Here is a 72,089-nt window from a genome sequence, read left to right on the forward strand (position 1 = left end):
TGTAATAAAAGCAAACTATTCCGTTCATGTATTTTACCGGACGCTGTAACACAAGTATTTTGAAAATCATGGACCTACACAAACTCAAACTCAAATATATCTGTCTCTCTGTCTGCGAGTATAAAAGGATATGAACCAAACACATATGATATACAGTATTACATCTAAGTATATTGAATGTTGTGAGTTTCTTGGCTTTCAGTACTGTTATGGATGCCTCATTTCAATTATTTTTATTCATTTTGCAATACATAATACAAAGTGTACATTTGTGGAATTATATTCAATATACATATTTCGGATTGAACAATATCCAACTTCTGGGAAGCCGACTGTAACTTTATTCATCCATATGCTCTAGCAGAACTGTGCGTGTGTGTATTTTTGTATGGGATAGGCAGATTTAGCTAAACACATTACCTTGTTTAGCATTTCGATTCATTGACTGTTCATTCCTGGCCAGATAAGTATTGTAACCATGGTAACAGAACTATACATTTATGTTTAATCGTATGTGTGTGTGTGTGTGTGTGTGTGGTTGCGACAGGCCGATATTAGGCCCAAAGGACCATGGTCAGGTTTCATTTTATTGACTGTTAATTCCAGGAATAACACATTACTTCCCTGTCCAATAGATTAAATCTACGTGAGTGGACAAAAAACAAAAACAAAACACGTATGTTTGGTACAAAGAAAGGAATCCTAAAAACAAGAATGAAGTAAAACAGAAAAACTATGCACCTGTAGTTTATGAAACGACCTTTCTTTTTTATAAATGAAACTGGACTTGGAGATTATACTATTCACACAGGAATAATTGCAGAATAACTTGCAAAATCTGGTTTGAAAGCTTCACAAATACAAAATAATGATGATAATGTTGTACCTCGAGATAATCATTAATAATCACAATTATTTCATCGTTTCGTTGCAAAATCCTATTAGGTTTAAATAATGTTGTCATTGTTCTCTTTCTCTCTTGATATCAGATGCGCAGCTAGATGCACAGACGCCGGTCGTTGATTCTGATGTCACATTAGGTGACTACCGTTCTTGTACGATTTTCTGTAACTGTGTAGCATCTCGAAAATTCGAATATAAAATCTGGTGTACTCTAACCAACGTCATTAATACTGTAAGGAAGATAATCGTAAAAAAATTACACTTCACAAAGATACATATTTGTTTATGTATATGTAAATGTATATATATTTTTTATCGATTATTTTGTTTATTTCAGGGGTAATATAACAATATTATCATCTTGAATGTATGTATATGACGAAACACACTCAATTAATTCATTTTTAAACATTGAAATTCAGTGCTCTAGGTACACTTTTGGTGGAATGCTTGAAATATTTGTCAATATCCGTTAATAAGTGCACTAAGTCTACAGAAGAAGACCGATCAGGGGAGGGTGTAAGAAGGGATTCCTTCCCTCCCATTATACGAGGGAGCATTTTCATCTTTGGAACTGAAATGAAATGATCTCGTAAATATTTTTTTTTTGAATATGTTAGAAATTGCCCGTGAAAAGAGTGAAATCAGTCTATGAAGGGAAACTTATCTGGGGAGGATATGTAGGATAGGATATTTTTTATAAAGCGTATTGGGATAGCGAAAGAAGAAAAAATAATAAGGCAGAATCAAGATATCTGAGACTGTTTGAGCCCTGATCATATCTTACCATATCTTCTATCATCTATTTATTTTTCGCTTGTCTCTCTTTGTATTCAAATAAATTCATAATTATATGGAAAAGGAGGAGACACAAAGATATAGACGGATAGCAAAGTTAAAGGGAAAGGAAAAAATCTGCCAGCCAAACACGTATGCTTGTAATACAGAAACAATGTTGTCATTCATGTTTTCATACATAATGTTACGTTTTGATATGCGAAATCAAAATCTGTTGTACCGGACCATCCATTCAATCTCCACCTCAGCTAAATAAATTTTACACATAGAAGTAACCCGTGAAATGAGTGTTACAAGCAGATTTCCTACACCCAATATATATATATGTATATATATATATATATATATTTTTTTTTTTTTTTCTAAGTGAAAATTCATTTCACCGGTTCATTCTACTTTAATCATTCTTGTAGGCAACAACAAAAGGGGGAAATCAGATCTCTTGGGAAGTGTACCCCTCATTAAGCCGGGAGAATCCCCAGATGACATCGTCAATGGCTTGGATGTCGGTGGTATCCTTGATAGCGGGGCTGAAGTTGCAGAGACAGTTACGGATACAAGCCTACTCGGGGCCAACGACAATGGCAAGCTTCTGGACGGGTCTTCCGTGGAACCTCTCGTTGATGATGTAATAGCGCCAGCAGTCGATACTGTTGATGACGTCTCTGCTGCCATTGGCCAGGTCTCCAACATTCCCGAAATCGGACAGACAGATGCTTTAGGTTAGAAATTCAAATTACAAATGTATTATGGAGGAAAGGAAAAGATGATGGCATCTCAACATGTCACACGTTTTCACCAGTGACACCAAACAGATCACCATCATACCAAACTTTTTCAAAGTAACAACAGGGAAACTTTATTCCTCCCCTCGAGCGCCATAGTCCCAAATGTCTCGAAGCTTCCTCTGCCCCACGTGGGCTGAACCGGTTATACTTACTTTGCATATAATATATTCATGACAAAATTCTATATATACTGATATGATATGAAAAAATCACTCTTTCCTTCCTGAGACACTTTTCATAAATTAAGCAGTGTACATCAACACATGCATGAATATCACACACACGCACACCCACACACACACACATATATGCGTGTGTGTCTCCCGTCATATTCTTACCCTGATAACAAACAGTTAACGTAAAAGAGTGTAGACTGAAGGTGTAAAAGTGTAAACTTAAGGTTTAAGGTAAACTTAAGGCAGAAGAGACTGTATAAAACTTTGATATTTGCTCTTTAAACAGAAATGTTTGTTATCTCAACTTGAAAATGTACAGTTTTCAGGCACTTTATAGGTTTTCATGTAGTTTGTTGCGATCTTTTTTGAATTGACACATGTACATGAGCTCAAATGTATCTAGATCTTTAAGCCATTTGCCCCCCCCCCCCCCCACCTCAGCAAACAAACAAATAAGATTTTCTTGCCGTTTCTATTGTGGGTGTCTGGAAATGAAGTGGGTTAATTGAGGTTTGTGTTTGATATTCACTGACGTCATGGTGACGGGTTGGCAACGAAATCGCCCATACACTACACACACATGTCTCTCCCTGAATTTATGTGTTATAGGTAATAATAGCAAATATTATGCTCGTTATTGACATTATCTCACCGTTTGTGCAGACCTTTACACCTTATTGACTTCTTTTCACATGATTAATGATAGAGACTGGCGCTCTGCAGTAGAATCAAATAAAATATTAGCACAGATTGTAATAGCAATGGGCAGAGCTGTCCGTCAGGGTATTGAAGAAGTTACCATTTTTTTTTCGTAAAGACTAACTTTCAAAACCTTAAAATCCCTAACACTAGTGTTGTTCACTTTTGAATTCTAGTGAACTAGTTGTAGATTACAAAATGTTCAAATTACTCGATGTATACATGATTTAACTTATCAAATTTATCGAGTTTTAATGAGGAAAAGTAGTTCTATATATGAAACAAAAAGATTTAAACTAACTTTCGGCTCTGACTCAGACTCTTTTTTTTTGGGGGGGGGGGGTGGGGTGGGTTGCCCAATTAAATTTGATTGTGCATTTGTAATGCCATGCTATTGATACTTTTGTTTATTCTTTTTTTTTTTCATTGCAGGGGCGCTTCCTGATCTTACGGAGTTCAGGGAATTTCCTGGTATAATAACTACAAGAGTTTTGTATTATCTTTGATTTAACTTTATATAATATTGTGCCACTACCTCATGAATTTCTCATGCACACAGCTATTTCAGATGAGGTGTCTGTCATAAAGATAGGTTATGTTGGGAGAATATTTCAGATTCAAATGGAAGAGGAAATCAAAATCAACATTTTCTCTGAATCATAGGATATTATCATGCAAGTACAAACATACATGAAATTAGCAGTTTTAAATCAAAAAAAAAAAAAAAATCTTCATGAAGATGGAACTTTGTCTGTTAGTTCTCTTGTTTGGCTTCCAATGCGCACAACAGTCTGACGCATAGGTTGCAATAACCGGCAATGAATATTGTCTTTATGTAGAATGCAGTTTTCTGTGAATTATTGCGAGTAACAGATGCAATATATAACAAAATCCTACCATAGCATTTCAGGTTTTCAGGTTCAATGACATTTAATTCCAGCAAATAGTACAGGTAACAACCTGTCAACTTGAAAATGCTGAGGCACATCTCGAGAAGTATATCAAAAATATAAAAACAAAAACTTGTGACGAGTGACGAGAGGTATAGAAGTTATAGAAGCATTTCAACGTGAAAATGACATGTTATTATTTCCGCAAACAGTTTTACACTGTTTTTGTTTCCCATGCAGCTCAATTGTCTGAAGTTGTCAACTTTGGCGATGGTTCGTTCGAATTCTTCGGCCAACGCTTTTCCTTGGGGAGAGCTTTACAATTCGACATTTACGCAGACTCACTTGATGGATTTTCAATAGCACTAACGTCGGAGCAAGTTATCAGTGGGAGATATTACTCCATCGGTAATATTTTGTAATCATTGACTTATTTTGTATCTCTGTTTAGTTACGCATCTACTTGCTTCATCGACCGATTATGAACAATCGCATTATGTTTTTATGGTGTTTTTTTTTATCAACGCGTGTATTGCACATGCATTTTACTATTGCAGTTCACGAAACATTTCTTACTATCTAGCAAATTACTTGTATATCTTGCAAAAAAAGAGGTAACAGTGCGTACCTTTTTCAAAAATATGCACAAGAACAGATAAACTATACCATAACATCAAGGCAGATTTTCTGATACCCTAGCACCAGTTTCCAAGGAAACACAAGGAACCAATTAAATCTTGACTATGGTTTCACAAGCTGGGATGATTGAAAGATATTGACAATATTAATTAAACTTACGTCTACTTCTATTTACTAGAAATTAAACATTAATGTATGAAGAAGAAAATAGCCTGACAGAATTAGAATCAGAAATGAGTAGCAAACATATGGTAAAGCGTACATTTTCCATGTGTTTCACCTATTCAAAAAGAAAAAGAAAAAAAGAAATCAATTCAAAGATTCAACTTAATTAGCGACGAGGATTTAAGATCATTAATAAGTCTTATATGAAATCTGTTGTAGCTAGATTATCATATTTTGGGGTACCCACGAAACAAGGAAAGTATAAGGATGGTCTAGAATGATTAAATCAAACTGTCAATTAAATGTTTATAATTGACTGTATCACTTTTCACTTCGATCAAGGTATCAACGGAGATGAGTTTTACATCAAGAAATGCGATAAGGACGCAGGGGATTTATGTGAAAAGCTGGTGACGAGCACAGTGAACCCCACGGTATGAATCATTGTTATTTGCTATTCATCTAAAGTCTCATCAAGACTATAAGCGTGTAACAGATCTACTGAATGATTAAAGGGAAATCCAGTCCAAATATAAGTTAGTCTGATAAGAAAGAGTAAAATAGACCGAGTTCAACGGTATAGTTTTTATCAAAATCGGATGAAAAATAACGAAGTTTTTTGAAGTTTTGCTATTTTGGGGAAAACAATTCTTGAACAGTCAATATGAATATGTAATTGGCAAAGTGAACATGTCATCTCCTCACAACTTACAATATGGTTTGAACATAAAATTTTGATATTTCCAGTTTTTCAATGAAACGCAGTTATGCTCGAGGCTCAAATCCTTGTATATATATCTAACTGATCACTATTCTGAAGTTATTCAACCAGGAATATTATCATGTTTCAGACTTCAGTGACGGAAACATTGAATTTTCGTCATTTTTTTTTTTTTTGTACACGATCAGTGAAAATTATTGGGGTATGACATATATGGTTAGCTCACTCATTTGCATATTCATATCCATTGTACAAGAACAGTTTGTAGAAATTAGCAAAACTTCAAAATTTTGTTATCTTCCCAATTTTTCATCCGATTTCAGTCAATTTTTTTTACTGGTGAACTCGTAAGAATTTACTCTTTTTTTTTTTACCAGACTAACTTATGTTTGGACTGGATTTCCCTTTTAAACAGAATTAATTAAAAGATGTTTTCATATTTTCTTTGTTTCAAATTATATTTGCCTACAGATTTATTCAACGCATGTATTCACCATCAGCCTGCAGAAACTCGATAAGTCCAACGCAAAGGTTGCAGCTTGCTTCGAGCTCAGCTTGCTCTACGAAGGCGTCCCCTTGTCGCAGCCGGCTAGGGATTGTGACCCCCTCTCTGTACACTACGTTGGCTGCGCGTCGACTACGACTGCAGTCAATGAGATCGTCTGGAGACTCTTCCCATTCGTTACTGAAGGTAGCCAAATACGTACACGAAAGGCCCACTAATTTCGGCCCTTGGGAGTTTTGGTACAGCTTGCGCTATCGTACACTATTGATATTGTAATAGTAATAAATCAAGACTTTAAATCAAGACTCTAAGACATTTTTTTTTTCATTTAACTGTCCATTATCATCAAGTATTGTTATTATCAGAAGCTCTTGCGGCTCTGAAGTATGTAGGCCTACACAGGTTTTGTTCTTTATAAATTAATGTTTTTATTATTTAGTTTGCTATAAAAAAAAAGAAAACTATGTTGATGTTTGCTGTGCGAAACTTTTGGTTTTCTGATGGTAAGGATTGTTGTGGAGTAAAACGGAACGAGCTAGAATTTCGACTTTTTGTGATAAACTTTTAGGTGAATCATTTTCGCTTGCTTGTTGTGTTTTTCCATTAGCAGAGGAGACACAGATATTTGCTTGTATTGCGGTAGTGAGATTTTTTTTTCCTGGCTGTTGTTGTTTCGTTTGCTTTTGGTTATGTGTATTTTTCTTTTGAAAATCATAATGTGCTTTTGAGCAGTTGAGCAGTGATTTCTTGGCTTTATATATATATATATATATATATATATATATATATATATATATATATATATTATTTGTAAACCAAATTTTCGACCCTTGCACGGATCTTCCTCAGGGTAACAGTGATATTTGTATTTGAAGCTCAGCACAGAAAAATAATAATAATAACAAAGAAACGCGCCTGGTTGTCAGCTTAGAGTTTGAGCTAGGTTAGCAACCAACACGCACGGTTGTTAGCTTAAAATTTGCGCTATCTTCATGAGTGCAAAATCCTTAAACTCAATTATGACGTAACAATGCATCATAAAATGCATAAGAAGTAAGACATAGACATTTTCAAATCAAACTGATCGTTTACCAGCCGCGCAAAATACATACCAACACGCACGGTTGTTAGCTCATAATTTGCGCTATCTTCATAAGTGCAAAATCCTTAAACTCAATTATGACGTAACAATGTATCATAAAATGCATAAGAAGTAAGACATAGACATTTTCAAATCAAACTGATCGTTTACCAGCCGCGCAAAATACATACCAACACGCACGGTTGTTAGCTCAAAATTTGCGCTATCTTCATGAGTGCAAAATCCTTAAACTCAATTATGACGTAACAATGTATCATAAAATGCATAAGAAGTAAGACATAGACATTTTAAAATCAAACTGATCGTTTACCATGATGCAGCCGCGCAAAATACATACCAACACGCACGGTTGTTAGCTCAAAATTTGCGCTTTCTTCATGAGTGCAAAATCTTTAAATTCAATTATGACGTAACAATGTATCATAAAATGCATAAGAAGTATAGTAAGACATAGACATTTTCAAATCAAACTGATCGTTTACCAGCCGCGCAAAACATATAGCAACCCGAAGAGAGCATAACGATTAAAATATGCAGATAAAACATTCTAAAGGCATGTTTGAGTAATAGCCGGTAAACTTTATCGAATTGGGCCTAAATTGAGGCGCAGAGACAAAGAGATATACTACTTATAGAAACTATATTTGCCTAGCCATGACAGGTCTCTATTCAGCCCAGTCTGAAAACTCTTGCTACGAATTATAGCGCGCAGTTCAGCCAATTTTCTCTCATCCGCGGATTTATATATATATATATATATATATATTTTTTTTTATATATATAAAGGCCCGACGGAGAGGGGTGAGGGCCTCCCCCTCCCCCTCCCCCACAATACACAACACACTTCAACATTGTTGCTCCATAATAGATAAAAGGGCGCCCATGCTGCGTCAAAAAGCAGTTGTTACCTCACAACACGTAACGGTGTTTGCCCGTCTCTAGAATCGTTGGAAGTTGATTTGCTTTGACATTGATCATCAGCGATCGGCACGCAGACTATACTATTCTATTGAATTTTAAGTGCTACACTTTTTTTTTTATTCCCATGCCATTTGCGTACTTGCGTGCAGTGTGTGTGTGTGTGTGTGTGTGTATGAGTGTAACTGCCTGAGTTTGACTTTTTTCTGGGGACCTACTCTCACAAAGTATGTAGGTTCCCATCGCACACAAGTTTATTCAGTCGTCATGAATGCAACAAATGTACTTGAGATTGATTTCAATTGATTTTGTGTCACGTCAATGTTATTATAGTCTTTATATAGGACCTACTGAACTTGTAATTCATGTATTACTTTACAATTGTCATGGATGGATGTTGCAAATACAACAAAGTACGATTTGTGTGGAAATTGGAAATGAAATGAAATGAAATTTTATTGTTGCTCATTATCTACACTAAGGTTCAATCGTGCGTTCCAATGATCTCATTCTGGGTGATCTGGTCCAAGAAAGGGCCCTGGCGTCAGTGCAGACAGCAGACAAGCAGATCGTTTTTGATGCGTCTGGAGTAGGCAGACTCATTGTCATCCTCTCTGATGAAAAGAGCGGGGACACCTACGAAATAAGTACGTATATAGAATATCGGAGTTAGACTGTAGTGTGATCATCTCCGAGCTCTCTTTTATTTCTATTTCCACATTAATACTGCTCTCACAGATCATAAGTTGTTTCTTCATTTTTGTGTGTGTGGCCGTTTCTTGTAGGACTGAACTTAAATAACGCAAAGACTGGGATATTCTATACTTCTGACATTTAAAGAAATGTGGATGTTTTGAGAACTACAGCCACTCCTAGTTGTTGAGTGGTTATGATGATAATAATGGATCGGATTTGTTGCTAAGCTTGAGTAAGTGAACAAATTTTACGCGCGTTGAGCCGAGATTGGGTTCAGATCATAATAGTTGTCTACTTGTAGTAGAACTTTTCTGGATTTCACTGCTATTTGTCTCACAGCCCTCAAACAGCAGATTCCCCCAAAATGGAACTGATTTAGGTCCTACATAATTTTGTGTGTGACACATAACATTACAGTTCTCGGAGACGGTGAGAATGACCGGATAACGGGCCGAATAAATGGCGGTTCGCCCATCTCCCAAGGAAACGGAAGAGAGATTCTCTCCGTGCAGGCCCGAAAGTTCTTCATCTCCTGGAGAAACGAGCGGATCACCGTCGGCGAGTTCAACCAGGATCCTATTTTCGTATGGGACATAGATCAAGACCTCAGTGTCTCCGATATCCTGTTCCGTGCCGGTTTGGATGATGTTCTGTACAAGATTCACGTGTACAAGTTCTACTTCTTGAATGGTAAGCGCGCGTATTTGACTCATCCCAGGGATGATGACGGTTGCCAGATAGGCGTTAACGCCCATCAGGCCTTGCGTACTTGTTTCTTGTTGACTTCGAGATAAATAATTGATTTTAGGTATAAAGATAACTGTTATTATTTTTGTGTGTATAAACTTTTGTCTATCTGTATGTGTGTATGCACATGTGTGTGTGTGTGTGTGTGTGTGTGTTTTAATAATCGGAAAGGATCTACTTTGTGTAGATGTATTTAAGCAAATACGGTTGACCTCAACTTGAAATCCTGCAAATAAAACGCTGTTATGAGATGTGGCCATTTTGATAGATGACTGTTATCATTTCGTTGTTGACTTGTATTATGTAATCTACATAGTATTCTGTCCATCTTTTTCTCCCCCTTTCACCACTCATTTCACTCCACTTTCTCTCTCTTGGTGAGAAACAGGGGGCGCACTGCAATTCACGCATGATCCCATCAGAGCCACGTTGGTTACCCTGTTCGACGTTCGTAGAGAAGACAACGAAATATATGTAGAGTTCAGGGCGCAGGCTGACGGACCAGTCCTGGCGCTACTTACAACGGACAAACACAGCCCTGGAGATAAAATGGTACTCTTCAGTAAGTGCTCTACACCAAAATATACACTATTATACAGTACGTCCCCAAAAAGTTACAATCGGATTTTCGCATCGATAACTTCCAGTATCGATTACACTGTCCTAATGCTATTTCAGATTCTAAAGATTTAGCATCTTATTCCTCAGTTGCATATAAACATGGATGCTCAAGGATCTACACGGTGATCCGGGGAGGTCCGGCGAGATCCGGAATAGTTTTGACCTCGATGGAGTGTCAACGAGCGTTGGTATGACTGTACACACGGTATCAACACGGCAGCTACAGGGATAAGGCCGGAAGAGCGCGGCGTCTACACGGCATCTACACGGATCAACACGGCAGCTACACGGCAGCCACACGGACCACCCCGGATTGCTCTGCCAACACGGCAATCCCCGGATGATGCCGGAAGTTTTTGACCTCCAAAAGTTGTCGCGTTGGTCTCCGGGATGTCGCCGGATCTACACGGACATACACGGATGTGGTCCGGGATAGTCCGGGGTGATCCGGGATGTCTATATGTGACTGGGACATTACCTATGAAGAAAACCCCAGTCAATCTGGTGAAGTGGTTACAGAGAAATATGGATCGTTGTTAAGCATGTAGTGGGTCTGATTCTTCCAAGTTTAACACCTGGATGCTAGGGCATATTAATGTGTGAACACAACATGCTTTACAAAAATCCTCACTTATCTTTGACCACCAGTTTTCTGTAAAGCCCCAGTCACATAGACATCTCCCCGGATCTGATCCGGGGGATCCGGGGGATAGAGATCCGTGTTAACGCCTTGGGCATCCTTGGACTTCCGGGAGGCCAACACGGCAACTTTTGAAGGTCAAAAACATCCGGCGTCATCTGGGAACTGCCGTGTTGGCCGAACAATCCGGAATGATCCGTGTGACTGCCGTGTAGCTGCCGTGTAGCTGCCGTGTTGGTCCGCGTAGACGCCGCGCTCTTCCGGCATTGACCGTGTAGTTGCCAGATGGGTCCGGCATGGTCTGTGTAAGCGCCGTGTTGATACCGTGTGCACAACCACAGTCATCAACGCTCATCGACGCTCCATCCAGGGCGAATCATTTGTTTTATAGAATGGGTTTATGAACTATGATGTCTGTGGGGAAAACTTTGTGTTTCAATACACCAGGGCCGCTCTTTGATGGTGCTGCAGACAACCATGTTTTATAATTTGGTTGGCGACGCGTTCACAGCTGGCAGCACTGAGCAATCCTCAATTTGCCAAAGGATAATGCGCAGTGCAGGTTTTGTACTCCTGTGCGTTAGCGCTGACAATGAAGATAGCTCTCGTGACTCATTTCAGAGCCTCTGATCGGCTTTACTTTTTAAGTGATTTTACAATAGTTAACACATCACATATTAGCGCTATTACTGTACTACTTGATAGAGGCAAGACATGAGCAATTATAGTTCAATTTGGAGAAATTTTGAGATGGCGATAATATCGGCCATGTTCAATTAATTCAAATTTAGGAAGCATGTTTAAATTAAAATCGAAGTCTCAGTGAACGATGAAATGGGGGGGGGGGGGGGGCATTCCAGTTAAAATGACCAATCTCGCTATGTTGATGGGCGAGTCGACATCGGGAGCTCTTTGTATCATTATAGCATAGGAAAGATAGAATTTCCATCAGGGTGTCACGTGAAGCACATGTCACATCAGGGAAAGTTCGTCACTGGAGAGCAGCTAGATGTTGTCCTCCCGTCTTGTCTTTGATCAGAGGTATGATACATGCAGTGCACTCCCGTCATAAACGAAGTCGTTGGGACCGGCGATTGTAATTCTTTCTTTATATCAAAATTTCGGTATGTCCAAACAGTAAAGTTCATATAGTATATAGATAATGATTTGGGACCTGAATTTTCACTTCATTGTAACGAGAATTTCGTTATAACTGTGTTCATTTTAACGGGAGTGCACTGGATATGTATAATTAATCCTCGCACCCCAAACCAAACTGTTTCGACAACTTTTTGTGTTTGATCACTGCGACAGAAATCGACAAGCGGCGAGTCTCAGTCTCGTCATGTCTCGGCTGTGACGTACTGAAATCCTACCTGGTACCCGATGGTGAACCCGATCTCCTTCAGGCTTCTTTATTCACGGATTTCTGGATCACCACCGATGGTTCCACCATCAACTTCTACTACAAGCAAAGACAGGTGCCGCTCTTCTCTTTCACCCCCTCGTCAGCATTGACCTTTGTAGCAGATGGTTTCGGTGGCGTGATGGGTACTAAGTACCACATCAAAGTCAACAAAGGTAATTGTATTTTCAAACTTTTTCGCTGTTAGATTACTCAGAGTTTTCTAAAACACCGCCGGTGCTGTTGTTTTCAAAAGTGGGGGAGGGGGCCCACTTCTGAGTTTCATGAGCTAACAACTTAAAAGACAACAACAAGAAAACAACAACAACAAAAAAGGCCTTCATTGCAACTTCTGGTACCAATTACCAAGGTCTTCAGCTCATCTTTCTCATTCCACTTCCGGGTTTCTTCAGCTGACAAGAAAAAAAAAAAAAAAAGGTGGGGGCCCAAAGTGGTGGCACCTTATGTATTCTTGTGTATGGTGCAAAAAAGTGGGGGCTCGAGCCCCTGCGGACCGCAGTTCCACCGGCCTTGTAATATGTTGGCAGACTTCATTGTTCTTGCAAGGGAATCTGAAAAATATATGTGAAACTTGAGGCCATAAAAAGAGAAAAAGAAGAAAAATTAAGAGAATATATATATTATATACAATTCATTATTTTAATTTCATGAAGGGGCTGTGATCAATGTCTCTGTGCTCTTTCAAAATTTCCTGTAATGACCCAGAATTACAAACTCCTTGGTATTATTAGAAACTCATAGCACAGTGTTCGCTAAACACTTGAAATATTTGAAAGAGAGAAAAAATTGCTGTTTTACATAATGCCTGACCATGCATTACGAGACCATTAACACGCAAGATAATAAGTGAACCTCTTCCAACGGTTCCTGGTTAAACATCGTTATGGACTCACTAAAAGCCAGGATTTTCCGGAAGTACTAGTTACTGTAATTGGTTTTGCCCTAAACCCCAACTAGGCCCCGTTTTATCAAAAGATAACTCGATTTTAAATTTCCTTACCACACAGGCTGTCATAGACATACAGTTGAAATCAACTATAATCAATTTTAACTCTTCATGAAACAGGGCCCTGAAGCAATTATTGAAAAAAAAGAGCCCACCCCATCCCCCCCCCCCACCCCACCCTGCCGTCACTGAAAATTACGGATTTATCACAATTTCCCTTTGATACTTAGAGTTTAATTTAGCATTGTTAATTTGCCTTCAAAGGTTCTACCCAGAGAGGAAGCCGACGTGTGCTGGAGTACCTCAATAATGGCAAGAAGAACGTGCGAATCACCCATTCCGACCAACTCATTAACCTCATGGATGTGAATGGTCAGCTCATCACTGAAATAAGTAAGTCACTTATTTGTTCCTCCAATTGAGTTTGAGCGCTCTCCTAAAGGTGGCCTCATGGGGCCACCTTCAAGCGTACGGTACCGTACTATACCCAATTTTTACAAAACGCTTCCAATCTTGGTTAATGGTACGATAAGGTTAGTTTGATTCGCTTTCACTTCGCTTTTTTTTTAAAGCGCTCCAATGAGGCCTACTGTATGTCGTTGTCTTCTTTCTGTATGCTTATAGGAAGCAACCTATACAGTCTGCTTGGTAAAACTATCGTTTTGTTTGTTTGTGTTTTTTTTTCACACGGTCCAGACTGTTCACAATCCACACTTGTGGATGACGCCATGCCTGTCATGTAATGGGAGCTCACATCACAGTTTGGTGTGGAGCAGCATAGTAACATTTGAGCATATCACAATACTTTTTGAATATTGCTCAATCAAGCACAAGAAGCAATACTCTTTTTTTCGCTTTTCTATCGCTTTTCTACCTGCAAAGTGTACGACAAACTGCCTGCACTGTCGAGAACTTGATTAACATTAATTTCAGCGATAAAACCACAATTTTGAAATGTGAAATACAATACATGAAGTGGTTTGTGTGATTAAATGATCTGTGGTTGATATTCCTGCTTGTCGCTGTCTATAAAACTCAGCATGGGAAGGCGACCAGATGGAGATGCGTGGGTCTCGTGGAGGAGCAGCGATTTCGAGCACGTCGGATCCCAAGTGCCTCTTCAGGGATCCCTCCATCCTCGTCTGGTTCGACTTCGGCGACGACAGGATCATTGTTGGCACCGTCGGCAAGACAGGACGTTACCCTTGTCTGGAGGTGGCGCTGCTCCCGAACCAGGTTGTGGAGAGCATTTCGTTTGGGCAACAACACATCCCGTGGGAGCTTGCTGTGGCCGCCAAGCAAGACTCTCTGTTGTATCAGAACAGCGTCACGTATCTCCTCAGATACTGAACTCGATATTTTTGTTGAATCGAAGCCACTGCCACGGTATGCACCAATGTCATAAAGTCATTCTTATCCAGTAGTTGTAAAGTTATACCGGAAATGCAATGACCTGCTGAGCGAGTCTGGTCATGGCGGCTCAAAGAAATGATTAAGAAACTACTGTTTACATGAACAGAGGTCTACCAGTCAGCCCACGTCTTTTAACAAGATATTGTAATCCCCGGGGTTGCAATCCATAGCATAGAATCCTCGTATGTACAGCTCTCAATATACAGTATTCTCTTTGAGGAGTAATCCTTGATCTGTACGCTTATGATGTATATGACTGATGTAACAAAGAAATAGGTAGGCCTACTGGTAATCTGTTCCTGTCTGTTCTGTTCCAGTCTAATTGTCTAGATTTTATCCTCCCCACAGCACCATGCAATAAAGTTAACCGAAGTAGAATGTCTTCTTCCAGTCAAGAAATACACACTTAACTTGCGTGATAGGCAACCTCACGTCTGTTTGTTTGTTTTGATAAATTCTGCAGATTTACAAGCTCCTTCATCATTATTGCATTGGCTTCACATGCAGGATTGGGATTCAAAAAATGGACCAAGTTTGTGTGGTCTAACATTGTCTTTCTACACTCAGCAAAAAAAAAAAAAAAGAAAAGAAGAAAGTAAACACTTTTTCGAGTTCATATTTTTCATAGAAGATCTTGGTGAAAATCATTGTATTATATACTATATTAAAGATAATCTAATCGGCTATCAACCTACTAGTTCAATATAAAGGGAAATTTCATGCATGAATGAATACATTTGTTTTTGTCCTCCGAGGCACAGAAGTAAAAATTGCAAAAATTGGCATGTTCTTTTTCATCTAAAATGCCCTTAAAGATAAGGATGATAACAATAGACCAGTTTAACACAATGAGAGACATGAATGAAATAGCAAAATAAGTTTTCGTTCTCTTTATCTCTTTATAACCTCAAACAAAATCAAAGTGGGAAACTAAAGGGGGAAAACAAGAATTTTATATCAACTCAAATTTCATATGACATAGGGAGTAAGGGAACAAAGATGATTCAATGAACAGAATATCTTTATTTCATTCTCTTAATTTAGTAATTTAAGAATTCATGAGACAAATTCAAGAACCAAATAGTATTTACAAGTTTCCTAATTTGAAAAATCAATTCAAATTCCTACCATTTTGTTAATATCGCATCTTCTCTCATTTCATTTGAATTTGGATTTGACAGAAAATTCATCATCTTCCTCCACTATTTTTAGCCTCTATTGATCTTTTGGGCTTCAAAGATATTATTAAGATCAAAGGTTTATTTTTGCAACTTAATTCATGTTTTTATTGTGTTAGCTTTGTCTTTTGTTCTTATTGTTCCATGGAAGAGCAATTACGCATGAATGACTTGTTCTTTTTTGCAATTTTTACTTTTGTGCCTTGGAAGAGAAAAACAAAGGTGTTTGCTCATGCATAAAGTTTCGATTTTAATTGACCTTTTAGGTTGATAGCCAATTAAATTACATTTCATATGGTATATAATACATTAACTTTTAGCCAAATATTCTATGTGAAATATAAACTTGAAAAAAGTGTTTACTTTCTTTTTTGCTGAATGTATTACACCTATGTTGTATATATTGCTGATGACTTTGAAACCTTTACTCTGATTGATGTGAAAAAAAGTACACTTTGATATGATCAGAAAGACGACTGGTAGAATAAAATAACCTCAACACAAGTTAATAACACAGTACAAACCAGGAAAGAAGAAATTTGACATTTAACGTGCCGTGGCACCGAGCTGGAATGTTGACGACTACGGATCTTATGTATGAAAGTGTAGTGTATTTTTATGGGATTTTGGGTAGCTGGCCTTAACTGTGAATCTTGTTTAAGGTAGTGTGTAATTGATGATCACCAACGCATCCATCTAGTAGTAACACTTACTTGCTAAGTGTTTTAAACTATGAATTACGGCATATCTATATGGCCATTCATACCATTTGTAATGTATAACGTACAGACTAAATTGTGTTCATATTGTGCAATCTCTGTAGGATAACCAGCTTTCTCATCGATACTTCAAGCTTCTATGCCTATTAATTCTCTTATTTTCTTTTTTTTTTAGACAATGCATGATATAATTCTAAAAGATATGTGGTATGACATGTATCTTACACTGTATGTGATATTGTTTTAAGCGGGCGAAATAAAAAACATTTTCTTTGCACTTGCACTATTCATTTGCACTCTAACTCTCACTCAGTTTCTAAGGTGATATGTAGGAATAAAGGCATCGGTTTGCATGGACAAAGTTGTCAAGTCAGTCATTTTTGCACTCTGTGATTTCCACTGTTGATCGTGACCCTGAAGATGTATCTTTGACTCCATCCTTTGAAGAACAAATTCTTAAAAAACAAACAAACCCAAACAAACACAAAACACACACATCTAGAAACAAAGTTATCAAGTACCAAGTGGTGTCGTTTATTTCAACATATGATCTAAATACAATTACTGGTAGAAGTTGCAGCAAGTCTTACAGTGTCAAGCAGAACTGTGCCAGTGTCATTCACATCAGGCCTAAAAATACGAAAGGTATGAACTCTTTATGTGCCACATTACACATTCAACTCAGTCGACGGCGTGACAAGTTTGTATGTTCTGCTCAAATGCACAAACCCATCCAAATTATCGATAAATCATCAAATTTCATCATACAATAAAAAAGTTTCTTGTGATTCCATTTCTGTCACATGTAGCTTGCATTTTATGTGGTGACTGAATATCAAGTGGTGTTCCCTGCTAGATTGGCAAGTAAATTCTAAGTTTCTGTCACTGTTTTGCGTGCAAAAGTCAATGCTCTACAATAATATACAATTGAAGACCCGAATATAAGAACCCAAGTCCAATTTTTGGCCAAATTCAGTTTGACATGGGAAATTGTAGCCTATGCATGGACTCATCTTGTGTATAAATGATAAATCCTAATTACCCCCAGGAATGCCTGAAATGAATGAGTTAAACCTTATATGAATGTAAGAATGAAGGACTTGGGTCATTCTTACATTCATATTATAGCGCCCTCTCTCATCGTTCTCTCATCTCTATAGCAGAATATCATGAATATGAATCAAAGAATGACCCAAGTCCATCACACAAAATTACCTCTCCACAATTAATGTAAATGTTATTTGTCATAATAATATGTGTTCTAATTTGTATATACAATGTTGCCTTCCCATCACAGTTAAATAGAATATTTTTTGGACAAATAAAAAAGATAAGAAGTTTTTTTAAGTTTACTTGAAATGGTCTTCCATGGACTTGGGTCATTCTTATATTCAAATACTCAATTGTAGCTACAGGTCATTTGCAAGAAAAAACAAACATAGATTTGCCATATAATTTACATCAAAGTAAAGTATGGCATTTTCTCTACAACTTTAGTCATTACACGTCCAGAATAACAACAACTGACAAAAGTTACATGAATTTGAAAACAGAATGCTTTCCCAAAGTATGACTATGTTGCTGTCTCGGAATAATGTCAGATGTGGTACACAGGAGGTTTACACCATGGGCATGGCACATAAAGAGTTGACATTCCAGGTTTCAAGGAACACTGATATTGGTTCCAACCACATACAATGTAGAACAGATGACACGAGGTGAGTTATTTGCTATTGGTTTGTACTGTAAAATTTTGCGAAAATTGTGATACGTGTAGACACTCAGCAACCTCTCTCCTTAATCCGATCATTGATAATTCTTACATGTACCATTATTATTTTATTAAACAAATACAACGAATACTCACAATTTATACTTTTTTTTGACATTTACAATACTTCAGACACTTCATTTAACATCTTTTAGACTGTACTGGATGGTTGTAACTGGTATCAAGGCTTAACAAAAACACTCAAAGCTTTAAAATTCCACAACAATCTGTTTTTACATCTAATCTTAAGGGGGTATCTCACTGGGCTTGAAACTAGTTCGCAACTAGTTCGCGACTCCAGATTTTGCTAGTTGCAGAGACGTCTCTCGAAAATTACAGAGTCTCCGAGGAGTCGCAAGAAATTAAAACATGTTCGATTTTTCGCGAAGTCTCCGCGACGTCTCCATCAGTTGCGGAGACGTCGCGGAGACTAATTATATCCGCGACTGCTGAGATGTCTCCATGATGTCTCAGAGACATCTCAGAGACGTCGCCGAGACCTGCTGGAGACCAGAAAAACTGGTGAGTGGTCGCGGAGACGTCTCCGCAACTCTATTTGACGCTGTTTGACCTCCTTTAGAAACCACGTGACCATCTGCGTGCTGACATCCTGCCTAGATCAAGTCAGGTGATCCTGCAACGGCTCCATCATATTTGAAATTTTTTGACACCTGCCATAACTCATCTCAGAGATGTCTCCTTGGTGAGACCGCAAGCCATTTATATGTTGGAAGCGTCTCCGCGACTGCTGTGACTGATAAGATAGAGACGTAGCGGAGACGTCTCCGTTGGTGAGATACTAGCTTTAATGAGACTTTTATTCTCCTGTTTTATTTAATTCCTTTAGGGTTGACAAAGCAATATGATGTAGCGTTTCAGTTTAAGTACATAATCATTATATTACCACTTGCCAAAGTCTACAATGCACAAAGTATTACATCCAAGATATTTTGTAGGTAACCACTGGATTTAATACATCCATAAAAACCATTCCATCATCCTAATCTTGGTATACACATACTTGCGTGTCTTTATTTATGTGTCTGCAAGGCTATGTGTGTGTTTGTATTTGGATTTACAGGTACATGTACTTTAAATAATATCCACTAATAGGGAGCACTTTGGTGGTCATTAACAAGGCTGGCCAAAGGACTAAGCTATGAGGATAAAGTGGCTTGCCCAGGGGCAGATCTGATGCTGCCTGAAGACTTGAACCAGGGACCTCATGATTAGGTGGTCTTCGCCACAGAGTCACTATGGTTCCTCGGGTGAGTGTTTTTGTTGCTGTTGCATGTGTGCATGGTTATTGTGTTTTTGTGGCAAAATGTGATAGCTTTAACAGCCCAATGTAGTGTAAAATGCTATATCTTAAAGAAAATGAGACCTCTGAGTCTACATAACTCTAAACGGGTACCACTACTTTATCTGATTTATTTATCTATTTTTTTCTTTCTTTTTTTTAGCAAGCAGGTGAAAAACATATTAACCTGTTGAGGACGGTTTGATTTTGCTACACGGGACCCGTCTTCCATGGGTTAAGAGGGTTTGATACAGTTCTTGAATAGGGGTAATTGCACAAATGCCCTTCTAGACACAAATTTTTCATGTCAAGGTACAAAAATAAAACAAAGATATCTTTCTCATATGAATGGTCTATTTCTTATAAGCACAACATAGAATAAGGGATTTGTTTTGGCTTATAACATCAGAATATAAATGTACCAGTTATTGCAACAGACGAGTTGCCTGAAGAATTTTGAAATGCTCAGAAAAAAAAGATCCAGTTTAAACATAAAACACAGACATACAGCTGATGATCTTATCTAGTTTACACAACTGAAAAATAATCAACATTCCTTCATACTTCTAATAAATGATTGTCTCCATTTCTGTCTTCTTGGACTATGACGGTTGATCTCAAGCATGTGGCGACATTGTCACATATCCATGCTGATATACGTAGCACTATGGCTATGGTACAAATTTACCCCAAATGACCATAAGGAAAGCTTTCCATTAAATATTCTTATATGGTTTTCCCAGGTAGTTATTACTTTTATGAGAAAACTCTTGTGTATGATAGTGGACAGTGATTCCAGAAGACACTTTGGAACCATAACCATTGTTTCTACATGCATCTCATGATAACAAGCCAGTCATATTGAATATAACAACAGTGGCGGATCCAGGATTTCATGGCCAGGGCAGAGATGCCAACCGTAACGTTTTTTGCCGTATTTGTTATGTTTTTTCACCTAAAATACGGCGTTACGTTTTTTTTCTTTGTAAACTATGTTTTCCTAAAATTTCGATTGTGTACAATATGCATTGTCTGGGTGTTTAAGGCGAGTGTGCATTACGATAGGTAGTGCTGTAATAAAGTACGCACTTGTACTAAAATTGCATTATGCATAAATGTGGCATCGTCTTTCACTTGCACGTGGACAAAATCCACTGCCGTCGCCAGGATGCTTGGCCAGTTAGCGAAAGGTAAGAAAAAAAAAATTTTAACAATGTTTGAAATTCTAAAATCTCAATTATTATTCTTTTTTTCAAACTCATAGGCCCGCATTCTCTATGACTATGCAGATCGGGTATAAACTGCACTTAACCAACAATGTGCATGGCCTTCAAAGTTCATTAGAGTATAGTCTGAAATACTAGTTAAAATATAATGCAAAATATGACGTCACGCTTAGGACGCCCCCGCGTGTTGGGGGTCAAACAGGGCACTGCGCATGCCCCATCGCCAATCATGAATGTAGCCAACAGAAGTGCGTCCCTGGCCCTGAAGCGCTAGCGAGCTCCAGTCATGTAACCCCAGACCAACAACCCCGTGCCTACGAAATCACTGGAGTAGATTTGTTCGCGCTTTCTATTCATTAGGAGGGGGGTGGTGCTTTGTATTGTTACGTCATATCCCCCCCCCCCCATGAATAGATTTTTCTGCATATCTACGCCAGTGGCAAGTGCCGCGCATTGCCAATTTGCGATCAGAATATAATTTTCATATAAGGGTCTTCAATCTTTGTATGTTTTTTGTTGCTAATTTGAGGATCCACAGATTATTTGGCCTAGAATAATTCCTGTCATGACTCGCGAGTATGACCGAGGTATCAACATTCAACTACATGTGTACATACATGTATTCAGAATTTTTTAGAAAACCCAATTAAGAATTGTATCGTATGCATAAATCAATTTGGTCTAGGCTTGATGAGAATTGAATTCTATTTGTAAATTAATCATTCAAATGATAGTACTGGAGAGTGCGTTCACTATTGTGTGAATCATTATGAGTGATAGAACTGATAGTATAGACCGATTCTGTGAGGCGGTTTGTGTATTATCGGCATGGGCAGCGCCATTACTGCGGTGTCCCGGCCGACCCCCCCTCCCCCACATACATCCCTACATTAGCATGTGCACGGAATTAAAAACGATTGCACGGTTGTTTTAGCCAATAGGCGTCTCGTACTGAGTGTGCGAACGCTTGCTTAGTGTGCGTACTCCTGTTACAAGTGCGCGATAAACATGTTGCCCGGGGGTGGGGGAGAGGAGAAGGGGGGGGGGGGTAGGCTGGGACACCGAATTTGAACTAATGGCTGCGCCCAGTGCCACAAATTGTCTGCTGCCCTAAACGAACCCGAATCGGTCTATAGGTCAGATGACTTTCATGAGAAGAATAGTAATTTCAGCCTACATGTACATGTATGTAATTATTTAATTTTTCTAAATTTCATTTTATCATTTGTTGTCAGTCTTGTATGACATTGTACATGTAGCGGAAGAAAAAAAGGAAGACATTCACCAAGTCTGAGCACAGTAGATTTTAGCCAGTTTGTCTAGAGTTGTCATTGTCTGGTAGTTTCAGCAAGGCTTTTTGTTTTTTCTTTACAGGGAATATTGTGAAGAAGACCAGAGAGTCTTCCAGACATGGATGACTTGACTTGCATCAAGTCATCCATCAAGACATTGTCAAGTGCTAACCCATGTGCAACCAAGAATTTCTGGGTGACATGTGTTTTAACCACTCTGAAACACGTCTGCTCATTTGGAGAGTTTCACTGAATGTATTATTGTATACCGTACTATTCATAATATATCATTGTGTGACTGCATGCTATTCCAGGTGGATACCACTCTGCATGTCACGGTCAAGTCCTGGTGTACATTACAGCATGTGACCGCTATAACGCCGCTGAAAAGAATTCCATTGGTATAACAACAATATTAGCTACTTTAATTTCATTTCTTTTTAAAATTCGTGAAGAAACTAGTAAGTTTGACATTCAAGAGAATTGATTTTGGCGATTTTTTTTGCTTTTGATAAAATGTATAGATCGTAAACAAGAAAAATAAATCACTTCACGACCAGCTCACAGCACGCATTCTCCGCGCACGTAATGATGGTCCCAAGATGGCGGATAGCGGCTGCGAGTGGCATCAGTTTTCGCACGCGCCGCGTCCTGTCCAGTGTGTTTGTACATCAGTGGCCGTACCTGGTAATGTTTTTGTTTTGTTTTGTTTGTTTGTTTGTTTTTTAGCCTCTAAGCCTCATACGTTGGTGAGTTTAGAAGGAGATTGAAAAGTACGAATTCTTATGAAAAAAAAAAGTTTTAGATCTGCTGAGGTTGTCAGCTTTGCGTACTGATCACTCACACATAGCTTGCTCTGCGTTCTGCTGCTCTGGGGATTGCCTGCATATAATAACAGTAGTAATTCTCAGTGATCGGAGAGAAGCGCATGTAAATTTTGCGCAGCAGAATTTCGGTGAACGTGGTATAATACGGCGCTCACTATGCACACGCAGGTGCTGGCAAGTATAAAGGTGGAATCGGGAATCGTGTGCGATGCGGGAACGTCACACACGATCAATGATGTGGATCTTGCGGAAATGCAGAATTGCCTCACCCATCAGGCGCGGCGCTGTAGCGAGGGGGGGGGAGGGTTCTGACTTTTTTTTTTTTTACTTCAGGAACTGATGTTTTTCCCCATCATTTCATTTTTGGCCGGGGGGGGGGGGGGGGGGACATGGATCCGCCACTGAACAAGGTGTGGAAGCAATCATGATGATAACAAAAAAATTGCATAGAAGCGATTCCACAAAGGAACCAAGTCAATGCCCTTCAAAAAACTTGCAAACCCACCTAAATCAATCTCAATCGTAATGAACAGGCTCCAAGATGATGTTAAAGTCTGATTCAGAAAAGGTAACAGTCCTGGAACTCCTGGGGGTCATCCCCGTCCGTCCGTCAGCCGCTACTTGCTTGGAATTCAGTCTGGTGCTGAACAGTCCCTGTCTGTGATAAGTCTTGCCAGGTGGGTTGTTCAGCCAACACCTGCTTCTCTGTAGTCTTGCACAACTTCAGCCAAAGTGGAAAATGCCTCCTCAAAGTCAGGCTTCATAAGAGAACAGAGAAAAAAACATGTTGAATAGACTGAATTACAAGTGTTTTCAAACTACACCACAAGCATTTTACCTATATTAAAGGATCTAGCAACTGCATTTTCCATCCATTTGTACATACTCAATGTATCTAAATACTGTAAAAGTGGATATTTTTGCGTGACTACTTTTTTTGTGCTCAGCCGGGTAAGAAGAGTTCCACATGTTTTTAATTCCGTGGAAACCAGACATCAACTACTGGACTATATGGCAAACAAAAATATGTGCGTGCTTTTATTCTCGTGCTAGTTTCGGGTTGCGCGAAATGCGCGAAAATTTCAACACCGCGAAAATTTCCACTTCAGTAATAGGAATGCACTTTACATGCATCAGCTGTTGCTGTGTTGGGCCTGTCTTGGGCAAGCTTTCTGGCTGTCTGGAAAAGCCTCTGCCATAAAAGTATGCCTAAAATTTGTTAATAAACTGGTCTATCTGGCCAACAATGATGCAGAAAACTAGAAATGTCGCTTTGGCGACTGGTATGCCTCCGCCATAATGCATGATTTTCCCAATAGGTCTAGATAGTACATGTGGACACTGTGTGATTACATTTTCACAAAATTGGTAAAATATTGGAATGACAAGTTTGTCACAAATGTGTTGAATGTTCACCTTCCTTGACGTAGGTTTAATTGGATGAATAGGAGAGCATGTATCTAGGGATTTAAGGACTTTAACTTGACTTTGACCCATTCATACATTCAGGCATTGAGTAATTTTCAAGGTACAGGTGTGGAGAAAAAGTGCAATTTCTGAATTGAATAGTAAATTGTTACCATTTTCATCTGGCCCTTGACCCTAAAATTCATAAGATAATTACTTTCAGGTAGAACATGCATAATATGTACTAAGTTTCAAGGTAACTTGAGCCACTTCCGAGATATGGAGGAAAAAGTTAGTTCAGCACTTTCACTTGATCTTTGACCTTTTGACCTTTGAGGCAAAAAGAGAGAAAAAAAAAAAACTTTCCAGAGAATTTCTATTAGGTTACACACGCATACACCAAGTGTAAAAAAATAACCCTGCTGGCATTGCATAAATATGAGGGTAATAGTAAAATTTTGAAGTCTTGCACTTGACCTTTGACCCCTGACCTTTGACCCCATGAACCCTACATTCTCTAGATAATCACTTCCAGTCAGTACATGTATATACTATGTTCCATGAAGATACCTTGAACAATTTTCCAAGGTACGGAGAAAAAAAAGAAGTTTTAATATTTTTACTTTACCTTTTGACCTTTGACCTTTGACCTCATGACTCAAACTTTCACCAGAGAATCTTAATTGGGTAATACATGTATACACTAAGTTTCAAGAAAATCTCTTCAGGCATTCAATAGATATGGTGGAAACAGTGAAATTTTATGTATTTGACCCTGACCTTTTGACCTTTGACCTCATGACCCAAACTTTCACCAGAGAATCTTAATTGGGTAATACATGTATACACTAAGTTTCAAGAAAATCTCTTCAGGCATTCACTAGATATGGTGGAAATAGTGAAATTTTATATATTTGACCTTGACCTTTTGACCTTTGACCTTGAGCATGTGCACCCAAAAGTTGATAGGCACAACTTCACCCCCTAATACACATACATGCCAAGTTTCATTAGGATACCTCAACAGGTTTCGATAGTTACCTTGTCCACAAAATTCATTACGGACGGACGGAAGGACGGACGGACGGACAACCCGAAAACATAATGCCTCCGGCACCACTTCGTGGCGGAGGCATAAAAAAATGTGAATAACAACATTGGACATGGCAGTCTCACTCTGTGTGGGGTGAGGGAGAGTATGGAGAGGGGTTCGGGAAGTAATATGGTGTGGGTAGGAGAGGCAACTGAAGGACAAGCATAGATTGTGCTTTAATAGACAGTGATATTGTTATTAGTGTGTAAAGAACATGACAGTAATCTTTTGGAATTTGCAGCTGCCACATAGCACAGATACAATTATAAAGAATATGTACTACAAACCAGAAGTGCAATGGGGAACTAATTTCATTTCTATTTTGAAGGGGACTAGAAAAAAATCTAAGATTGTTTTGACATTTGAGATCTTTTATCAGTGCACTAAATGTACCAAATTTGAATTTGACATATAACACCTGACTTTACTCAGTTTTACGACATAAAAGTGAGGTAGATAACAATGAGAAATTGCATAGGATGCATCCATGTGCTGAATAACATCCTCACAACTTATGGCAAAATGTTCTGTTTATTATTATTTATACCCAGCTATAGGGGAGTGTTATCCTTGGCATTTGCCTTGATACATTACATGAATGTGTAACAAAGCATCAAAAAGATTATTTTTGTTAACATATTTTTTTACATGTCATTGAGCATTCCTCTGCATTGTCCAACTTAATATCCAACTCACGTTATTGTTGGTAAGGTTGCAAAGCGTAAATCACGAGGGCGTGCTCGTGAGCAACGCATACATAATGTATACATGATATGACATTATATAAGTGTACTACTTACGAGCTACAAAATAACTCAACATCTCATACGGACAGTGTGGTAGGCAAGAGATTGAAGTGTATAGCAACCCCCAAATAACTGTGTTATCAAGATTATTCTATAACCAAAGCTGAACAAGATAAAATCAAGGAGCAATAGATCACCTCTTCACAGCTGTAGCGATGATACCAGTGGAGAAATGCCCTGGCTTCGTACATGGCTCTCGCCCTGTCTGTTACTCTCTGCATGAAGTCTGTGATATGTGTCGTGTTCATGCATGTTGTTATCGATGAGGAATCCTTACTCAAAATACCCTGTCTGTTCCCTAGACGACACAAAAACAATATAACAGATGAGGAATAGATCACATTGGATTTTACAACAAAAAAAATATCACTGCTAAAAGAATTCTTGATTACGACAACAGTTTACACAACCACGAATGTGTTGTGACAAGGGAAAAAAAAGCTAATGTACACTAAGACATTAAAAAGAACTGTGGTATGTTGCATACTGCTCAATCAAAAAGGCCTATTCTCATATTCTCTATCTCTTTATACATTAAAAGGTCACACAGTTTAGTAAATACGAATAGCTGATCACTGATGGAAGACAGTTTTATAATGTATAGGAGGTATCGGTATAATATATCATGCTATTAAAATTACAATACAACGCATTGAGACTGATACGTTTACATACAGAAAGAGAGATGACGGACAGATGTTAATATGTCAAAGACTGCTGGAATCACTTTGGAACAAATTAAGAAAAGCCATAGGCATTCATATTGTGGTGACCAAATCAAAAGAGTATCTAGTCATGCACAGAAGTATGTGTTGGTGTCATGCAGTCTGCATGAAGTACTGAGTCTTCCAGAGCACTCCCAGTAGCTCACCTATCCAGAAATCAATGGGGAAAGGATTCCACTTGACATAATTGAAGGCCCCTCTCAGCTTCTTCTCAACAACTTGAAGGCTGCTGGTGAAAGAGTTGGATGTGTCTCCACGCACAGCAACCAGTGAAGAGAGTGCCGACAACTTGAGTCAGCATCAACGGTAATGTCAAGGCAACATTAACAGCAGCAGAAAGCAAAACATCTGAATGTACACAGAAGTAAAGGTTCAGTCTAAAATGTCAAAGCTTTCTTTTCAACTAAAATAGTTGCTTACTGTATTTAATGAAAAATGCAATGTATGTCTCTAACACTTACTACACATGTATGCATTGCATCAAAATATATATATTTGTTAGCTTTTGGATTACTTTATTGAGAATACATCATGCATCCAACCATCATATCTGTGTACTTCAGCTTTCCATGAGTTTGGAAGGAAAGGAGCTGATACTGAAGTCACTTTCTGAGAGTAAAAACTGTATAAATACCATCAGTCTCATAATAAGAATTCTGTCATCATAATCTTTACTTACTGGTACTACAACATTTGGTCATCTCCTGCATATTGAATAGAAAATGCATAAATAAATAAAGGTGTGGATTTTGTGAAAACACTATTTTTTTTAAATTCAATTCTTTGTAACTTTTCACATTAGGGCTGACATTCACATTACCGGTAATTTGTGAACATTCCAATCCTGGAATTAAAGAAGACTTTACATTAGGTAGGAATAGTGGTAGCAACCAAAAACTGGTAGATTAATTGTGCTGCGTCTATAACTACTCAATTCATTATGTTTGACCATGTGTACAAATCTTGTCCCATCATAAAACTGATTATCCAGTAAAATTATGCATATGAAACCTAAAATAATCAGCAAAAGGTTCTTTATAAGGATACCGGCTTTCCATCAGCATTGTAGCGAACTGTATTCTGGATCAGGTTGGAGGCCATGGATTCCCATGTGGATTTGCTGGATGAGAACAAACAACGAGAAAAAAAAGTAAATCCAACGCAAAACTATAAAACAACATGTATCATACCTGCCAACATTTCAAGATGAAATATCTTACTTGTGGATTGCAAAAATCTTATTTTATATGCAAACTGAAGTTAAAAATCTTACTTTCGGTCAAATCTTCAGAAAATACACATGAAAGGTATATCTAAATATTTCTTTAAAATCTGATTTCTCTGACAGAAAATCTGATTTTGCTATTTTTAACGTAAAAAATCTTACTGAATCTGATAAAATCTTACTAGTTGGCAAGTATGCATGTATACACATTATACAAAAGCAATGTACATCCAAGGGCCAAAATATGGCAAGAATACTTATTTTCTCTCATTTATAACCTATTCATATGAAGAATTTTAATTTGAGACATGAATACTCAATATAAGAATACTTAGGACATGAATGCTCACAATAAGAATACTCTCAACACTAAGTATTTAAAACAGATGTAGACTATCAATTACTGGTAAAACATTACATCCAAAGGTTCCTGATCAAAGGACACTGTATTCCTGATATTGTCATGTGTACATGCAACATCATTATATCTTTGGGTTTGTTTTTCACTTTTTTGATCAATTCTACTTAATAAAAAATAATAATAAAATAATTAAAAAAAAAACATAAACACAGTCACAACTGTCACATTTGGGGGGAAATTGCTTCTATTCACAATCCATTTTGTGAATTGCCCTTGAGCCATCCAAGTAGGGCTTACCTACCTCTTTGTTACATGGTTGACATGAAGGAACTTATACACAGGCATAGGTGCAACAGATCTCAGTAGCTCCCACGCTTCAGTCCCACATGAAATACCACTGGAAGAAATATCACACTGAAATTGTGAAATTTTCAGGATGAAATATTTGCTAAATTCACAAGGTCCTGTCTTGAAAATATAGAATAATGCACAAAATATGACCAGAAATCGACAGAAGTGGCAAAGAAAAGAGAAACATATACTGCATAGCACATCAGACAGTTGTCTCAACAGAAAACATCAACATCAATGGCCAATATGCCTCTGCTTCATACTATGATTATTGGAGCGGTTGTGTATGTGCTACTGATTACCACCATACTTTGTCCAAAAATTGATAAATCAGCTTTTCTGAAATACTGCATAGATACATGTTGTACCTCGACTATGAAGTGTAAAAACTTTTGAATTTAAAGGGGAATTCCAGACGATTTTCATATTTTCATATCATGTAGTACATAAATCGACAACTCCATGTATAGATTTGTGGAATTTATTGTGGTTCTTGAGCAGAGAAACAATACTTTGAAAAACCTGTAACAAATTACACTGAACAAGGATGATGACATAGGAGGTTCATATATTTCAGAAATGTAGCAGTGTATTTCCATTGCAATACCACTTGCTTCCAAGTTCACCTGTGTATAATCCATGCATGCCTTCTTCTTTTGTTCTGCTTCCTTGAGCCCCAACTCATGCATTATTATTGTGACTCTGCCATGTCATCATCCTTGTTCATTGCAATTTGTTCTAAATTTTGAAAATATTCTTATTCTTCATCCCAATTATCATATGATAAATTCTGAAACTCTGTCCTCAGTATAACTAATTTATAGTTGTTCAAATGTAAAAATCTGAAAATCATCTGGAGGTCTCCTTTAACTTTAAACAACAAGGGTCTTAGAATTTAAGCATTATACATATGCATGGATTTAAAACTTTGAATAATTGCAGCTAGACAGCCATCTGTAGCAATCAACTGTCAATCTATTTGACAGACTGAAGTGCAGCCACCCATGGATCCCTGTACACATCTTCAAACATTGATGGCAGAAAGACTCTGTACCTGGTTGTCATGTTACTGGAGATGGGACACAGAAGCCCTGCCAGTGAGTCTGAGATGTATCCGTTCATCATCTGGATGTTGACATTGGCAGCATCACGGGTCGCCTTGGTGACGTTCATGCCCTGCAACTGATGCAAGACTTCATCGTTGTGGAACAGAATGATACCATCTGCAAACCTGACAGAAAGACAGTTTGCATTATTTCATGTCTATTCATATCATATTGTTGTAATATCTTCCGTCCCCGGCAAGTTACAAATCAATGAAATTTTGTGGAGTCTAGTTACTAAAGATACTGTTTTTTCCTCACAGAAAGATTTAAAATTTGTATCTTGCTACAGTGTATAGAGTTCAGCCAGAAAGGAAGCACCTCCACAGTAAAAACCGTCACCAAATATTATTCAACATTCTAGTCTATTGCTTCCAGTAATGCATACAGTGCATGCATGTTGCATACAGAAAAAACAACTGTAAAAGATGAAAGCTACTATGATGCAAAAGCATTGCACATGAATTGAGGTACAGATCTTATGAACTGGTCAGTCTGTCTCTTTCTGAAATCAAAATGAAAGACTAGAGAATTGCAAGGGATAGTTTACAGGGAACATAAATCATGCAGTACATACTGACCCTTTCAATTCCTTCATGTTGATAAACTGACAGATTAGACCTGCAGTACATGCTAATAAAATATATTTGCTGATGTTAAATAGCCATAAAAAGTATCTATTCAAACTTTTAAGCTGTTCGTATATTAAAAAAAAAAAAAAATTGCACAGTAGTCTTTTATACATACTTACAGTACATGTTGGTCTAACTTCCACTCAATTCATAGATGGACATTCATTACAAATATGTGTACATGGAAATAACAATAAAAATATTTTTATTTTGAAAATTTAGAACAACAAACCCCCCAGAAACAGTGCATACATAGGCACAGAAATATGCAGCTGATATACTGGTAAATGCAGTATGTTGGTCTCCTGTGTTAACTGCTAGAGGAAAACATGAAAATCTACGACATGTGTCGGACAAGTGACAATTCAACTTACTTCTGCATCCAGGAAAGGCACATGAGGTTGTTGTAATGCTGTAAGGGGCTCTCCCCATGACTGTGTGGGGCTACTGAAATGTCGAGGAGGTATGCCATTGGGTAGGCATCTCGAATCCCCTCACACAGCCGGGAACCAAAACCTGGGAAGCAGAGGAAACATTCAAAATTAAGCAATGTTCTAATTCAATAGAATACGCCCATCATAGCAAACCTTGACTTGATATATTGCACCTTGTACATTTCTTTGCTTTGAATTTTTCCCATATCATTTCATTAAAATGCACCTATCTAACTTTTAAAACATACTTTTTTTAGCTTTTTTTTTTTTTTTTTTTTAGCTTTAATGCAGTTTGTATGTTAAATTTTAAACATCCCCAAGCAACAAAGAAACTGCACTTTGTTATTTCACATGCAGCATCTTAATACATCAATTTCAGCTCCATTTTTTTTAATTTTTTTTATTTCACCATGTATCATTGTCACTTGACAGCACAGGTTTGGACATACACTTTTTTGTATATCGTCGCTGGGGCGATAAGACCTCGTATCTATAAAATGTCAAATGTTCAGGAGAGCCAAAAAACATGGCGGCGAAAGCACTGTAGCGAATGGGATAGCCTTTCCTTTCACATGCCGTGGTGGCTTCATTTTTGGAGTAAGACAGTTGGAATTTGGACAGGACATCACTTAGCCCATTATTTGACCATTAATCCAAAAAAGTCATTTTCACCAAAATGGCAGATACAAGGTCTTGTCACCCCAGCGACGATATGCTACATGTAAGCACAAAGTGCTAACCTCATCCTGTGCATTCTTCTTGAGGTAAGCAATTTCCCCACCATCATCAATTTCATCCTTTTGTACCGTCTACTACTACTGTAAACATCAATATTTTCGCGCTGAGTGGCTCCAAAACATATTTGCAGGTTGTTGAATTCGCACTGCGCAAATGTCAACCCTTTCACAATGTGCAGACAAAATTGTGAATATATTTTCTCGGGTTTCAGAATTTGCCCGAGCCAAAAAGTAGCGCGAAATACGCGAAAATCAATGTGCAGTGAAAATTTCTGCATTTACATTATCACCATTTTCTGTGGAACCTCCTCACAATCTCCACAAATCACATTACAATGCCTGCTAACCTGAACCCGTTCCACCACTCAGGCTGTGCATGATGATGGAGCCACAGAAGCAGTCACATCGTTCTATCTCTCTCCTCATAGTCTCCAGGGTCTGCTCCACCAGGGCTGTGCTGGGATTTCTGGCTGTACCATGGTAACCTACACACAACAAACACATCAAGTACATGTCATTTAATTTCTTTTTTTTTCTCGACAAGATTGGACCCTATTTTACCAAGTGACAGTTATCATTGATTGTGAAATCAATGATAACTCTGATCCACTTATAATCCATTCAACTAAAAGTTCTGGTTTTAAAAAGAGACTTAGAACTGATTTGAAGTTATAATTGACTTATCAACTTATGACTGATTTGGGAGAGATATTATTGATTTCTGGGACTTTAATCAATTTGATAAAACGGGGCCCTGATGAGTCCTTGTGGCTCTCATGATAAAACAGAGACCCTCAATCTTGAGGCAAGTGGTAGTCTATAAAAGTCAAGCTATATCATTCCCATAAGGTTAATTCTTCCTAAGCTTAGCAGCCCCTTGAGTCTTACAGGGAAAGTATGTTGCCCAGATGTAGGAAATATTATTCCAAGAGTTCAACTCCCTAACTTTCAGATTACTGCACTAACAATTAACGGCAGAATATCCAGGTTTTATCTAGACTTTCATGGTATTTTGCTAATGGTGAAATCTGACATTAAAGCATATCTGTCAAATTTTGCACAAGAAATAATATCGATACTGAAATAACATATAATTATGATGGGAACAATGCCTTTACAAAGCACTATCAAATTGCCTCAAGGTAATATAGTTAGGCATGATGGACCGACAGTAAAAGAAGCCCAAACCCCAGACCTCATGTACACCTCAGCATAGAGGCATACCATGTAACTGATATAATTACAGATCTATGCAAAAGAGAGAGGGAGAGACAGACGGAAAGAAAAAACATCACAGTAAGAAAGGGATCACTTCATTAGTACCTTCCATTAAACTAATAGTTAAATATAAATGAAATAATAAATTGAATTGAATTGAATTGAATTGAATTGAATTGAATTGAATTTATTTATTCAGCATAAAAACAACAGAGAAAGACAATGATGAGCAATCATGACAGACACAGAGAAAAAAACATAACTTTGGAATACATAAAGCTGAAGGGAAGCAGCCAACGAGGAATTAAGTTTCCTTAAAATCTGGCCGACCCAGAAAATCCATTTTAAAAAATGCATTGGTGGTAAATTTTTCATATTTATTAAAAAAAAAAAAAATGAGATGAACAGATATACCGTTGCAAGACAAAACATAAAGCAATACAGCATGATATACTATACACTACATTTACATTACAAAGACAATACGAATAAAGTGAGTTACGATCATTAGATAGAATACATGTATTGCCAGCCAAGCATGTCAAAAACTTAGGAATTATAATTTTGTATAAAATTCTCCTTAAGTTTACGTTTGAATACATTAAAAGAGGTAGCTTTATGAATATCATCTGGTATTGAGTTCCATATAGTTCCATATATATTGAGTTCCATTATATATAATATAATGGATATATGAATAAATTAATACTGGCTTGATGTGTCACTGGAATGAGCCAAGCATGCAAGGGAGTTTGTACCTCATGGCTAAAAGACTTCATCGGTGAAATCTACCAGGATGAAGGGATTGTGACTTACCCATTGCCCAGTTCATTCCTCTTCCCTGCTTGCTCAAGACTACATTGGTATCTCTGACAGGTAATCTGGGCACAATGGGGAATATGAAAATTATGAGGTTTTGTTCAGGTTGTGTAATCACCTTCCTTTACTTCACGATAAATTTCTATTCATGAGGTAATTTTTAGAAATGTTTGTTATGACCAGGTAGAATAATAATGATAATAATAATAATAATAATAATAATAATAATAATAATAATAATAATAATAATAATAATAATAATAATAATAATAACAACAACAACAACAAAGGATTATAGTTCACATTGCACTCATCTCAAAACACTATTTTTCTAAGCTGGTAACCTGAGCCCTAAAAACTGAACACGCATCATGGTAATCTCTGGATATTCTTATTCTCTCAAGTAAACTTGAAACTAAAATGCCAAATAGTAGTAATGGTAATGTTCGTATGTATACTCAAGATGAGATGCTCTAATTAACAAGGAAAAGTAGAAATTACGCGGTGCGTAAAATATGTCCCCGCCGGAAGTAGCATTTAGTAGCCAAATGTACAATATCGGTAAAAAATCAAGGTCAAAGGTCAAAGAAGTCAAAGGTCAAAATTCTGTGTACAAGTTTTGAAGCCCTCACCTAGTGCCATCACATAAAGCAAACGGAATCGAAATCGGGTTAGAAATGGCGAAGGAGTAGCATTTTGTAGCAAAATGTACAATACAGGTCAAAAATCAAGGTCAAAGGTCAAAATTCTGTGTAGAAGTTTTGAAGCCCTCACCTAGTGCCATCATATAAAGCAAACAGAATCGAAATCGGGTTAGAAATGGCGAAGGAGTAGCATTTTGTAGCAAAATGTACAATATAGGTCAAAGGTCAAGGTCAAAGGTCACGACTGAAATTCTGTGTAGAAGTTTTAAAGCTCCCATGTAGTGCTATCATATAAAGCAAACAGAATCAAAATTGGCTCATAAATGACAGAGAAGTAGCAAATTGAAGATTTTGATCACACACGGACGCACACACGGACGGACACACGGACGGACGGACGGACGGACGGACGGACGAACACACACACGTACGGAGCCCGTTTCATAGTCCCCTGCTCGAACTCGTTCGGCGGGGACAATAACATGTGATCATATTATGATAATCAAAAACAAAATCCAATGAAAAATATACAGAAATTTTCAGCATGTCTCTGTTCATTCAATGAGGATGCAAAAACAACCATAAATTCTTAGTTGCTAACCTACTGGAGACAGGTAGGATTTTGATATAATCCATCAAGCTCTAGAAACCACAGAATTGTGGTTTGGCACTTTATCTTTTTTAATATAATTTTTACTCTTCACTGCTAATGTTATCACATATTGTAACAAAATTGGCCTTTGGCCTAAGAGGGCAGCATATAGTCAGAAATTCCCTGCACTGGGTTAAACCAATGTATGATATACACACACATGTATAAACAAATGCTAGTGTGTCCAGTGTGGCAGTGCCCTTTGCCACTTGGCCTGGGTATAAAAGGCCACATGTGCGCAGTAAGAGTTCAGTTGTCTAGCAGCGGTGTCTTTCAGCAGTGTGTCAGGAATCTTGCAGTCTTACAGCTGCAGTCTTATAGCTGCCCCCTTACAATTCATCCAGTTTAGTTCTGCATCTCTAGTACTCAGTAGTGAGTACATGCAGGGAAGCTGGGAGTTCCTAGTGCTTGCAGCATGCACTTAGTACCTGTTGTGTAGTAGAGTGCAGGTCCAGTTTGTACCATTAATAGATCAGCGTTCTCCAAATACTTAGTAGCAGTTCATGAGTTGTTTCCACGCTTTGGCCTGGTTGCTACATGTACCACGTTGACCAGTGAATAAAGACCATCATTGAGACGGTATGTATTAGTTACTTCTGGCGCAAATTATTATCGTGCTCATCTGATCATGTTGATGACAATGATTGAGTGACGTGTGCCATGCCAGATAGCATAGTCCTCTGCATGTGAATAATGAGTGTGTTTGCCAGCAGCAATGAACTACCTGAGCAGGCTGAGGCTGAGGTGAAGTGCGTGTGTGCAAGGGATTGTGAGTGCTGAGTTGGAGCCTCATAATTACTCCAGCGACCATATAGCACAGCATAAACATCACAAATATCAAAGACCCAAAATCGCTACAAATTGGTGGCAGCGGTGGGATTTTATGCACCAATCCCTTCCAAAATTTTAGTTGCTGAAGAAGATTTTAGTGCACTTCATTTTTCATTGTGATGTTCATGTGCTGTGGCAGACAAGGAAATTAATGCTCAGAATTGATGCATATTTCGACCTAGCTACCAATACCATGAATATAGATGCTCAGAATTGAGGCATAACTCCACCTACCACAGTCACAAGATGAAGATAAATGCTCAGAATTGATGCATATTTCTAGATGTATAACCTACCATGAGAATGAACGGTCAGAATTGATGCATGATTCAACCTTCCATGAAGATACGTACTGTAAATGCTCAGAATTGATGCATAGAATCTACATGTATTTCGATAGACCTACCGTGAAGACAAATGCTCAGAATTGATGCATAATAGTCCGAGTACAGAGGTAAATGCTCAGCATTGATGCTACATTTTTTTTTTTTGACAACCATGAAGATAAATGTTCAGAATTGACGCATGATATACCAACGAGGGAAGCAAGTGCTCAGTATTGATGCACGATCGACCAAATTTTGTAGACAAATGCTCAGAAGTGATGCATAAGAACCATATAGAACTACATGCACATGAACTGTAACAGTGAAATTGGCTTGACAGTATACATTCTCATGTTTTTATACACTATTCATGGATTGAATGAACATGAGCCGGGCAATGAACGGAGACACGAGCCGAGCTATGAGCTGTGAACCACGAGCCGAGTGATGAACCGAATTACATTATGACATGAGCCAGACTGGTCATTACAGGTACAGGTGAATTTTGTGTCAGTACAATCAGAGGTAGCAAGTGACATTTTTGTTTTCTTTCATTTCTTTTCGAAGCATTTATATTGCAAGTGGAGAACTATTGATTGATGAATGCTTTTGTCAATTTATACCTGTCTATTTCCACATAACAATTGATTGAGAGTAAGAAATATGGCATTGTCCAGGAGTGAAAAGGCTGAGGTGTTGGGGCTGATGGAAGAATTAGAGAAATCAAGGATGGAGAAGGAAATCCTTAGATGGGAAAAGGCACAAATGGAGGTGAAGTTGGAGAAGTTGCAAGGGACTAAGGAGAGAATGCATCATGACTTGGAAGGAAGTGAAACTCCAAGCAGACCAATGGGAAGTGTAAAGAAACCATATTATGCAACAGTTGACTCAGAAGTCAAAATTAAAGTCCCCTCAGCAATGTCAAGATATGGAGGTCAGACCTCGGGTTACCTTTCCCAAGATTATGCTGCACAAGTATCAGACAAAGACTACAGCCCTTTCCATTCGACACTACGCCCAGCCCGAATGTCTACCCCATTGGCTCCAAAGAGGCAAGAGCCTACTTCATCAAAAGGAAACCCCTTCCACTCGTCACCTACCGATGAGCATGAATTGATTTTGAACACATTTGATCCACTACACAGAAGTGAGAAAGAGAGTTCTACAATGAATAAAGTCGGCCGTGAACGACCAGTGATGATGCCAGATAGATATGATGGTACAACACCATGGCAAGATTACCACCAACATTTCGAAGCCTGTGCCGAAGTAAATGGATGGAGTGACAAACAGGCAGCAAATTTTCTAGCTGCCAGCCTGCAAGGAAATGCAATGCGTGTGATATGTGACATTCCGACTATGCAGCGAAACTCATACATTGAGTTAGTAAGACTGCTCGATCGTCGTTTTGGACCAGGACATCAAGCAGAAAATTATTTAGTGGAGCTACGACACCGAAGGCAGGGACAAAGAGAGTCACTACAAGAGCTAGGCCAGGCCATCCATGAACTAGCCATTAGAGCGTATCCTGAGATTCCAGCCTCTGCAAGAGATAGACTTGAAAGGAATCACTTCATTGACGCAGTAGAGCACCAGTCCATTCGTGAAGGCATCCATCGTGCCCGTCCTACGTCACTTGACGAAGCTATACAGGCTGCAATTGAGACCGAAAGCTTTGAAAGAGTAGAATTTCAAAGGAGGAATGAGAGAATGAGACATGGGAAATTTGTGCGAACATTGGACAGCGAGACAGAAAGTAGATTCAGACAAGTGGAACACATGTTGTCACAACAGAGCAGGCAAATGGAGTCAATCACACAGCTCCTTACGGAAAGGCAGAAGAAAACAAATTTTCAAGAGACAACACAAAGGCAAAACCAGACTCAACAAAGAAGATGGCCTGCTGGTTTTAAGTGCTTCAACTGTGGAGAACCAGGACACCTTGCTCGTCAGTGCCCTGCACCCCAGAAACAGCACCAAATGAAGGGAAACGGAAGTCAGCCTCCCAAAGGATCCATGGAAAGGCTGGAAAAGCCAACGGATCCACAAGCAAACGAGAGCACACAAGTCAAGCAGAGCCCACAACCAAAACAGAGCCCCCTACCTCAAGCAACCCAACAGTAGAAGAGCGAGTGGTTACGTTACCAAAGTTTGATCCAGAACCAAAACAAGGCTTGTATGTCAATGGACAACTGAGATCGCAAAATTGCAGATTTCTGATCGACACTGGTTCAACAGACACTATTGTAAGTGCTAGTATGTACCACATGATCGACAGTAAACAGAGACCAATGCTGGAACATGAACACATACAAATACGACAAGTAGATGGAAATCCTCTTCAAGTGTTAGGAGCTGCATGGGTAGAAGTACAAATTGGACAGACGACTCGGCTTGTGAGAGTAATCTTCGCAGACATCAAATGCCCAGGTATATTGGGAATGGACTTCTTGCTTCCAACAGGAGGTAGCCTCGATTTCAAAAGGTTAACTTTGAAGATAAATGGAGAAGAAATCAAGTGTACGAGCCAGGAAGGTGAACCTTTTGCTGGGAGACTGGTGGTTTCATCAACAATGTCTGTGCCAGCTGGTCATGAGGCAATTATCCCCGGTAGGATAGCTAACAAGAGTGATGCTATGACAGGCCCAGCTATCATTGAAGCAGTCGATGGAGGTAGCGATCTCGAAAGCAAAGGCTTAATTTTAGCCAGGGCACTAGTGGAAGCTGACACTGAGACTCTTCCTTTGCGAGTATTCAATCCCAGCGAACACGAGTTAACAATTCGAGAAGGTATGACTGTGGGAGTTGTGAGACCTGTGACAGTGGAGGATGATGTGCAAGCAACAAATTCAGCTGAACCGCCAGATATTCCTGAACATTTGAGGGACTTGTTTGAAAGAAGTAAAGGAAATTTACATCCAAGACACTACAATGATGTAAAGCAATGCCTCCTTGATTTTCAAGATGTTTTCTCAACCGACAGTGGAGACATAGGGAGAACGGATGTGGTGAAACACAGCATAGAAACAGGAGATGCGAAACCCATCAAAGAGCGACCAAGAAGGCAACCACTGTGTAACCAGGAAGAGATTACAAGACAGGTGAAAGAACTTGAGAAAAGAGGAGTGATTGAACCATCCAGCAGCCCCTGGGCTGCTAATGTCGTTCTAGTCCGGAAGAAAGACGGCTCAAAACGCCTCTGCATAGACTATAGACGACTGAATGAGGTAACAATCAAAGACGCATATCCCATTCCGCGTATTGACGAAACCATCGATGCACTTGGCAAGGCTAAGTGGTTTTCAACATTAGATCTATCTTCAGGATATTGGCAGGTCGCCCTAGACGAAGATGCTCAGGAGAAGTCAACATTTGTGGTCAGAAATGGATTGTACAAATGGAAAGTCATGCCATTTGGCCTGGCAAACGCACCAGCCACATTTGAGCGACTAATGGAGAGAGTAATGAGAGGATTACAGTGGGACATCCTGCTCATATATCTCGACGACATCATCGTCTTTGGGGAGTCAGTAGAGGAAGAGATACAGAGACTGCGAGTGACTTTTTCTCGTCTACGAGATGCTGGTTTAAAGCTCAAGCCAAGCAAATGTCACCTGTTTCAAACATCTGTGTTGTACCTAGGCCATGTAGTGTCAGCAGACGGAGTGACAACAGACCCCGACAAGATCAAGGCAGTGGCTGACTGGCCTGTACCCAAGTGCAAGAAGGAGGTTAGAAGCTTTCTAGGTCTCGCCTCATACTACAGAAGGTTTGTGAAAGACTTTGCAGAGATAGCAAACCCGCTACATGAACTAACGGCAAAGTCTCAAGCTTTTGTGTGGTCAACACAATGTCAATCAGCATTCGATGAACTTAAACAGAGACTCCTGTGTGCGCCAATACTAGCATACCCATTGCCAGGGGGTAAGTTCATTCTGGACACAGATGCTAGTGCCGACGCCTTAGGGGCAGTCTTATCACAGGTGCAAGATGGAGAGGAAAAGGTCATCGCTTACTACAGCCGGAAGTTCACCAAACCAGAAAGAAACTACTGCACTACAAGGAGAGAATTGCTGTCAGTGGTAGCCTCACTCAAGCAATATCGACCGTACTTGTATGGACAAAAGGTCCTTGTCCGCACAGACCATGCATCCCTCCGATGGTTGTTAAATTTCAAGAATCCAGAGGCCCAAATGGCTAGATGGCTGGAACAGATCGCAGAGTACGACATTGAAATACAACATCGACCTGGGAAGAAACATGGAAATGCAGATGGGCTGTCTCGCCAACGATGTAAACAATGTGGCCGAGAGGAAATGGTGGAGCACGCTAGGGAAGCTGACGGTCTAACACCACCCAGTACAAGTGAAGAAGGTGAGAAGATGGTCAGGGGCATAGCAGCCAAGCCCTCTCTGTCATGGCAAGATGTGAGAAATGCACAGGAAAATGATGACACTCTGAAATGGCTGGTAGAAGCAAAAGAAGAAAACAAGCCGCGACCAAAGTGGTCAGAGATTTCACACATGTCAAAGTCAGCCAAGACGTATTGGTCCCAGTGGGAACAGTTGGGAATGCACAAGGGCGTTTTGTGTAGGCGATGGGAGGCAGATGACGGGAAGTCTCTGCAGTGGCAAGTGATTTTGCCTGAAGCACTCCGTAGTGAAGCCTTAGCCGAGTTGCATGCTGGTCCAATGGGGGGACATTTTGGGCTGAAGAAGACACTAGCTAGAGTAAAGGCTAGGCTGTACTGGCCTGGAATAACAGCTGATGTACGTGTGTGTATCAGAAAGTGCGAGCTGTGTGAGCGAAGAAAATCGCCCCCAAAGAAGAGATTGGCACCCCTCCAACAGTATCGGGTTGGAGCGCCCATGGAGCGAGTAGCGATCGACTTGCTAGGACCGCTACCAAAGAGCAGTCAGGGAAATCAGTGGGTAATGGTGGTAGGAGATTACCACACGAAATGGATGGAAGCATACGCCATACCTGATGCACGGGCAGAGACGGTGGCCAAGAAATTTGTGGAAGAATTTGTGTGTCGCTTTGGGGTCCCACATGAGCTACATTCCGACCAAGGGACAAACTTCGAATCACAGCTATTTTCAGAGATGTGTCAACTTCTAGGCATACGAAAGACGAGAACAACAGCGTACAATCCAAAATCCGACGGAATGGTTGAACGATTCAACCGCACACTACTGAGTGCTGTGTCGATGCTTATTGGGGAAAGTGGTGGTGAAAAAGACTGGGACGATGTCCTCCCCTACGCCACCAGTGCCTACAGAAGTTCACCCCAAGAATCAACAGGAGAAAGCCCTAATATGATGATGTTAGGGAGGGAGACAAGTCTCCCCATTGACTTGACCATACCATCCACCCCTCCACAAAATGAAAGCCTCGGCGACTTCGCTGAAGAATTGAGGCAACGACTGCAAAACGCGCATGAGAGAGCTGCAAGGCACTACAGGTCAAACGCAGCAAGACAGAAGCGTAATTATGACAGGAGAGTGACGGATCCAGCGTTGCGAGAGGGGATGTTTGTATGGTTATACGACCACTCAAGGAGAAAGGGGGTCTCCCCAAAGCTACAACTTAGGTGGAAAGGCCCATACCTGATCGTGACACAACTATCGGACGTGACCTTCCGAATTCAAGCCTCGGAGAAAGCCAAACCTATGGTAGTGCATGCGGACCGGCTTAAACCATACAGGGGAGAAGAAAGGAAAAAGTGGGATTTCATACAACCATCGCCAAAAGAAGTCCCGGATGATGACGTCCTGGCTGTCAAGCCAGACAAATCCCTAATAGACGAGCCAAATGATTATGATCATGTCAGAGGAGATCATGATCTCAGTACACCGGCACAGCAAGATACACCCCCCGCCCCATCACCTCGCCAACCTCCAACCATGGAGGAAAACGCCATGCAGAGTGACATATCAGAAAATGAGTCAATCCCCAATGAGCCGCCAAGGCGATATCCGAAAAGGAGAAGAAGACCCCCTAAATTCTTTTATTAGTAATAGCTTTGCATTATGTCATATCTTTTGCACATTGCAGATGGAGGGACGAGGCTCCAGCCGTTACCACAGACAAAGAAGGGACCCCTACGTTTGCAGGCGGTGCGGGAAGTCCTACACCGAAAGGAGGGGGCTGGAGTACCACCTGAGAAGGGAGCACGGCGGCAACAGTGGCAGAGACTTCGCATGCAACGAGTGCGACTACCGTGGCAGCAAGCAATATAACCTGTCTCGGCACATACGACATGTGCATACTCACAGAAGACCGGCGCCCCTCCCCACCCAATTAGAGGGAAATCGCCGCACAGTCCAAGTCATGGAGCCCCAGCCAGACCAGCCCCAGCCAATCCAGCCCCAGCCAGCCCAGCCCCAGCCAGCCCAGCCCCCGCCCAGCAATCCTGCAGTCATTTCCCTTGCACCCACCCCCGACCCCTATATTTTCCCCACGCCTCCAAGGGGAAAACCGAGGGGGATGCTGGCTATGATGATGGCCGATGCCAAGGATGACGACGATGACCCTGACGAGGACGACGACGAGGACGACGACAACGAGGACAACACCCAGGAAGCTCAACGTGACGACGATGTAGAGGATGAACCCCTTGCCCCACACACCGCCAAAAGTGACCCCGCCCCCAACCCCATCACGCCTCTCCCGTCCCTGCCGGCCCATAAGATTCTGGCGACAGTGGTGGAGACAAAGAGCATCCAATATTACGCTGAGGGGGTGCTTATTAGGAAAAATGAATTCACAGAGACATATGCAGCAGTCGTCCCGGCTAAATGGAACAAAAGAGTAAATTGCAACTACGGAATGTCAAAATAGAGTCATATACTTTAATCATAATTTTGGCCCACAGTTTAAGCATAATTTTCCCTTTTTCCTTTCTGGTACTATGTCATCACAGAATGCTATAAGTTTGATGCGACAATATCATCAGTTTTCCCCGGTTTTCCCGGTTTTCCCAGCTTCACCAGTTTCACCAGTTTTCAATAAAACGTTTCATATTAGATATCCCAGAGATAATTTGAACGTTCAATGAATAGAAAAATATTATCAGTGGTTTGGGAAACTTTTGCCAAAATGACAACCTTTTATATCAGATTTCTCGCTTTACATAATTTGTGAAGTATAATGTTTGTTGTGTACAGTTCCCTTTGCCAAAAAGGAAGGAAAGAAAAGGGAAACTGATTTAATTTTATGTTTCATAAGATTTGATGGTGAGCTGGCATCAAACTTATACATGTACAGAAGTGAACGAGTTAGTTGTTTTTCATTTTTGTATGTCATAGTATTTGTTGTATATTAAATGCTGACAAGAGACAGATAGGGAAAGACACCCTAGTCAGTACAAGTATCCAAAGCATTTAAAGAAAAGAAGTATTTTTTTTTGCATACATGTAGTTACAATTCTGCATGACCTTTGTAAATAGTTGTATTTATTTTTCATACACACCGTTGCAGGTGCTTAGTCTCACTAACTTGCATGCTGCAAGGTAAAGGAAACAGTATTGTTCAGATTAAAGTACTTGAGTTGTAAAGTTATATGTTTAATGTTTGTGTTCTGCAGCCTCAGTTTCAGAAAGATGAGTGAAAAAAAAAAAAGTATAACAGATAATGTTTTTCTGCTATGTAATATCATATCAGTGTGTATTGTGATTCAAACTTTTAACTCTTTGGTGGTATTTCTATAATTCTTGTCTTATGTTTCTCCCTCTAGCAGATTACTGCTTTGACTCCGTTTCGACCTGTTTCAGATCCTCCTCAACCTGTCCGTATCTGCAGCTGTATCTACACTTTGGCTCTCTCTCGCTCTCTCACTCTGGCTATGTTTCTTTTCCCTCCTACAGGTCTGTGTATTCAGGTACCACCAATGACAAGTTATAATTGTGCTTGTGTTTGTTGGACAGATTTTCTATGGCGACGAGAAAATGGATTAATATCGCTACCTCGTATTGTTGTGTAATGTTGACATTCGTGCCAAATTTCTTGATGTATTCACTGTATGTCCTGATTTGGATTTGTGGGCATACAAGTATAATGCAAGTGTCTTATTATGATAAATGTACTGTATTCGTTCTAGTCAGGGACTAAGGACGTCACCATTAGGACCTGTTTTATGCAATGTTTTCTATGCAAGGCAGCTCGCTTGGATATCAGGATGTACACATGTAATTACAGTGTACAGGTACAATTTGTAGTGTGTGATAAGATGCTATAGAGCTACATATTAATGGTGTTTCAACATCATGCTTTTATGTTTTGAGCTGCAACCATTTACAGATATTATTATGTGCTTTTAACATGCCTTCCAATTGTTTTATGTTAAGATTGTGTCAAACGCGTAAGTTTCCTCTTCGTGAGTTTGAGAAAGAAGAGTTAAGTTAACAGTTAAGTTATAGAACATGTGTTATTGATGTCCTTTTGTAGGAAGCTATGCCAAACACAGAAACATTCCTGCCGTTGATCTCCACCAAAAATTGATGTTTTGATACTTTGCGTTGAATACGTCTTAGGATCGTATTGGGTTTTAAAGCGTTATGTACAGTGTAAATGTGTTCGTTAGTCTAGCTTTTATACATTTAACTGAGTATATTTTTATACTTCATATAACCGTCCAATTTTGTTCTTTTTAGTGTTTTCGTTGAAACGGGGACGTTTCAATTTAGGTGGGGGGTTGTGTAACAAAATTGGCCTTTGGCCTAAGAGGGCAGCATATAGTCAGAAATTCCCTGCACTGGGTTAAACCAATGTATGATATACACACACATGTATAAACAAATGCTAGTGTGTCCAGTGTGGCAGTGCCCTTTGCCACTTGGCCTGGGTATAAAAGGCCACATGTGCGCAGTAAGAGTTCAGTTGTCTAGCAGCGGTGTCTTTCAGCAGTGTGTCAGGAATCTTGCAGTCTTACAGCTGCAGTCTTATAGCTGCCCCCTTACAATTCATCCAGTTTAGTTCTGCATCTCTAGTACTCAGTAGTGAGTACATGCAGGGAAGCTGGGAGTTCCTAGTGCTTGCAGCATGCACTTAGTACCTGTTGTGTAGTAGAGTGCAGGTCCAGTTTGTACCATTAATAGATCAGCGTTCTCCAAATACTTAGTAGCAGTTCATGAGTTGTTTCCACGCTTTGGCCTGGTTGCTACATGTACCACGTTGACCAGTGAATAAAGACCATCATTGAGACGGTATGTATTAGTTACTTCTGGCGCAAATTATTATCGTGCTCATCTGATCATGTTGATGACAATGATTGAGTGACGTGTGCCATGCCAGATAGCATAGTCCTCTGCATGTGAATAATGAGTGTGTTTGCCAGCAGCAATGAACTACCTGAGCAGGCTGAGGCTGAGGTGAAGTGCGTGTGTGCAAGGGATTGTGAGTGCTGAGTTGGAGCCTCATAATTACTCCAGCGACCATATAGCACAGCATAAACATCACAAATATCAAAGACCCAAAATCGCTACAATATTGTAAGAGAAAAAAAAATAATTTGAATTGTATGTTGTTATGTTGTTTGTATATGATCATTTGTTTAGCTGCAAAATAAAAAAAAAACTAGAAATGTCGCTATATGGCGACTGGTATGCCTCCGCCATAATGCATGATTCTCCTAATAGGTCTATAGTACATGTGGACAATGTGTGATTACATTTTCACAAAATTGGCAAAATATTAAAATGACATGTTTGTCACAAATGTATTGAATGTTCACCTTCCTTGACCTATGTTTAATTGGATGAATAGGAGAGCATGTATTTGGGGATTTAAGAACTTTAACTTGACTTTGACCCTTTCATAAGTTTATGCTCTGAGCAATTTTCAAGGTATGTAGAAAAAGTGCAATTTCTGTATTGAACAGTAAATTGTTATTTTCATCTGGCCTTTGATTTATAAGAGAATCACAGTCAGGCAGAACATACATAAATATGTACTAAGTTTCAAGATAACTTGAGCCATTCCGAGATATGGAGAAAGAAGTAAGTTCAGCACTTTCACTTGATCTTTGACCTTTTACCTTCTTGGAAAAAAAAAAAAAATCCCAGAGAATCTCTATTGGGTTATACATCCATACATCAAGTTAAAAAAAAAAAAATCCTGCTGGCACTGCATAAATATAAGGAAAATAGTAAAATTTTGAAGTATTGACATTGATCTTTGACCCCTGACCCCATGAACCCCAAATTCCCTAGATAACCACTGCCAGTCAGTACATGCATATATATACTATGTTCTATGAAGATACCTTGAACAATTTCCAAGATACAGAGAAAAAAGTGAAATTTTAACATTTTACTTGACCTTTTGACCTTTGACCTTTTGACCTCATGACCCCAAACTTTCACCAAAGAATCTTAATTGGGTAATACATGTATACACTAAGTTTCAAGAAAATATCTTCAGGCATTGCATAGATATGGGGGAAATAGTGAAATTTTAAGCATTTGACCTTGACCTTTTGACCTTGAGCATGTGCACCCAAAAGTTGATAGGCACAACTTCACCCCCTAATACACATACATGCCAAGTTTCATTAGGATACCTCAAAAGGTTTTTTAGTTACGCTGTCCACAAAATTCATTACGGACGGACGGAAGGACGGAAGGACGAACAGACGGAAGGACGGACGGAAGGACGGACGGAAGGACGGACGGACGGACAACCCGAAAATGAATGCCTCCGGCACCACTTCGTGGCGGAGGCATAAAAATAGCATAAATTGCTACAGTTAAAAGTTATTTTCAAATTTGCAACATATTGAGATGATCAAAGTTCCCATTTTCTTTTTGCGCAATATCTAAACAGTTCCATCCAGTCTTTCTCGATATCAGATATGCATTGAAATTCACGTGCAAAAAATTAAAGAAGATTAGTCACAATTTTGACCAAAATATCCCCATGGACATGATGGTTTAACATTCTCCATGACAACCCCTCCCCAGTGTGTTAAAGGGGCATTCCAGACGATTTTCATAATTTCTCATGATGTAGTACATAAAATCGACACCGACGTATGTATAGATTCGTGGAATTTATGATTTTCCTTGAGCAGAAAAACTGAAAATCTTCAACAAATTACACTGAACAGTGTTGACGACATCAGAGCCTCACATATTTCAGAAATGTAGCAGTGTAATTCCATTACAATACCGCCTGCGTAACAAGTTTGACTGTGAAGAATCTATGCATGCCTTATCGTTTTGTTCTGCTTCCTTGAGTCCCAACTCATGCATTATTATCGCAAGGCTGCCATGTCATCATCCTTGTTCATTACAATTCGTTATACATTTTGAAAATATTCTCATTCCTCATCCAAATCACTATCAATTCTGAAACTCCGCACTCAGTTTAACTAATTTATAGTTGTTCAAATGTATAAGTCTGAAAATCATCTGGAGGTCCCCTTTAAACTTGTGTGTGTGTGTGTGTGTGTGTGTGTGTGTGTGTGTGTGTGTGTGTGTGTTAAACAGCACTCCTCAAAGCCCACAAAGGATCAAGTAAAGGAGTAACTATACACAGCCCAGTCGCTGTACATGGTACGTCGCGACAGGGCTGTACGAGCGCGACCACCAACCACTAGGAGAGCGACGTAATCGTATCACGATAGCTTTGACTTTTGATACTTACGATCATTTTGTCACCTCAAACTCATCGAGTATACTCTTCAATATTTACTCTACATCTGATGCTATCAGTATTCAAATGTACGATATGAAACTTACCGAAATTGATCATCATATCCAGCATGTCCACACCGTACACAATCTTTCACGCCAGGCCAAGTTTAGATATCGGGTGGTCACGTGATGTGAATGCCCTTTCAAAAGGTCGCGCTGTCGACCGTGCTGCTACACTCAAGCAGCGTACGCACGGTTACTAGTATACAGCTATAAACTGTACTGGGCTTGGCGGCGGCTGGCGTCTGCAGGTCGGGCGAGGAGCATTGAGCTCCATACCACGGTTATTGTGTAGCAGACGCCAAGGTTTGTTCGACACTTTCAACGCACACACTCTCGCTCTGGAGCACATCCGGTCACGCATGCGCATAAGTCAAGGCGCCATTTTGAATCCTGCAACGACGAAGCCCGACGGTCAGGAATTGCGCCAGAAAGTGTAATTTGTTTGTTCCACGGACTTATCGCAAGTGGTCTCCATGGACCCAGTGTGGTGAACTATTCTTCTGTAATAGAAACATGCATTTAACGTGAGTAAAGTATTCTGTTTAAAGGAGAAAAGTATACATTTTCCTAAGTTTTGTAGTTGTGTTGAGGTTCCTCACTTTGAGGCTGCATGCCGCGCTCGTCAGACGCTGTTTTCGCATAGCGTAACTACTAACAGCGTCTGGTCGGGCTAGTAAAGGAGTAGCTCTGGGCAGGTTGACATCCATGATCATTCCATTCACTCACATTTTGCCGTTTCTCACGAGGGATGTAATAACCTTCTTCTCAGTGTCCACATGGATGGATGGGAGCTTGTTGTCTCTCCTGCATAATGTTCTCCTGAAGATAAAACACAAACATACTCCACCTGATGGTCTGATGTAATAAATCACACTTTGAGCTATGGACCTTTTTACATGCTTGAATGTAAACAACAACAACAACAACAACAAAACAGCCCTTTCAGATCGTTATAATATAATCTCTCTTGTAATGGTGTTTGAAATCTTGATTTGAGTTTTGGAGGTATAAGCTTTAATTCTTTTGCCTGACAATCATACTCACAATTAAAGCATGTGATAAAGTGCAGTGAAAGCAGATCAAATAATGCTTCGCACAGTCTGAGGGCGGAAGTAACTGTAGTGTTTACATCCCAGGCCTGCAGACGATGGCCAAAAAGTGGCTTAACTAGAAATGTCGCTACGGCGACTGGTGTATGCCTCCGCCATAATACATGGTTCTCCTAATAGGTCTATAGTACAATGTCTTGACAATGTGTGATGACAGTTTCACACAATTGGCAAAATATCAAAATGACAGGTTTGCCACAAATGTGCTGAATGTTCACTTTCCTAGAACTAGGTTCAATTGGATGAATGATTAAAACGTCAGAGTGCAGGTATTTGGGGGAACTGATGATTTTCACTTGACTTTTGACCCTTTTACAAGTTTATGCATTGAGTAATTTTCAAGGTATTGAGAAAAAGTATAATTTCAGTATGAAATGGTAAAATAGTATTATCGAAACCTGGCCTTTGACCTTTGACCCCACAGTTCCAAAGAGAATCACTGTTAGGTAGAACATGCATAAATATGTAAGTTTCATGACAATACCTTGAGTTATTTTTGAGATATGGAGGAAAAAGTGCAATTTAGCACTTTCACTTGACCTTTGACCTTTTGACCTTTGACCTTTTGGCAAGAAACTTCCCACAGAATATATATTGGGTTATACATGCATACATCAAGTTTTAAAAAAATCCTTCAGGCATTGCATAAATATAAGGAAAGTAGTTATATTTTGAGGAGTTGACCTTGACCTTTGACCCCTGACCTTTGACCCATGACCCCAAACTTCCCTAGATAATCACTGCCCATCGGTACAAGCATATATACTAAGTTCCATGAAGATACCTTGAACCATTTGCAAGATATGGAGAAAAACATGAAATTTCAATTTTTTTTTCACAAAATAACCTGTGACCTTTGACCTTTGACCCTGTGACCCTAAAATCCACACAAAGTATCATCCCCCAAGGATATACCCTCATACCAAGTTTGATGCAAAACCACCACACGGTTCTTGAGATATCGACAAAAACAAAACGGGACGGACGGACGTACAGACGTACGGACGTACGGACGTACGGACGTACGGACGGACGGACGGACGACCCGAAAACATAATGCCTCCGGCCACTTCATTGGCGGAGGCATAAAAAAGGTTCAACTGGCAACTATCATATAACAAGCAAATTTTAACTTTTTAAAAAGTATACATCCTGACAATAATATCCCACATGAAATACTTCATTCTGTATCTTTGTTAGTATATACAGAATTTGGTACCAAAGGTGGCAGACCTGACTCCATTTTCTAAATGAGAATCCAAACATCACACCGCCAATAACACAGATGAAACCTGTATGGTCATGCCTAATGGGATCAGGACTCTAATCATTGATTTTCGAATACATCGGATCACCTAATTTGTCAACTTGATGACAAATTCCAAGTCTAGTTCGCAGATTGAGATTCTCAAAGTGTTCTCATAAAGTGTTGTTGCTAGGTTATCACACCACTAAATCAAAGACAAAAACTGATGTCAAATTGATGGTTGCATTAACAACTAGAAAAGCACTCTGAGAGCGCAGACCTCCACAAAGCAGCTACTTTCTGTACGTGCACTGATGATCTTGCTCTTCCATAGAGATCAGTGATTTACACCCATACCTATATGCATGCTGAAAAATCGTCCCATTTCCCAGAAGCCTTTGTTACGTCATAAACTCTCAGCTGCACGGCGTGCCTCGCCCAAGCAGAAACTAGAGCATGCACTTTAGTGTGCGTATGAAAACCTCAAAAATGCGCAGCTTGAACTCCCAAGTTCATTGACCCTACCTGTCAAAATGCAGAAAATCCTTCAAAAAATCCATAAAAATTTCCAGATCACTACCAAAATTTAATCATCTGTTCCTTGTGTCATTCTAAACCTTCCCTGCAAGTTTCATCCAAGTCCGTGCACAACTTTTTGAGTTATTTTGCAAACAAACAAACCAACGGTAATGAAACCGTAACGTTAGCACCGTTTGTCTACCAATTCTAAAAAGTTGGCATTATCCTGAAATAGGTCCCCACTCGATCCCCATCACCATTCATTTTGTCATAGCCGGTGACTGCTATTCACCTCCATAGCCTGACCAGACGCTGTATGTATACAGCGCAGCGGAGACTGGGCTGTGTATAGTTACTCCATACTTTGCACATAGTGAAGAGGCACATGCAGAACAAGAGGGGACCGATATCACGATTTAGCCAAAAACTTATGCACTAGTCTACGTACATGTACAATTTGTATTACCAGCACCACTTATGACAACTGATGACTTACTTAGCTTCTTCATCTCTCAAAACTGTCTGCCAGAACTGCTGACCGAGTTGGTTCCCACACTGACCAATGTGAAGAAAGACAGTAGACATCATACAAAGATTGACCTCACTTTCTGTGTAAAAAGCAGTAAGATGAACACATTATTAGTTCATTACATCATTGCACAATTGTTCATTGTTCAATTTATATTTAAAAAAGACAAAAGAAAAAAAATATTTGCTGTTGTTGTTATAACTTTTGTTGCAGCGTAAACGGGCCCTCGCCTCGGTCTACATCGCAAATCCTGCATTGACTTCATCCCATGGCTGGATGGCATCCACAGTTCCATTAACTCTGGGTCGCTGCGGTTACAGAGCTTTCCATCAACAAGGTCTAGACTACATACAATTAACAATTAACTTAGATTCTTAATTAAATTACAATTAAATTTAACCATCTCATCTGGCTAGTCTCCAACGATTTGATTAGTATGACCAAGCGTTGTGGGACCAGACGCGTACATGGAGTCACTTTGAAGGGGAAATCCAACGATTTAGCAGGTTAATTCTCACACCGTTTTCAGAGTACATGTTTGTTGTCTAGTAGTATATGAGGAGTTTGTATCAAGTCTTTGAGGTAAAGGGTGCATATTCTATGTAAAATAGGTAAGTTTTCACGCGTGAACTTTAGTGTCCGGAAACACAACCCCCCCCCCCCCCCATCATACATCATGGCATCTGATTTATACATAGGGGCCTAAATCGTTACAGGTAAAATACAGAGTAGATATTTAACGGTTACAGCTCGTTATTCCGAAGGTTCGTTACTCCGATGGCTCTTTATTCCTAAGATTCGTTATTCTGAATTTTTCGGATTAACGAACATCTAGGTACAGGGAATTTGCGTGTTTCGGATTAACGACCCTTCGGAACAACGAACCTTCGGAATAGCGAACCTTCGGAATAACGAACAGCACCCGATATAACTTTAGACATGTGCCATCGTGTGTCAAACTCCACCTGATTACAACAGGGCTGCCAACATTGGAAACTAGTTGCGCTGATGAGAGCGAGACTCCCCGAATACATTGTATATAGGTCAATGCTGTAATTTTGGAGTCAAAATGAGTGAGATCAATAGAAATGCATTGGCATGGGTCAGTACTCATCTCAGCCTACTGAATCTTGGCATTATTTTGAACACCTGCCAGGCTCTTCATCTACACACAAGAAAAAAATTTCAGTGTGTAATTCAATCTACTGCACATCAATGGTACTTCTCGTGAGTTCTAACAATACTATTTTTGCCTACAAAACCATCCTGGCCTCACAAGTCTTCCTTACAATGACTCTAATCAACATGTCAGGTGATGTACAATTAAATCCTGGTCCCCATCAACCCAAGTATTCTTGCGGCGTGTGCTCCAGAGCAGCTAGATGGAACCAAGACTGCATCGTATGTGACCATTGTGAAATATGGATGCATAGGACGTGTATAGGTATGAATGAGGACATGTTTCGCATCCTCTCCAATCATCAATCATATTCCTGGTGTTGTGATAACTGTGGCCTCCAAAATTTTGCTTCCAGCCTTTTTCTTTTATCAAAGTCCTTTGAAGACAGTAACAGATTTTCTTCCTTATCTGATGAGAGTGAACACACATCACAGTCAAGCATTAGCAGTAATGAGTCGACCGACTCCTCCGACTCGTTCTTTATCGGTAACCCACTCCATACTTCATCGCCAGTGTTTAATCAACCAAGTAGTCCCCTGTCCAACCAATATCATGGAAGACCTGGGCATGCTGGAAAAGGGAATACCAACTCCTCTAAGAAATTAAAAGTTATGATTTTAAATTGTCAGAGTGTAGTTAATAAGTCATGTACTTTACATGACAGCCTGATTACTCACAAACCACACATTATCATCATGACTGAAACCTGGTTAACACCTAGTACCAACACAAGTGAGTTTCTTCCCGCCGACTACACTGCTTACAGAAAAGACAGGAGAGCGGGGAAAGGTGGTGGAGTCTTGATTGCGGTCAGAAACGACCTAATCGCCATCGAAATTGAAGAGCTGGATGTAGATGCTGAAATCCTCTGGATAAAACTAGAAATGTCGCTACAGCGACTGGTTATACCCCCGCCAAACAACATTTCATAAGCTTTGGTCAAAACAACATTTCATAAGCTTTGGTCAAAAAACTGAGGAAGTAGTTAAATCCGCAAGATCTTTCCTTGATCTTCTGCCATTAATATGCCGTTACCATGGCAACGTACTTTCGGGTACTGTCGAAAAATGCGTCTTGCACATCTACAACCAAAGGCACACATCTGTACCAAGTTTCATGGAAATTGGGCAAAAACTGAGGAAGTAGTTTGCAACACAAAATTTTCCATCATTTTGGCTCATAATATGTGAGCTGTTACCATGGCAACATACTTTTTGTCACTGTCAAGAAATGTGTCATGCTGACCTATATCCTAAGACAAACATTCAATATGAATTCCATGAGAATTGGAAGAACACTGATGAAGCAGTTTTGCCATGAAGCATTTTGCCCTATATTTTACCAATAACATGCTGTTACCATGGCAACGCACTTTTTGCCACTGCGGAAATATGTGTCTTGCACATTAACATATTCAGATGAACATCTGTACCTAATTTCATAAAAATTGATCAAAAACTGTGGGAGGAGTTCGCGACGCAAGATTTGTACCCATTTTTGCCCATAATATGCCGTTACCATGGCAACGTACTTTTGGGTACTGTCAAAAAATACGTCTTGCACATCTACAACCCAAGGCACACATCTGTGCCAAGTTTTATGGGAATCGGTTGAAAACTGAGGAAGTAGTTCGCGACGCAAGATTTGCAACGGACCGACCGCCCGACCGCCCGACCGTCCGCTGATTCCAATATACCCCCTTTAAACTTCGTTTGGCGGGGGTATAAATACAGATATTTAATAGGAAGCCAATTTATACTGGAGTCTTCTATCGACCCCCAAGCTCTGGTACTGAACCATTGCAACAGCTGCGTGCCTCACTCGAAAAGATTGATTTCTCCTCCCTACTATTTGGTTGGGGGGCGACTTTAACATCCCTGATATAGACTGGGACAGTATGTGTCGGAAATCTGCAAATGCCTGCACGTATCCTAGAGACATATCCACCTCCCTGTTGGACATCATCAATGACTTTTCATTGCACCAAATGGCTAAAGAAGTCAACCATGTTCATCAGACAGAAGTGCATCATGTATCAAACATTCTTCAGCTATCTTTAGTCTCCAACCTAGACATCTTTGTGCCACTTCTCACAGCCCCTGGTTTATGTGACCACTCCATCCTCCTTGCAGAAGCTGATGTGGATCATTCTCCACAACGCCATACCAGACACAAGGTCTACCTTTACCACAAGGCAGATGTTACCAGTATGAAGCAGGATATCAAAAACTTTCAAGATCCCTTCATCCAAAACTGTGAAGTTAACTCCATTGAGGAGAGCTGGCAAAGCTTTGAAAACTTTATTCAGAATATCACTGACAAATACATACCTTCCAAACTATCTTCTTCAAGATACAATCTCCCCTGGATGAACTCTCAACTTAAACGCCTCATCTGCAGAAAGGAAAGAGCTTTCCATACAGCTAAAAGAACAGATCTTCTCGGCAATTGGAAACGTTACAGATCATTGAGATCAGATGTCCGTAAGGCTCTTCGCAAGGCAGAAGCACAGAATATGTCGAACACCATCTTTGAGTCACTGCGTTCCAACCCTAAGAAATTCTGGTCGTATATCAAAACCAAACGTGGCAATCGTTGCGGAATCCCTGCCTTGCAAAAAGGAGAGAATCTGGTCACACACCCTGCTAGCAAAGCTGAACTACTGAATAAAGAATACCAATCAGTATTCACAAAAGAAGGCCGTGGACCCATCCCTGGACTAAGAGGTGCGAATCTACCACCCATCACAACTCTCCTGATCAATCCAGATGGAGTCTTGAAGCTACTAGGGGGATATCACCACACAAGGCCCCTGGTCCTGATGGAATCCTACCCTTCGTGCTGAAACAGTGTGCTCCAGAATTAACACCCATACTCACAAAATTGTATAATACTAGCATCCAAAGAGGTACACTTCCCAGCGGATGGCTGAGGGCCAACATCACCCCGGTATTTAACAAGGCAAGTGCCAAATTGTGTCTCGCCCATTCGCGTACAAGGAATTAATATTTTTTATAACTCCCAGAAGTTAATTGACCTGCTTATGACCTCTGACCTTGTGGTGACCTTCAACACCCCAAGGGACATTTACCATCCAAATTTGGTCACAAACGGACAAAGGGATCAAAAGTAATGAGCCATAATCGAAACGTGCCATAAAAACATAACATTGGGCCCTAAAAATTTGTTGACCCCTTTCTGTGACCTTTGATCTTGTGATGACCTTTAACCCCCCAAGGGACATCTACCATCCAAGTTTGGTCACAAACAGACATAGGGATCAAAAGTTATGAGCCACAATCAAAACGCGCCCTAAAAACATAACATTGGGCCCTTAAAGTTTGTTGACCCCTGTCTGTGACCTTTGACCTTGTGACGACCTTCACCTCCCCAAGGGACATCTTCCATCCAAGTTTGGTCACAAACGGACATAGGGATCAAAAGTTATGAGCCATAAACGAAATGCACCCTAAAAACTTAAAGGCATAATTTACCATTTGCAGATGAAACAAAAACCTAGCATTAGTGCTTCAAAATAAACACTAAACAAAAAGTAAGTTCCCCCTAAAACAAATCTCTGTAATTTATGAATCAGGAACCTTTGAGGAAATCTGAATACATGATTATGTAGCTGTATTTCTCGGCTACCTTTCATGTGAAATTCAGTGGATATCACTTGGTCACGCTTGAGTGAGCATGACTTAAAGTCAAAATGGTCACTTTTTGAAGTTCACAAGGCCAATTTTGCAACTTTGATTTGGTGATATCGAAACAAATTTCAATTTTCCAGGATAAAAATGCATGCAACGTATAATTTATGTGCTTCTTATCGTACCATGGGACTTGTGCACAAAATTTCACGGATGAGTGAACACGGGGTGAAAATTACCAAAATGGCCGATTTGACATGTTTCTCGTGGTAATTTCGGTCAATTGAGATTGAATTCATATGTTGAACAGTTTTTACACACAATTCGCGTAATTTCACGGTTGAATGAGCACATTAAAAACAAAGAAAAATAACAATTTAAGTTGTGCAGTAAGAATTGCGATAATTTTGTGCACTGAAATCAAGTGTTTAATGCTTTTTGTATTGTGTTTGATGTCACTGTGCAAACAGTAATCACCTGACATTTCAGTCACGCTTCAATGAGCATGTAGGGCTGGAAAACCCGTTTTACCCTATATAATAAAAAGTATTCATTGTTTTTTATGTTTTAGTTGCAATGTTGGGAAATTACTCTGATTTCAATGAAAAAAATTACATTTCAATGAAAATATTACATGGTGACATGCTTCAGTGAGCACATAAGATGAGCAAAGTGTGTGGGTCAAAACCATTTTTCGTGGCTGAAATTCCCATAAGATTTACATTTGTTTTGTTTATGAAGACGTATTCAGCGGTGTTAGCGGATAGAGCCTAAAAAGTGAATGAAGATGCTACCCAATCTGTGTTTATTGCCATAACGATCGCATAATAGTCAACCAACATTTTAAGCAACTATCATTACCATCACAATCATCAACACCACATGAACAACGAAGGCCACTATCTCACCACAACCAATATCTGTCTCCAGACTCTCAGTGCATATTTGCAGCACGGGAGGATATTGATGTTTAACAAAAGTGAAATTTGGTACCATGTCAATGACCAATTGCATTTATTTTCTCTTGAGTTAATGCATGACTTCATGACGTCACAAAGACATCAAGAATTTAATGCCAAAATCAGTATTCAGTAGCGAGGACAAAGGCCCAGAGATTTAATTTGCATAATTTCTCATCTCTGCCCCAACAAGGGAATGTCATCAAACTAAAGGCAGACCAATTTCCCAGGAATACTTCAATATTAGCTAATATTTAATCAAAGGTAGCCATGGATTATAAGGGGGGTTTCCCTTTGACGTGTAAAATTTTGAAGGAATGCCAAGGATCACTGGGACATTTATATCGGTCCTAAAACGCAATAATGAAATGTTTTTCAGTTGATTTTAAATGCAGAATATTAAAGCAACACCTGCTGGATGATTTCAATAAGATAAATCATTGTTTCATAATGTGGTCATTCAACCGTAAAATAAACCACACTGCGTGCATAAGCCATTGTTAGCTTTCAAAAACATTATTCCTCATCTTCACATGAACTTACCATGGGGATTATGGCCAAAATGCCAATATTTCATTATGTAGGGTACAAAAACGGTTTCCAGCCTCACGTGCTCATTGAAGCGTGACTGAAATGTCAGGTGGTCACTGATATGCGTGTGGGTATTAGCACAATATGAAAAAAGCATCATACAGTTGATATTAGTGCGCAAATTATCGCAATTCTTACTGCACAATTTAAATTGTTATTTTTCTTTGTTTTTAATGTGCTCATTCAACCGAGAAATTACGTGAATTGTGTGTAAAAACTGTTCAACACACGAATTCAACCTCAATTGACAGAAATTACTGCAAGAAACATGTCAAATCGGCCATTTTGGTAATTTTCACCCCGTGTTCACTCAACCTTGAAATTTTGCGCACAAGTCACATTGTACAATAAGAAGCACATAAATTATACGTTGCATGCATTTTTATCCTGGAAAATTGAAATTTGTTTCGATATCACCAAATCAAAGTTGCAAAATTGGCCTTGTGAACTTCAAAAAGTGACCATTTTGACTTTAAGTCATGCTCACTCAAGCGTGACCAAGTGATATCCACTGAATTTCACATGAAAGGTAGCCGAGAAATACAGCTACATAATCATGTATTCAGATTTCCTCAAAGGTTCCTGATTCAATAATTACAGAGGTTTGTTTTAGGGGGAACTTACTTTTTGTTTAGTGTTTAGTTCTAAAATATGAGTTAGGGATAGAAACAACCACTGTAAAAATTTGAATCCCTATGATCGATGTTAAGTTTGTTAAATACACAAAATGTGAACAATAGTTATAATAAGAATGTTTCCAGACTAAACCGTCTACAGTTACGGTTTATTGAGACAAACACTGATATCTCCTTATATTTTAGGCTTTATTGCGAAAATTTTATATGGTAGGATGTTTTGTGATGCAACAGACCTACACATATGCATAAAATGTGATATCTTGAACATTTTTGCAATCACTGCTCCCAAAGGTAAACTGGACCTTTAACATTGGGCCCTAAAAGTTCGTTGACCCGTCTGTGACCTTTGACTTTGTGGTTACCTTCAACTTCCCAAGAGACATCTACCATCACCCAAGTTTGATTGCCATTGTAGCAACATGTGCTGAGTTACGTGTGATAAGAGAGTCTTGCAAGTAAACTTATAATGTATGACCTCAAATGACCTTTGACCTTATCATGTGACCTCTTACGGCACCATAACATGAAGGTACCCCCAGTGCATCCATCACCCAAGTTTGATTGCCATTGTAGCAACATGTGTCGAGTTACATGTGATAAGAGAGTCTTGCAAGTAAACTTTAACATATGACCTCAAATGACCTTTGACCTTATCCTGTGACCTCCAACGGCACCGTAACATGAAGGTACCCACAGTGCATCTATGACCCAAGTTAGGTTGCAATCCAAGCAACTTGTGTGAAGTTATTTGTCAAAAGAGTCTTGCAGGTAAACTTTAACATAGAAAAGAGAGTCTTGCACATACTCTTTAATATATGACCTCAAATGACCTTTGACATCATCACATGACCTCCGACAACACAATAACATGAAAATACCCCTAGTGCTTCTATCACCCAAGTTTGGCTGCCATTGCTGTAACAGTTGCCAAGTTATGCATCATAAGAGAGTCTTGTAGGTAAACTTTAACATTTGTGACGGACGACGGACGGATGACAGACGGACAAAGGACGACGGACGGACGACGGACGGACGACATTTGGATCCCTTAGTCTCGCCTTCACCTCCGGTGGGCGAGACAAAAATGGGAAGCGCTCAGATCCAACAAATTACAGGCCGATATCAGTCTGCTGTAAAATTCTGGAACATATAGTATGTTACATGTTATAAATCATCTTGAGGACCACAATGTTTTATCCGATTATCAACATGGATTTAGATCCAAAAGATCCTGTGAAACCCAACTGATTACCACCATCCAAAGCATCTCGGATGCCTGTGATAACCCAAGTGTCAAGCAAGTGGATGCTATCTTACTGGATTTCGCTAGAGCTTTTGACACTGTGCCACACCGAAGATTATTGAAGAAGATCACCCACTATGGAATCACAGGGAGTCTGCACAAGTGGATATCCGTATTTCTTACAAAACGAGAGCAATCAGTAGTTATAGAAGGGGCAAAATCCAGTCCTGCTCAGGTAACTTCAGGTGTCCCACAGGGGACAGTCCTTGGACCCCTATTATTCCTAATATACATCAATGATCTTCCATCTGTCTTTATGCCGATGACTGTATTCTATACCATGAAATCCGTTCACCGTCAGATGGTGCTGTTCTCCAAAATGACCTCCAGCGCCTAGAAAAGTGGGCTAAAATGTGGCTAATGTCATTCAAATTGCCAAAATGCCAGATGATCCACTTCACAAAAAGGCGTACCATTATTCCAACTTCATATGCACTCTACGGTCATCGCCTTGCAGAGGTGTCACAACACAAGTATTTGGGAATAACCCTGTCATCGGATTTAAAATGGAATACACATATTGACAACATCACCAACAAAGCAAGCAGTATGCTCGGATTTCTACTGCGTAACCTCCATAGAGCCCCTCTTAATGTCAAAGTGCAGGCATATTATAAGAGTTTAGTCCGCCCTCACCTGGAGTACTGTAGCCCTGTTTGGGACCCGCACACTTTCAGGCTTATCCAAAAAGTAGAGGCTATACAAAGGAAAGCTGCCCGTTTCATAACCAACGATTACAATTATGGAAGCTCTGTAACGTTAACAACCATGCTCCAGAATATCAAACTACTAGTCCTACCCTGGAACATAGGCGTCACATGAACAGTATATCCATGCATAAAATAATCTATGGCCTGGTTGATTTGCCCTTCGAAAGACATGGTCAATTCAACCCTGAACCACGTAGGTTAGATGGACCAGGATTTGGAATCCTCGATCTTCAAATCAAGCTCCCTACGGGGGTTGTTTCATCAACGCTTGTCAGCGCCGACAGTTGTTGGCGCTGACCAATTTCAGCAAAATCCTTGGTTTTGATTGGCTGAGATGCTCTGGTCACTGACTGTTACTATGGTGATTCAAGTTGTCAGCGCCGACAAACGTTGATGAAACACCCCCCCCCCCCCCCGAACTGATCTCCATCTAACATTACACTCATTCTTCCCAAGAACCACCAGATACTGGAATTCCTTGCCACAAGCAATAACCAATATAGCTGATCCACGTTTATTTAAAGATACATTATCCAAACATTTTGAGTAATGTCCCTCCTACCATGACCTATGAACCAAAGTTGAGTGTTGCTCTACCAGGGCTGATCAACGTACACCATCAAGATCAAGATCAAATGAAATAAAGTTTTACTTTTAGAGTGAGAAAGGACCAAAATGAGCTCATGGCTGTGCGTGCGCCCAGTGCCACAACTTGTCTGCTGTCCTCAACGAACCCGAATCGGTCTGTACTACGTGCGAGAGTTCTACCCTCTTCGGTTTCTTTGGCATGGTGCACACACACTGTACTGCAACAGAAACACGTGGGCGCATTATGCATAATAAACATAGATCTACAGCAGAAGCGTACCGGTGCCTGCCGTGCAACGAGCCTAGGGTTTAGCCACCCTGGTATAGTAGGTCGTGTGTTATTCCCGTTGTTCGACCGATCTCGACGTTGTCTTGATCGTTCAGCTGCTGCTGCTTGTTACGCAAGAAGATTAGCAACCTCGGCTCACATCAAGTTAAAGAACACAAATTAAAATGTTCAAACAAGCAATTTTCCCTTGGAAGGATCGTGATGAGTTTTACCAAACATTTGACGCGCTGTTTTCTTGCGATCCAACGAGACAAAAACAAGCTCTTGAAAGGATACGAGTGTGGGCTGCACGGTGAGTGAGTCGGTACCGTACGTAGTGTGCACTGCTATATCCCTCTGTTTGTAGGTTGAGGGGTCTAGATATCGCGCACGAAAATTTGTGATGCTCTTAACGTTATAATAGAAATTATTCCACAATCGAACCTGAATTTCTCAATAAATATCACGAAAATGCAGAAAAATCACCTCCCAGAATCTCCTGATGATACGATGACGGAGTAGTGCGCTGTCGCCGTATGTCGGACTTAATTTTATGCGTTCAATTTCTCGGGGTATGTAAGGGTCGCGCAGCTGCCCTATGTAGTTTCATGTCTGAAAGTGTCTGCCCCTCTCTGTGGCTGTAACATGCTTCGGCTTTCGTAGAATATTATAAATGATCGATCGAACAAATTACGAATTCTATCGGCTGCGATCATACGAACGAGACAAGCGAAACGACACGTCTAGGCTACAACATCCTCTAAAAAGATTTTAAGCTAAGGTAGGTAAATTACAAGGTTAAAAATTGGAAATTTAGTGAAAAATTTGTTCGAAAAAATTGGAAATTTAGTGAAAAATTTGTTCGAAATCAAAATTTCTTACCTGCTTCCTTTTCATGTTTAGCGGTTGTCAGGTATGTTTTATATTCCATGGGCGTATCGGCAAATTTTGCGCTTAGTCCTTCGCGTAATATTGCTTGCTATACGCAGTTACGCTATGTGCGACCATTAAGTCCCTGCGCGAGACCTAGTACCCTTACTATACAATGTAGATCTAGGGGTCTATCTAACCCCGTCGCAGGGCGCTGTAACACAGTTTGTATGGGGTCGCTGCTGCGGTTAGGGGTCTATCGTAGTGTAGGCCTATATAAGTATAAATCTACACTGTAACTGCGAAACACAGCCTGAACGCCAATCGCGAAGCTTCTTCTTTGCTTGAATTCCTCCAGTCAGTCAGAACTGCCAAAGTTGCAGAGTTGTCTAAAATGTGAGGTCTATGAATGAATAGTAAAGTTAACAACTAAAACAAGGTCACAGGATAACAACGGTAGGCTTACTAGTACTGTAACAAATTTGCCTCTTTGTTATTACTGAGTGTTTTCATCCACTCAATCGGGATACTCGCCAAAGTATATGGCTGGCAGGCACCTCAGCTCATCGTTCACTCATTCATGGTCACCTCACACCCTCGCTCATCAGAGCAACCACCAACAATGAGCACCCACTACATGCACTTATTATGTAGACCGAGACATCACAAAATGAGTCAACAGTCAGGGTACATACCGTTCCGATGTGTTTAATCACGGAGGATCAACTCCAATTCAGCTTCAGTGTAGGTTGATTCAAGTACAGAGCATAGCAAGAGAGAAGTACAGTAAACAGAGCATTGCAGCCAAAACAGCACCACTGTGGCAAGATTCAGTCTTCACTCCACTGCAAGGCAATCCCCGGACAAACTCATCTACAACTAACTGACTGCCAAGATAATGTTGTTGTTCTTTTGGATTGTGGAGCTCTCTGCCGGGTGGGCAATTTGCTCCAAAAAATATAATTATTCAGATATGCCTTAAATTAATTATAAAAACCTAAAATACTTTAAATCATTTACAAAAAACCTAATTACATTTATTTTTATATTTACAATGATAAGTGCATTTACAATGATAAGTACATTTACATGATAAGTACATTTACATTTACAATTTACAATGATAAGTACATTTACATTTACAATGATAAGTGCCAAGATAAGTGCACATCACTAAACTTTATACTGACCTGACACTGGGTCAGGCACACACACACTCATGACCCGTGTACTTTAACACATGACCTATGCCTACAGTACAGTACACACTCCAGTGCACACTCCAGTGCACAGCCCTGGACTGATCCACTACAGTGAGAGGGGTGCTCTAGGCAATTTTGTGACACAACCCTCTACCAAGATTGAAACGTCCCAGTTTCAAATTATCTGAAAACGCCACAAAATTCACAGAACGTTATTTTTTTTTCAAAGAAAACAAAACGAAAACTATTTACAAACTCTGAGGTACGACTGACCAACACACGTATGGCAATTAAGGCATCAAGTATAACATACAAAAATATACTTTTTCACGTAGCATATAACATGTAGAAACATTTCTTGTCACACACCAATGTTTGGCAAACAGTTGTTTTAGCACTAAAAAAAGTATTACAACTTTAGAAAATGTATGGTACTTCCATACTTTGCATTTTGAAACACCCTGTATCTCTTGGCACAAATAATAGGAATGTGAATACAAGCATAAAACTTCATAAAAGTCACTTTTACACCTGAGGAACTTGCAGCAATTAGACTCCAGATGTTATCATACATGTAATACAAAACAAAATCATGTCTCGTTCATGGTAACATCGCATAACTGTTAAATCGTTCTGGTAGAGAAAGACAACAGAGAAAGTGAGCAGAAATAGTTGAAGAGAAGGGGGAATGTGAGGCAGAACCTGTACGCATAATCGAAAAGGAAAAAGCAAAAGTGACAGGCGATAGAGAAGGAAAGTAGAGAATGGTAAGTTAAGACATAACCTGAATACTTTCAATCTTCTAGTAATCACTAGAAAACAAGATGTTTACATGGTATGTACACAAATCTTTCCGAAGTCCAACAACAATGAACTTAAGACAAAAATCAAAAAGTACAGCTGTACCATAAAATCAAGTACACTTTCAGAAAGCGCTGACAAGATTCTCCAACAATGTTATCAACAAACAGACTTAACCATAATAAACATACACCTGGCATGTAAAATGTTAAGTTTAAATCAGGTTCCCTTTGTTTCTCTTAAAACATACATGTAACATATAAACTATTTTTTTTTAATGCACCTGTTCATATACATGTCAGCCATACTTCTCCTTTGGCAAATCTGCTTTGGAATAAGCTTTATACACAATCCAACAGTCAAAAAGTGTACCTTTATGTGTACAATACATGAACACATAGTTAGTAGAGAATGAAAGTCTGTATAATAATACATGTATACTTTAGCGTGAACACAAAAATACTAAGGCAGTTATCATTTCCATTCAATCTGTGTACTTCGTAGATGTAAACACAAATTTATATGATCGGCAAACTATTTCTTTGTTACTGCAAAGAGAACTCATACAAACCGAACTTTCCGTAAAGTTTTCCTTTACCATGTGTCAACACAAGGCATAACAACAGCATTACTTAACAAAACAGAAATGTTTTTGAATACTGGTGTACCATATTTACAATACTTACAACATATCAACCTTATCAGTGCATATAACCTGTAACAGAAAAGATACAGAGAGGGAGAGAGGAAGAGATGGGGAGAGAGAGAGAGCAAGCAAGAGAGAGAGAAGAGGAGAATAGGTAAGGTTAGAAGCAGGTTCAGAAAAGAAATAAACGGTCATAAAACATAGATACATGCATACATACGAACAAAACCATGCATTAACCATTACTTTTTCGACAAAGCGTGATTACATTCCACGCTGTTGTCCCAGTCCTTAGGGACCTTTACAGTGTAAGTTATTGTCGAATCGAACTGTCTGATGATGCGTCCGTCGTTATAGTAGCGGATAATCTTCTTCTCAACCGCACTTGCAATAAGGGTGGTAGGCGCAATCGGGGTGGGGGTGTATCTTCCTCATCTGTGTCGTTGCCGCTAGCCGACTGGTTATTCAAGCTTTGTAGTAGGAAAGCCAAAGTCTTTCCGCTGGGGCGAGATGTGGGCGTAGTCGTCTGCGACATTTTCTTCATCGTCTAGTGATGAAGTTGTCGGGTCAATATGCATCCTCATCCGTCTCCCGAGCATCATCCATCCGAAGTCTTCATCTGCTATTTGGGCGTCTCGTATGTCTGACAGTGTCAAGGCAGGTTGTGAAGTAATACCTCTGACGTTTCCATCTATGTCATCTTTTGGAGAGGTGACTTGGGACGTAGTCAGGAATTCAGTATCTACCTCTTCTACCTTTCTTCCACACTGTTTACACTGCATGCGTGATAGCCCATCTGCATTTGCATGTTTGCGACCTGGTCATGCTGGCTCAGATCATGTTCTTGATCTCCTCTGTCATGACCATGTAGCAGATGTGCCTTGCCCTCTTGCCCGGTGGAAATCTGTTTGGCTTGATGGGAAGAATGAGGCTTTGGATTAATCATCACTCTTGGCCTTCTTGCTGAAAGTAGAAGAGACATAATTATCTGCAGACAACTGTGACTTAACTTGGTCCCTTGATCAGAATGTAGCTTGTGAGATATACCCCAAAGGTACCAATTCCTTCTTTGGGGGAGACTTGCTCCGCTCACCCAACTCACACCTTCCGATACTTGTACGCACCTCATCAGCTGTAATTCCTGGCTAGTAAAACCTAGCCTATATATACTCAGCTAACATCTTTTTCAGCCCATATTGTTATCCATCCCTTGGACCAGCATGCACCTCGGCTACACATAGGCATTGTTCTGGAGTTTCAATGGCAATACAGCATGCCTCCACAGAGATTTCCTTTACTCTGCCTCCCAATGTCTACTCGTGCAATACGCCCTTATGCACTTCCAGCTGTTCCTGCCGGGACCAATATGTCTTGGCTGACATCAACACGTGCGAAATGCCTGACCACTCTGGTCACATCTGATTGTCTTCCTTGGCTTCTACAAGCCACCCCTCCATGTCATCTTCTACCTGAACATCTCTTTAGCACTTGTATCCGGCCACCACAGAGAAAATTTGGCTGCTATACCCCTGACCATCTGCCTCCTCACCTTTACTCGGTGATATAAGACTGTCAGTATCTCTAGTATGCTTTACCATTTATTATATACCTCATTTCTAGAATCCTCTCATCTGATTGGTTAAAAGGGGAGTCATGAAAATAACTGTGCCCTATTTTTGAGTTACTGTGACCGGGGCCCGGGCACAGTTAGTAAATAGGTTTTAGAGACAGTCGCGACCCCGTACACGTAGATCGCTCATATGTACGCACCAATGATACGACCGCCGCGCATTCAATCAGCGTGCTGTAAAAGAGACTAGTGGACTGGTTTGGAGACAATCGCAACCCCGTAGTACACGTAACAACGTACACTGTACACATCACTGTACGCACCAGTGATACGACCGCCGCGCTCTCGATCAGCATTGATTACGAGTGCTGTAAAAGAGACTAGAATCTATATTTTCGGTATCTATATTTCGGAATCTATATTTTCGGTGTATAAAACAAATAATAACTGCTTGACATTCGGGTCACAGTTAAAATTATGGGCCCTCGGTGATGTGAAAACCTTAACCATGCCCTCAGCTTCGCTTCGGGCATAGTTACGGTTTTCACATCACCTTGGGCCCATAATTTTAACTGTGCCCTCATAAGCAGTCATTATTTGTATACTCTTGGCCGCTCTGTCTCTGGTGTTAACTGGATAGCCCATCCAAATTGCCATGTTCTTCCCAGGTCAAAATTGCATTCTGATGTTATACTCAGCTATGTTGCATTTATTTCAGGATTTTTGTTGTTTTCTTGTAAGGTCTTTCCTCAAATCTTCCATGATAAGAAGTGATTACTCGGCAGTCTTACCAACTCACTGTATGAGTCCTGCTGCACACGAAGGGTGTCATATACTACATGCTGGCTCTCAGTGCCCTTCCTTGAAGACTTGCTGTCAGAAATGTTGCTGCTTGGAAGTCATTCCAGCCGTTAACTTCGATACGAGCCTCAAAGTGCTGCTTGTACTCGTTCCACGATGACTCACCATTATATCTATCTGGTACTAGTAATGGTCTCTGATGCATTCCTGGATATGGTGTGTGGGGTAGAGGTACGCCGACATCACTGACATGGTATCCATGTGCTTGCCCATAACCCACTGGAGATGACTGGTTGCTCTGTCTCTGCATTGGGGTGTGTTCTGCTGTTTTGTTAGCTGGCATGTTCCCGTTTCCTGGAATCAGGGGCCCTGCATTCACTGTGTTTGCCGCTATCGGTGTCGACATGCCAAATGTCATGCTCAGCCTTGGGTGTGTTGCAAAATTTGGTCCCTGATTTATTGGTGTCTGGGTTGGTGGTTCCATCGACATGTAGCCTGTCTCATTCACCTGTTTACGCTGAGGCAACTTGAATCTAATTTCAGAATCGACTTCACGAAATTTCTGTGGAAATTCCTTTGCTCGAGTTGGAGTTTCTTTTGTGCAGAGATTTGCCTGAGAGTTACTAGCATCCTCTTGTCGTTCCATTCTTGGATCTTCTACTGGAGCCATTTCCCACTCGAGTAGTTCCTTGTCCATCCTAGAACGGCTAAGTGCCTCTCTCAGTTTCGCACTCTCTCTCTCTACCTCCAGTACCCTTTCTTCAGGACTTTCCATTTTCGTTGTTTGCAGAGTCAGTCTTTATTTCAACCCAAAACCGGCAGATCGTCAGAATTTTGAAATAATTGATCAGAAACTATTACATGCGGAAACAGCCATAAATCATGATGAAATGCATCAGTGTCTGAGCTTATCACAGTTCTCTGAATTTGTTATGGTCTTATTTCCAGACTCAACACAAACAACACTCTCTCATGTGTTCATCCTCATTGAGCCATTGTTTTTTTTTTCCATCTATCTGTGTATCAGTAAACTGATCTGATATCTCTGCAGATATAACCCAATACAGGCTACCATTCCCTTTGAATTACTCAGTACCACCTGAAGTACTACAACATATTCAGTGCATGCTCACGACTCACATAGGCCTACGAGCATGGTGCACTCACGAACGAATTTGCGAGCAAGTCCAACTCACGAACAGGTTATACTCACGAGCACACTATTAACTCATAACTCATGAGCAACATTAACTCATGAGCAACACTATTACTAACTCATGAGCAACACTAACCGACACAAGCATATGCTATGCTTTACGTGTACTTGTCAGGTACATGCTTACGGGTCACACTTGCTTGTGAATTTTGTATAGCATTCAGTGTCTGAGCTATTTCTGGGTGCATCAGTTCTGAGCACCTGCTTTTCACTATACCGTAGTGCAACTCATTGTTATACAGCCTGTATCACATCATGACATGCATTGATTGAAGGCTTTCAATTACGTTTCAACTTCACTTCTGAGCAACTAGTTCTAGTGCTTCATATCTGAGTTGAAAATTATGTTTCAACATCACCTCTGAGCAACTTTTGCTTCATATCTGAGTTGAAATATACCCGCTCTTATTGCGAGGATAGACTCATGAGTGAGAGCGACTCAAATGCCGGCCAGATCCCACCGCTGTCACCATTTGTAACAAATTTGCCTCTTTGTTATTACTGAGTGTTTTCATCCACTCAATCGGGATACTCGCCAAAGTATATGGCTGGCAGGCACCTCAGCTCATCGTTCACTCATTCATGGTCACCTCACACCCTCGCTCATCAGAGCAACCACCAACAATGAGCACCCACTACATGCACTTATTATGTAGACCAAGACATCACAAAATGAGTCAACAGTCAGGGTACCGTTAGTGCACCAGTTTTCAACAGGACCCAGATTTCGACACCCAGCAGATAATTCTTATAAAATTTTATACTCAATACAAACGTCTGACTTTAGCAATCAACCAAGTTATCAATCACATTTCTAGTCTTATATAAACACCGTTTGTCACTTGTCAGCATAATCCGACGGTAGAATATTTAGGAGAAAAGCAACACAGTGTCAGCAGAAATGTTAATGTCAGCCATTTTTAGGGGTTCAAAACAATATGACGCATTTTGTATACATCGCCGTAAAATCAAATTCACCCGTGCCGGTTATCTTGCTTCAGTATCAGTTTGTTTGCCAAATCTTGATGTTTGATTTCATAATCGTCTTTAGTAATTTCATGGCTGAATTCGTGATAAATGAGCAAACTTGTAGAAAGAGTTGGCTTTGAGAATGTGGCACCAGATTTCGACATTCCCATATCAAGACACGTTATACAGGAAACAACAAGTTCTTGCGCCGGTATGATTGCTAGTTTGCGTCCACAATGCAGTGTACGCGACTGTACGCGCCATGTGATTTCTGTGTGATGCGCGCTGTGATTGTGTCGAAAAATGATGCTGGGTGTCGAAATCTGATGCCAGCGACGGAGTGACGGAAATCGCTTAAAAATTGAACGCGAGTGCATTCTAATGGGAATTCGTTTAAGGCATATTATTATTGGCCTTTGTAGCTCAACTTCATATCGAAATTCCGAGGTAAAACGGTGCAGTATTGATGGTAAACAAGGAAATGTGCTAAAGTGTCGAAAACCGGTACCTTTACTGTACATACCGTTCCGATGTGTTTAATCACGGAGGATCAACTCCAATAGACCGGTTTACTAATGATATGCATAATGACGTCAACCCCACGCGACCCTAGTGATTGTAACTAGGTCGGGCAAGCGAAATAAGCGCGGACGCGCGCGCCACACTGTTTTTGCATTCACGCGTGTATTGTCTACGATCATTACTCGCTGCGGATTATCGACAACTTTTGTTTGCTATAATCTTGCTTTGAGATGGCGTCAGCTTCAAGTTCTATCCAAAGTTCGAGCAAGCCATGGAAGAATTGGACAGTTAAGGAATTAACTGAGTATTTGAGGGATATAGGTGTGAGCACAAGCGGCTACAACAAGGAGAAACTCATCAAACTAGTGCAACTGCCGTAGCCGATCTGGATTTGCCCATCGATCCCGACCTCTCCCGGGCGGACACCGGCCGGTCACTGCAGGAGAAGCTCGCTCTGGTAGGCTGCTCGTTCTCCGATCCTAACAAGCTCGCTGGGTTTACATCCAACTTTGACAGATTTTGGACTCTTTGACGTGTTCAACTACCTGATCATCAATTGGACTGACTATGACTGTAAAAGCTAAAGGGATACAAGTCATTAGACGACTACCGTCTTTTCGCGGATGGGAGTGTTTCAAGCCTGAAGTTCAACGAGGTTTCGGACACGAGCCCTTTTCGTGTTTTCCTTAGTGAGGTTAGGCCGACCGGACATACCTCAACAAATCAACGTACCAGACCTGGGTCGTGATGAATAAGTCAACGGGGGAAATAAATGTTGCCTACTGCGAATGTCAGGGAGGTTAGGTCTATCATTGTTTTTGTTTTTAATTTTAGGTCTACGTCTAGATCTACTCTAGATCTAGTCTATATAGGGCTAGGCCCCTAGGCCCTAACTATTATTGTTAATAGAAAGAATAGGTCAAAATCGCCATTCTATTTCATGAAGTTTAATCAGTCTGAGTCTAACTTATAAAAAAAAAATCCTTGGAAACATATCGATTATGAGAGATTCGTTGTCTAGTTTAGATTTCACAATCAATCATAATGCTTAGAATCATTGAAGTTTGAAGTGATGCGGTCATACTGTTGTATGTTCCGTAGCAGCAGTGTTTTCCACCCATTTTCAGAACTACTGAAGACAAAATCGAAGCCAAAATTCAATAAAATCGAAACTATAGTCCAAATTGCGTTTGATCACAGCAGAATTTTCCCTCATCCAAGGTTGGGAATTGATTTAGAGCCACACGAAATGCCAGGAGGTAAAGTCGAAGTTGATGCATCTTACACATGTACACAACATACACGTAAGTCTACATGTGGGGATGTATCGGGGACGGCTGCAGCAGCCGACGTTGCAGGCTCGCATCCTTGGTTTGCCCGAGGTTGCGGCCGTGTGCAAAATTAAAGATCTGTGCATACATTAGTAAACCGGTCTATTCAGCTTCAGTGTAGGTTGATTCAAGTACAGAGCATAGCAAGAGAGAAGTACAGTAAACAGAGCATTGCAGCCAAAACAGCACCACTGTGGCAAGATTCAGTCTTCACCCCACTGCAAGGCAATCCCCGGACAAACTCATCTACAACTAACTGACTGCCAAGATAAGTGCACATCACTAAACTTTATACTGACCTGACAGGTAAGCGCTATTTGGGCACCCGTCCCGCTTCATCATGAATATTCATCAGGCAGTAAGATACTGTACTAGTAAATGGCAGAACGCTGGATACGTGCAAAACGTATGGCCGGGAAATGTAAAAATCTCGAAAAATTGCATCAACGGGGAATGTTAAAACATCTCGCCGGGAGATGGGAAAATGTTCAGTTTTGCCGAGAAATGTAAAAACGCTGCCGGGAAATAAAAAAATATGTATTTCAACGGTAAATTATGGATACATGTAGATGATGAATATTCATGATGAAGCGGGACGGGTGCCCAGATAGTGCTTAGCGACCTGACACTGGGTCAGGCACACACACACTCATGACCCGTGTACTTTAACACATGACCTATGCCTACAGTACAGTACACACT

At 40.0% G+C, this 72,089-nt stretch overlaps 2 protein-coding genes and 1 long non-coding RNA gene across 3 annotated transcripts; 2 read left to right on the forward strand and 1 right to left on the reverse strand.

The window, feature by feature from the left end:
* The first annotated feature begins 3,794 nt into the window (after positions 1–3,794).
* Positions 3,795–5,492, forward strand: LOC140245340 (uncharacterized). Its single transcript, XR_011902325.1, has 3 exons — positions 3,795–3,835; positions 4,495–4,662; positions 5,401–5,492. It is a non-coding gene; the product is annotated as an uncharacterized lncRNA (long non-coding RNA).
* A 4,718-nt stretch (positions 5,493–10,210) lies between these two features.
* Positions 10,211–15,165, forward strand: LOC140245465 (uncharacterized). The gene is made up of 4 exons (XM_072325039.1): positions 10,211–10,309; positions 12,323–12,589; positions 13,645–13,773; positions 14,420–15,165. Exons 1-4 carry the CDS (start codon positions 10,297–10,299, stop codon positions 14,728–14,730), a joined length of 720 nt encoding a protein of 239 aa, XP_072181140.1. The 5' UTR covers positions 10,211–10,296; the 3' UTR covers positions 14,731–15,165.
* An 8,606-nt stretch (positions 15,166–23,771) lies between these two features.
* LOC140245113 (uncharacterized) lies at positions 23,772–51,647 on the reverse strand. The gene is made up of 11 exons (XM_072324710.1): positions 51,540–51,647; positions 48,896–48,988; positions 34,015–34,079; positions 32,328–32,465; positions 31,184–31,325; positions 30,129–30,305; positions 29,025–29,120; positions 28,185–28,257; positions 27,284–27,425; positions 26,550–26,710; positions 23,772–23,864 (listed from the first exon to the last, which is right to left on the reverse strand). Exons 1-11 carry the CDS (start codon positions 51,629–51,631, stop codon positions 23,793–23,795), a joined length of 1,251 nt encoding a protein of 416 aa, XP_072180811.1. The 5' UTR covers positions 51,632–51,647; the 3' UTR covers positions 23,772–23,792.
* Positions 51,648–72,089: the final 20,442 nt, after the last annotated feature.

The sequence above is a fragment of the Diadema setosum genome, chromosome 22 (genome assembly GCF_964275005.1).
Source record: "Diadema setosum chromosome 22, eeDiaSeto1, whole genome shotgun sequence".
In the NCBI taxonomy this organism is placed as follows: Eukaryota; Metazoa; Echinodermata; class Echinoidea; order Diadematoida; family Diadematidae; genus Diadema; species Diadema setosum.

Bases quoted from the DNA above. Each gene is read 5' to 3' on its own strand.
- LOC140245465 (XM_072325039.1), top strand. The intron at 12,590-13,644 runs GTAATTGTATTT...TTGCCTTCAAAG, and splicing joins CCACATCAAAGTCAACAAAG to GTTCTACCCAGAGAGGAAGC. The intron at 13,774-14,419 runs GTAAGTCACTTA...TATAAAACTCAG, and splicing joins TCAGCTCATCACTGAAATAA to CATGGGAAGGCGACCAGATG.
- LOC140245113 (XM_072324710.1), bottom strand. From the start codon at position 51,631: ATGATGTCTACTGTCTTTCTTCACATTGGTCAGTGTGGGAACCAACTC. The intron at 48,989-51,539 runs GTAAGTCATCAG...TTTTATCTTCAG, and splicing joins TTGAGAGATGAAGAAGCTAA to GAGAACATTATGCAGGAGAG. The intron at 29,121-30,128 runs GTACAGAGTCTT...TATTTCTTCCAG, and splicing joins TCCAGTAACATGACAACCAG to TGGTATTTCATGTGGGACTG.